At 41.8% G+C, this 72,089-nt stretch overlaps 13 non-coding genes across 13 annotated transcripts; all 13 read right to left on the reverse strand.

The window, feature by feature from the left end:
- Positions 1-1,605: 1,605 nt before the first annotated feature.
- trnap-ugg (transfer RNA proline (anticodon UGG)) lies at positions 1,606-1,693 on the reverse strand. The gene is given in 2 exon segments: positions 1,606-1,641; positions 1,658-1,693. It is a non-coding gene; the product is annotated as a tRNA-Pro (tRNA).
- A 3,042-nt stretch (positions 1,694-4,735) lies between these two features.
- Positions 4,736-4,823, reverse strand: trnap-ugg (transfer RNA proline (anticodon UGG)). The gene is given in 2 exon segments: positions 4,736-4,771; positions 4,788-4,823. It is a non-coding gene; the product is annotated as a tRNA-Pro (tRNA).
- A 3,042-nt stretch (positions 4,824-7,865) lies between these two features.
- Positions 7,866-7,953, reverse strand: trnap-ugg (transfer RNA proline (anticodon UGG)). Its single transcript is given in 2 exon segments — positions 7,866-7,901; positions 7,918-7,953. It is a non-coding gene; the product is annotated as a tRNA-Pro (tRNA).
- Positions 7,954-17,255: 9,302 nt separating this feature from the next.
- trnap-ugg (transfer RNA proline (anticodon UGG)) lies at positions 17,256-17,343 on the reverse strand. The gene is given in 2 exon segments: positions 17,256-17,291; positions 17,308-17,343. It is a non-coding gene; the product is annotated as a tRNA-Pro (tRNA).
- A 3,042-nt stretch (positions 17,344-20,385) lies between these two features.
- trnap-ugg (transfer RNA proline (anticodon UGG)) lies at positions 20,386-20,473 on the reverse strand. The gene is given in 2 exon segments: positions 20,386-20,421; positions 20,438-20,473. It is a non-coding gene; the product is annotated as a tRNA-Pro (tRNA).
- Positions 20,474-23,515: 3,042 nt separating this feature from the next.
- On the reverse strand, positions 23,516-23,603 carry trnap-ugg (transfer RNA proline (anticodon UGG)). The gene is given in 2 exon segments: positions 23,516-23,551; positions 23,568-23,603. It is a non-coding gene; the product is annotated as a tRNA-Pro (tRNA).
- Positions 23,604-26,645: 3,042 nt separating this feature from the next.
- trnap-ugg (transfer RNA proline (anticodon UGG)) lies at positions 26,646-26,733 on the reverse strand. The gene is given in 2 exon segments: positions 26,646-26,681; positions 26,698-26,733. It is a non-coding gene; the product is annotated as a tRNA-Pro (tRNA).
- A 12,432-nt stretch (positions 26,734-39,165) lies between these two features.
- On the reverse strand, positions 39,166-39,253 carry trnap-ugg (transfer RNA proline (anticodon UGG)). Its single transcript is given in 2 exon segments — positions 39,166-39,201; positions 39,218-39,253. It is a non-coding gene; the product is annotated as a tRNA-Pro (tRNA).
- A 3,042-nt stretch (positions 39,254-42,295) lies between these two features.
- On the reverse strand, positions 42,296-42,383 carry trnap-ugg (transfer RNA proline (anticodon UGG)). The gene is given in 2 exon segments: positions 42,296-42,331; positions 42,348-42,383. It is a non-coding gene; the product is annotated as a tRNA-Pro (tRNA).
- A 3,042-nt stretch (positions 42,384-45,425) lies between these two features.
- Positions 45,426-45,513, reverse strand: trnap-ugg (transfer RNA proline (anticodon UGG)). The gene is given in 2 exon segments: positions 45,426-45,461; positions 45,478-45,513. It is a non-coding gene; the product is annotated as a tRNA-Pro (tRNA).
- A 6,172-nt stretch (positions 45,514-51,685) lies between these two features.
- Positions 51,686-51,773, reverse strand: trnap-ugg (transfer RNA proline (anticodon UGG)). Its single transcript is given in 2 exon segments — positions 51,686-51,721; positions 51,738-51,773. It is a non-coding gene; the product is annotated as a tRNA-Pro (tRNA).
- Positions 51,774-54,815: 3,042 nt separating this feature from the next.
- On the reverse strand, positions 54,816-54,903 carry trnap-ugg (transfer RNA proline (anticodon UGG)). Its single transcript is given in 2 exon segments — positions 54,816-54,851; positions 54,868-54,903. It is a non-coding gene; the product is annotated as a tRNA-Pro (tRNA).
- Positions 54,904-57,945: 3,042 nt separating this feature from the next.
- On the reverse strand, positions 57,946-58,033 carry trnap-ugg (transfer RNA proline (anticodon UGG)). The gene is given in 2 exon segments: positions 57,946-57,981; positions 57,998-58,033. It is a non-coding gene; the product is annotated as a tRNA-Pro (tRNA).
- Between the last annotated feature and the right edge of the window lie 14,056 nt (positions 58,034-72,089).

The following is a 72,089-nucleotide window of genomic DNA, read 5'->3' on the forward strand; positions in this document are numbered from 1 at the left end:
GGGCAACAAAGGCCATCTTTTAAAGTCGCGAGTGCTTTTCTGCGGGATCAGACAGAAGCAGCGTGTGCTGTGAAAGAGGTCAAATGTAATAGAGCCAATGCAGGCAGAACAGAAAAGCACATTTATTGTGAAAGTTAAAAAGTAGGGAATGTATGTAAATATATGCATATATAAATATTGATACAGAAATTTATATAAACAAATCGTGTCAGTCAGTCATGTCTTGTCTTGTCTTGATTTGATTTGTATTTGAAAATAAGGGGGAAGGAGCTCATCATGTCACACAGCCCATCCGCAAGCTCTCGCTAAAATCGCTATGTTTCTAACTTATATAATTTGCCTTCTTTCACATGTGGAATAGCAAAATCCCACAGCAAACTCTTCTCCTGTCAGTCAGTCCCTGAATGCGTGTTGAATCAAATCAGTGTGGCTTCAAGTTGCATGTAATGCATTTTTCCTCACATGACATGAAATGCACAGTAATATCGCGCAGAACGTTTCCACGCACTCTCTCACTTACACAAACACACCAACAAACTAAAAATTCTGCACTCTCCAAAGGCAGTTTTTGAAATTTGAAATTTGAAATCCGGGACAGACAGCACATTCCTTTTAAACAGATAGATAATGATCCGATACTGATAGCACACCATTTTGGAGTGACAGAGAATGACCCCGGGCAGACCAGCACATCACCTTAAAAGGGATACAGAAACACAATGAACAAAAACAAAGCATTCTGTAAAACTCAGCAGGCCGTGAACATTCTGTGGATGAATTTCCCGGGCTCACGTTCAGTCAGATGATCATTCCGATATTTTAAGAAAAATGTAAAGTTTACAGATTTTTCCTGGAAAATAGCGCCTGGAAAAATAGGCAGCGAGGAAGGACAAAAGAGAATGCCTGTGATACATTGGAGCGTAGGAGTGATTGAATAATAAATGGCACAATGCAAAAAGGCAAAGTGAGTGGTAAGCGGGCAATAAAGTAACAAAGGATGGACCAGAGGAGGTGTTAGTGTGAACAGCAGAACCATTAGCAGACAATGGGAGCGGTGCTTATGATCCGATACGTTGAACCGAATTTTGAGGCCAGAACACTGTAACCTGCCTGGAATGTAGGGTTTGAACGCCTTATAATTAGACTAGGCAGCTTGGCCACCCCGGATCGATTTCCTGCACGGTTTAAATTCGGCAGCCAAGGGACTAAATCCAAAGCCAGCTTCTCACATCTTTTCAGCGCGAGAGAAACAGGACGCACTCATATTCAGGGCAGAGTCTGTTTCACGTTGAATTTGAGATTGACGTTGAATGTATGCTTATCCCTGTGGAGGTGAGCTCATGCGTGCAGAAAGGAAGATACACTGATCAAGTATTTGCCGGAATCAAAACGGGGTTTATATTGTCCAATGAGACGCAGAGCCGAGCACATCTGAGAAACATGAACTTTACTCAGTTCGGTAAGTTTCACTTTGCTCCTGGGAATCTCCAGGATTTTTGGACGCTGTGTGAACAACGGAGTGCAATCACACGTTTTAATTTGAAACATGTCAGTTTTCTCACATGTCGACCGGCTGAGAAGTCGTTTTTTGACAAAAGGTTGGCAGGGCTCGACCGGGATTTGAACCCGGGACCTCTCGCATTTCAATTATTATAATCCCAAAGCGAGTATCATACCCCTAGACCAACGAGCCGCCGACAGTGAGGAACGTAGCTCTCAGTTTCTGACGTTAGTTTGCTATTCGGCCCATCGTGCCTGTGCTGACTCTCAGAGACCGATTTCATGAGTCCCCCTCTCCATCGTCCTGCTAATGCTTTCCCTTTGATGAAGTGATTATTTTTTGTGACATTACTTCACCAACGAGCTGCATCCTTTTCAGTAAAAGGTGAATTTGGCAAAGAGGATAAATGTGATTGAATAAAAAAACTACGGGAAAATATTTAACACAATAACGACGAAGCTGGGGGCATACTGGATCAGCAGTCCAATGCTTCAACCTGTCAGTCACCTTGTCTCCTATTGACTGCAAAGTCAGACATCCATCCCCTACTTTTTGCATTCAAACAGAAATAATATGCACGAAAATCTACTTCACCACTTGTTTTGCCCGTGCAACCAGATCGACAGTGATGAAAATGTGCCATTAGCTTCTTAAAGCACACAGCCTTCCTTTACTTCAGGTGAGTGACTGTCCGAGATGGTTGGTTTTGAGGCAGAATCAAAACAAAGAATATAAAATTTCACAAAGCGCGATAGCTGACCACTGCAGGACTAGAACCTGCAATCATCTGATAAGATCACAGTTACAATCGAAATCAGACACCTTATCCTTTAGGCCACGCGGTCGCTACCGTCGGTGCATAATTTGTTGTTTTTTATATTGAGAGCAAATTTGGGACAAGGGTTACATCAAGGAGTGGATATCGGAAAACATGAGCATATTTTGAGTAATGAACAGATGCGCTGCGATATGGATGTACACGGACACAGGCAAAGTCAATGTATCTTGAAACACAACAGTTTAACAATTCGGTTATCACAGCTGATAATCACACTCCTTTTTAAATGTACAGGATGATCCGGATAATGAGAAAATACGTTTTAAAGGGGCAATTGATGAACCGGAACTGACAACCATCCCGTTGAAACAGACACCGAATGATCCTGGACAGGAAGCACATCCCTCTTACACAGCTGTAGAATTGCCCTTCACGGACAGCAGTTCCCTTTCAGAAGAATAAATTGGAATTTCTATCATTCCTGAATGCAATTGTGTTGTGCGTGAATGAGCGCGGTTCTCATGAGCACGCGGGACTGGGACGGTTGTTGAAGCCACAGGTGATAGACAAGCAGGAAAGAGGGAGGGAAATAAAACCAACCCAGACAAAAAGACAATTTAAAACATATATATATTTATTATAATAAGAAAATAAATAAATTTACAATTTTATTGCAAAAAATTGAATTTGATTTGATTGAAATAAATAAATAATTGTTTCTTAATCTATATATTTTTGATTGAACGAAGTCTGTGCGACTGCATGAAATGCACTGGAAATCAGGGTGTGCAGTCAGTAAATTCCCAAACACAGTAAGCCCATGGTGTAAGACAAGCCACGAGGGAAGATGTGGGCAACAAAGGCCATCTTTTAAAGTCGCGAGTGCTTTTCTGCGGGATCAGACAGAAGCAGCGTGTGCTGTGAAAGAGGTCAAATGTAATAGAGCCAATGCAGGCAGAACAGAAAAGCACATTTATTGTGAAAGTTAAAAAGTAGGGAATGTATGTAAATATATGCATATATAAATATTGATACAGAAATTTATATAAACAAATCGTGTCAGTCAGTCATGTCTTGTCTTGTCTTGATTTGATTTGTATTTGAAAATAAGGGGGAAGGAGCTCATCATGTCACACAGCCCATCCGCAAGCTCTCGCTAAAATCGCTATGTTTCTAACTTATATAATTTGCCTTCTTTCACATGTGGAATAGCAAAATCCCACAGCAAACTCTTCTCCTGTCAGTCAGTCCCTGAATGCGTGTTGAATCAAATCAGTGTGGCTTCAAGTTGCATGTAATGCATTTTTCCTCACATGACATGAAATGCACAGTAATATCGCGCAGAACGTTTCCACGCACTCTCTCACTTACACAAACACACCAACAAACTAAAAATTCTGCACTCTCCAAAGGCAGTTTTTGAAATTTGAAATTTGAAATCCGGGACAGACAGCACATTCCTTTTAAACAGATAGATAATGATCCGATCCTGATAGCACACCATTTTGGAGAGACAGAGAATGACCCCGGGCAGACCAGCACATCACCTTAAAAGGGATACAGAAACACAGTGAACAAAAACAAAGCATTCTGTAAAACTCAGCAGGCCGTGAACATTCTGTGGATGAATTTCCCGGGCTCACGTTCAGTCAGATGATCATTCCGATATTTTAAGAAAAATGTAAAGTTTACAGATTTTTCCTGGAAAATAGCGCCTGGAAAAATAGGCAGCGAGGAAGGACAAAAGGGAATGCCTGTGATACAGTGGAGCGTAGGAGTGATTGAATAATAAATGGCACAATGCAAAAAGGCAAAGTGAGTGGTAAGCGGGCAATAAATTAACAAAGGATGGACCAGAGGAGGTGTTAGTGTGAACAGCAGAACCATTAGCAGACAATGGGAGCGGTGCTTATGATCCGATACGTTGAACCGAATGTTGAGGCCAGAACACTATAACCTGCCTGGATTGTAGGGTTTGAACGCCTTTTAATTAGACCAGGCAGCTTGGCCACCCCGGATCGATTTCCTGCACGGTTTAAATTCGGCAGCCAAGGGACTAAATCCAAAGCCAGCTTCTCACATCTTTTCAGCGCGAGAGAAACAGGACGCACTCATATTCAGGGCAGAGTCTGTTTCACGTTGAATTTGAGATTGACGTTGAAATTATGCTTATCCCTATGGAGGTGAGCTCATGCGTGCAGAAAGGAAGATACACTGATCAAGTATTTGCCGGAATCAAAACGGGGTTTATGTTGTCCAATGAGACGCAGAGCCGAGCACATCTGAGAAACATGAACTTTACTCAGTTCGGTGAGTTTCACTTTGCTCCTGGGAATCTCCAGGATTTTTGGACGCTGTGTGAACAACGGAGTGCAATCACACGTTTTAATTTGAAACAAGTCAGTTTTCTCACATGTCGACCGGCTGAGAAGTCGTTTTTTGACAAAAGGTTGGCAGGGCTCGTCCGGGATTTGAACCCGGGACCTCTCGCATTTCAATTATTATAATCCCAAAGCGAGATTCATACCCCTAGACCAACGAGCCGCCGACAGTGAGGAGCGTAGCTCTCAGTTTCTGACGTTAGTTTGCTATTCGGCCCATCGTGCCTGTGCTGACTCTCAGAGACCGATTTCATGAGTCCCCCTCTCCATCGTTCTGCTAATGTTTTCCCTTTGATGAAGTGATTATTTTTTGTGACATTACTTCATCAACGAGCTGCATCCTTTTCAGTAAAAGGTGAATTTGGCAATGAGGATAAATGTGATTGAATAAAAAAACTAGGGGAAAATGTTTAACACAATAACGACAAAGCTGGGGGCATACGGGATCAGCAGTCCATTGCTTCAACCTGTCAGTCACCTTGTCTCCTATTGACTGCAAAGTCAGACATCCATCCCCTACTTTTTGCATTCAAACATAAATAATGTGCACGAAAATCTACTTCACCACTTGTTTTGCCCGTGCAACCAGATCGACAGTGATGAAAATTTGCCATTAGCTTCTTAAAGCACACAACCTTCCTTTACTTCAGGTGAGTGACTGTCCGAGATGGTTGGTTTTGAGGCAGAATCAAAACAAAGATTATAAAATTTCACAAAGCGCGATAGCTGACCACTGCCGGACTCTAACCTGCAATCATCTGATAAGATCACAGTTACAATCGAAATCAGACACCTTATCCTTTAGGCCACGCGGTCGCTACCGTCGGTGCATAATTTGTTGTTTTTTATATTGAGAGCAAATTTGGGACAAGGGTTACATCAAGGAGTGGATATCGGAAAACATGAGCATATTTTGAGTAATGAACAGATGCGCTGCGATATGGATGTACACGGACACAAGCAAAGTCAATGTATCTTGAAACACAACAGTTTAACAATTCGGTTATCACAGCTGATAATCACACTCCTTTTTAAATGTACAGGATGATCCGGATAATGAGAAAATACGTTTTAAAGGGGCAATTGATGAACCGGAACTGACAACCATCCCGTTGAAACAGACACCGAATGATCCTGGACAGGAAGCACATCCCTCTTACACAGCTGTAGAATTGCCCTTTACGGACAGCAGTTCCCTTTCAGAAGAATAAATAGGAATTTCTATCATTCCTGAATGCAATTGTGTTGTGCGTGAATGAGCGCGGTTCTCATGAGCACGCGGGACTGGGACGGTTGTTGAAGCCACAGGTGATAGACAAGCAGGAAAGAGGGAGGGAAATAAAACCAACACAGACAAAAAGACAATTTAAAACATATATATATTTATTATAATAAGAAAATAAATAAATTTACAATTTTATTGCAAAAAATTGAATTTGATTTGATTGAAATAAATAAATAATTGTTTCTTAATCTATATATTTTTGATTGAACGAAGTCTGTGCGACTGCATGAAATGCACTGGAAATCAGGGTGTGCAGTCAGTAAATACCCAAACACAGTAAGCCCATGGTGTAAGACAAGCCACGAGGGAAGATGTGGGCAACAAAGGCCATCTTTTAAAGTCGCGAATGCTTTTCTGCGGGATCAGACAGAAGCAGCCTGTGCTGTGAAAGAGGCCAAATGTAATAGAGCCAATGCAGGCAGAACAGAAAAGCACATTTATTGTGAAAGTTAAAAAGTAGGGAATGTATGTAAATATATGCATATATAAATATTGATACAGAAATTTATATAAACAAATCGTGTCAGTCAGTCATGTCTTGTCTTGTCTTGATTTGATTTGTATTTGAAAATAAGGGGGAAGGAGCTCATCATGTCACACAGCCCATCCGCAAGCTCTCGCTAAAATCGCTATGTTTCTAACTTATATAATTTGCCTTCTTTCACATGTGGAATAGCAAAATCCCACAGCAAACTCTTCTCCTGTCAGTCAGTCCCTGAATGCGTGTTGAATCAAATCAGTGTGGCTTCAAGTTGCATGTAATGCATTTTTCCTCACATGACATGAAATGCACAGTAATATCGCGCAGAACGTTTCCACGCACTCTCTCACTTACACAAACACACCAACAAACTAAAAATTCTGCACTCTCCAAAGGCAGTTTTTGAAATTTGAAATTTGAAATCCGGGACAGACAGCACATTCCTTTTAAACAGATAGATAATGATCCGATACTGATAGCACACCATTTTGGAGTGACAGAGAATGACCCCGGGCAGACCAGCACATCACCTTAAAAGGGATACAGAAACACAATGAACAAAAACAAAGCATTCTGTAAAACTCAGCAGGCCGTGAACATTCTGTGGATGAATTTCCCGGGCTCACGTTCAGTCAGATAATCATTCCGATATTTTAAGAAAAATGTAAAGTTTACAGATTTTTCCTGGAAAATAGCGCCTGGAAAAATAGGCAGCGAGGAAGGACAAAAGGGAATGCCTGTGATACATTGGAGCGTAGGAGTGATTGAATAATAAATGGCACAATGCAAAAAGGCAAAGTGAGTGGTAAGCGGGCAATAAAGTAACAAAGGATGGACCAGAGGAGGTGTTAGTGTGAACAGCAGAACCATTAGCAGACAATGGGAGCGGTGCTTATGATCCGATACGTTGAACCGAATTTTGAGGCCAGAACACTGTAACCTGCCTGGAATGTAGGGTTTGAACGCCTTATAATTAGACTAGGCAGCTTGGCCACCCCGGATCGATTTCCTGCACGGTTTAAATTCGGCAGCCAAGGGACTAAATCCAAAGCCAGCTTCTCACATCTTTTCAGCGCGAGAGAAACAGGACGCACTCATATTCAGGGCAGAGTCTGTTTCACGTTGAATTTGAGATTGACGTTGAATGTATGCTTATCCCTATGGAGGTGAGCTCATGCGTGCAGAAAGGAAGATACACTGATCAAGTATTTGCCGGAATCAAAACGGGGTTTATGTTGTCCAATGAGACGCAGAGCCGAGCACATCTGAGAAACATGAACTTTACTCAGTTCGGTGAGTTTCACTTTGCTCCTGGGAATCTCCAGGATTTTTGGACGCTGTGTGAACAACGGAGTGCAATCACACGTTTTAATTTGAAACATGTCAGTTTTCTCACATGTCGACCGGCTGAGAAGTCGTTTTTTGACAAAAAGTTGGCAGGGCTCGTCCGGGATTTGAACCCGGGATCTCTCGCATTTCAATTATTATAATCCCAAAGCGAGAATCATACCCCTAGACCAACGAGCCGCCGACAGTGAGGAACGTAGCTCTCAGTTTCTGACGTTAGTTTGCTATTCGGCCCATCGTGCCTGTGCTGACTCTCAGAGACCGATTTCATGAGTCCCCCTCTCCATCGTCCTGCTAATGTTTTCCCTTTGATGAAGTGATTATTTTTTGTGACATTACTTCACCAACGAGCTGCATCCTTTTCAGTAAAAGGTGAATTTGGCAAAGAGGATAAATGTGATTGAATAAAAAAACTAGGGGAAAATATTTAACACAATAACGACGAAGCTGGGGGCATACTGGATCAGCAGTCCATTGCTTCAACCTGTCAGTCACCTTGTCTCCTATTGACTGCAAAGTCAGACATCCATCCCCTACTTTTTGCATTCAAACAGAAATAATATGCACGAAAATCTACTTCACCACTTGTTTTGCCCGTGCAACCAGATCGACAGTGATGAAAATGTGCCGTTAGCTTCTTAAAGCACACAACCTTCCTTTACTTCAGGTGAGTGACTGTCCGAGATGGTTGGTTTTGAGGCAGAATCAAAACAAAGATTATAAAATTTCACAAAGCGCGATAGCTGACCACTGCCGGACTCTAACCTGCAATCATCTGATAAGATCACAGTTACAATCGAAATCAGACACCTTATCCTTTAGGCCACGCGGTCGCTACCGTCGGTGCATAATTTGTTGTTTTTTATATTGAGAGCAAATTTGGGACAAGGGTTACATCAAGGAGTGGATATCGGAAAACATGCGCATATTTTGAGTAATGAACAGATGCGCTGCGATATGGATGTACACGGACACAAGCAAAGTCAATGTATCTTGAAACACAACAGTTTAACAATTCGGTTATCACAGCTGATAATCACACTCCTTTTTAAATGTACAGGATGATCCGGATAATGAGAAAATACGTTTTAAAGGGGCAATTGATGAACCGGAACTGACAACCATCCCGTTGAAACAGACACCGAATGATCCTGGACAGGAAGCACATCCCTCTTACACAGCTGTAGAATTGCCCTTTACGGACAGCAGTTCCCTTTCAGAAGAATAAATTGGAATTTCTATCATTCCTGAATGCAATTGTGTTGTGCGTGAATGAGCGCGGTTCTCATGAGCACGCGGGACTGGGACGGTTGTTGAAGCCACAGGTGATAGACAAGCAGGAAAGAGGGAGGGAAATAAAACCAACCCAGACAAAAAGACAATTTAAAACATATATATATTTATTATAATAAGAAAATAAATAAATTTACAATTTTATTGCAAAAAATTGAATTTGATTTGATTGAAATAAATAAATAATTGTTTCTTAATCTATATATTTTTGATTGAACGAAGTCTGTGCGACTGCATGAAATGCACTGGAAATCAGGGTGTGCAGTCAGTAAATTCCCAAACACAGTAAGCCCATGGTGTAAGACAAGCCACGAGGGAAGATGTGGGCAACAAAGGCCATCTTTTAAAGTCGCGAGTGCTTTTCTGCGGGATCAGACAGAAGCAGCGTGTGCTGTGAAAGAGGTCAAATGTAATAGAGCCAATGCAGGCAGAACAGAAAAGCACATTTATTGTGAAAGTTAAAAAGTAGGGAATGTATGTAAATATATGCATATATAAATATTGATACAGAAATTTATATAAACAAATCGTGTCAGTCAGTCATGTCTTGTCTTGTCTTGATTTGATTTGTATTTGAAAATAAGGGGGAAGGAGCTCATCATGTCACACAGCCCATCCGCAAGCTCTCGCTAAAATCGCGATGTTTCTAACTTATATAATTTGCCTTCTTTCACATGTGGAATAGCAAAATCCCACAGCAAACTCTTCTCCTGTCAGTCAGTCCCTGAATGCGTGTTGAATCAAATCAGTGTGGCTTCAAGTTGCATGTAATGCATTTTTCCTCACATGACATGAAATGCACAATAATATCGCGCAGAACGTTTCCACGCACTCTCTCACTTACACAAACACACCAACAAACTAAAAATTCTGCACTCTCCAAAGGCAGTTTTTGAAATTTGAAATTTGAAATCCGGGACAGACAGCACATTCCTTTTAAACAGATAGATAATGATCCGATACTGATAGCACACCATTTTGGAGTGACAGAGAATGACCCCGGGCAGACCAGCACATCACCTTAAAAGGGATACAGAAACACAATGAACAAAAACAAAGCATTCTGTAAAACTCAGCAGGCCGTGAACATTCTGTGGATGAATTTCCCGGGCTCACGTTCAGTCAGATGATCATTCCGATATTTTAAGAAAAATGTAAAGTTTACAGATTTTTCCTGGAAAATAGCGCCTGGAAAAATAGGCAGCGAGGAAGGACAAAAGGGAATGCCTGTGATACATTGGAGCGTAGGAGTGATTGAATAATAAATGGTACAATGCAAAAAGGCAAAGTGAGTGGTAAGCGGGCAATAAAGTAACAAAGGATGGACCAGAGGAGGTGTTAGTGTGAACAGCAGAACCATTAGCAGACAATGGGAGCGGTGCTTATGATCCGATACGTTGAACCGAATTTTGAGGCCAGAACACTGTAACCTGCCTGGAATGTAGGGTTTGAACGCCTTATAATTAGACTAGGCAGCTTGGCCACCCCGGATCGATTTCCTGCACGGTTTAAATTCGGCAGCCAAGGGACTAAATCCAAAGCCAGCTTCTCACATCTTTTCAGCGCGAGAGAAACAGGACGCACTCATATTCAGGGCAGAGTCTGTTTCACGTTGAATTTGAGATTGACGTTGAATGTATGCTTATCCCTGTGGAGGTGAGCTCATGCGTGCAGAAAGGAAGATACACTGATCAAGTATTTGCCGGAATCAAAACGGGGTTTATGTTGTCCAATGAGACGCAGAGCCGAGCACATCTGAGAAACATGAACTTTACTCAGTTCGGTAAGTTTCACTTTGCTCCTGGGAATCTCCAGGATTTTTGGACGCTGTGTGAACAACGGAGTGCAATCACACGTTTTAATTTGAAACATGTCAGTTTTCTCACATGTCGACCGGCTGAGAAGTCGTTTTTTGACAAAAGGTTGGCAGGGCTCGACCGGGATTTGAACCCGGGATCTCTCGCATTTCAATTATTATAATCCCAAAGCGAGTATCATACCCCTAGACCAATGAGCCGCCGACAGTGAGGAACGTAGCTCTCAGTTTCTGACGTTAGTTTGCTATTCGGCCCATCGTGCCTGTGCTGACTCTCAGAGACCGATTTCATGAGTCCCCCTCTCCATCGTCCTGCTAATGTTTTCCCTTTGATGAAGTGATTATTTTTTGTGACATTACTTCACCAACGAGCTGCATCCTTTTCAGTAAAAGGTGAATTTGGCAAAGAGGATAAATGTGATTGAATAAAAAAACTAGGGGAAAATATTTAACACAATAACGACGAAGCTGGGGGCATACTGGATCAGCAGTCCAATGCTTCAACCTGTCAGTCACCTTGTCTCCTATTGACTGCAAAGTCAGACATCCATCCCCTACTTTTTGCATTCAAACAGAAATAATATGCACGAAAATCTACTTCACCACTTGTTTTGCCCGTGCAACCAGATCGACAGTGATGAAAATGTGCCATTAGCTTCTTAAAGCACACAGCCTTCCTTTACTTCAGGTGAGTGACTGTCCGAGATGGTTGGTTTTGAGGCAGAATCAAAACAAAGAATATAAAATTTCACAAAGCGCGATAGCTGACCACTGCAGGACTAGAACCTGCAATCATCTGATAAGATCACAGTTACAATCGAAATCAGACACCTTATCCTTTAGGCCACGCGGTCGCTACCGTCGGTGCATAATTTGTTGTTTTTTATATTGAGAGCAAATTTGGGACAAGGGTTACATCAAGGAGTGGATATCGGAAAACATGAGCATATTTTGAGTAATGAACAGATGCGCTGCGATATGGATGTACACGGACACAGGCAAAGTCAATGTATCTTGAAACACAACAGTTTAACAATTCGGTTATCACAGCTGATAATCACACTCCTTTTTAAATGTACAGGATGATCCGGATAATGAGAAAATACGTTTTAAAGGGGCAATTGATGAACCGGAACTGACAACCATCCCGTTGAAACAGACACCGAATGATCCTGGACAGGAAGCACATCCCTCTTACACAGCTGTAGAATTGCCCTTCACGGACAGCAGTTCCCTTTCAGAAGAATAAATTGGAATTTCTATCATTCCTGAATGCAATTGTGTTGTGCGTGAATGAGCGCGGTTCTCATGAGCACGCGGGACTGGGACGGTTGTTGAAGCCACAGGTGATAGACAAGCAGGAAAGAGGGAGGGAAATAAAACCAACCCAGACAAAAAGACAATTTAAAACATATATATATTTATTATAATAAGAAAATAAATAAATTTACAATTTTATTGCAAAAAATTGAATTTGATTTGATTGAAATAAATAAATAATTGTTTCTTAATCTATATATTTTTGATTGAACGAAGTCTGTGCGACTGCATGAAATGCACTGGAAATCAGGGTGTGCAGTCAGTAAATTCCCAAACACAGTAAGCCCATGGTGTAAGACAAGCCACGAGGGAAGATGTGGGCAACAAAGGCCATCTTTTAAAGTCGCGAGTGCTTTTCTGCGGGATCAGACAGAAGCAGCGTGTGCTGTGAAAGAGGTCAAATGTAATAGAGCCAATGCAGGCAGAACAGAAAAGCACATTTATTGTGAAAGTTAAAAAGTAGGGAATGTATGTAAATATATGCATATATAAATATTGATACAGAAATTTATATAAACAAATCGTGTCAGTCAGTCATGTCTTGTCTTGTCTTGATTTGATTTGTATTTGAAAATAAGGGGGAAGGAGCTCATCATGTCACACAGCCCATCCGCAAGCTCTCGCTAAAATCGCTATGTTTCTAACTTATATAATTTGCCTTCTTTCACATGTGGAATAGCAAAATCCCACAGCAAACTCTTCTCCTGTCAGTCAGTCCCTGAATGCGTGTTGAATCAAATCAGTGTGGCTTCAAGTTGCATGTAATGCATTTTTCCTCACATGACATGAAATGCACAGTAATATCGCGCAGAACGTTTCCACGCACTCTCTCACTTACACAAACACACCAACAAACTAAAAATTCTGCACTCTCCAAAGGCAGTTTTTGAAATTTGAAATTTGAAATCCGGGACAGACAGCACATTCCTTTTAAACAGATAGATAATGATCCGATACTGATAGCACACCATTTTGGAGTGACAGAGAATGACCCCGGGCAGACCAGCACATCACCTTAAAAGGGATACAGAAACACAATGAACAAAAACAAAGCATTCTGTAAAACTCAGCAGGCCGTGAACATTCTGTGGATGAATTTCCCGGGCTCACGTTCAGTCAGATGATCATTCCGATATTTTAAGAAAAATGTAAAGTTTACAGATTTTTCCTGGAAAATAGCGCCTGGAAAAATAGGCAGCGAGGAAGGACAAAAGGGAATGCCTGTGATACATTGGAGCGTAGGAGTGATTGAATAATAAATGGCACAATGCAAAAAGGCAAAGTGAGTGGTAAGCGGGCAATAAAGTAACAAAGGATGGACCAGAGGAGGTGTTAGTGTGAACAGCAGAACCATTAGCAGACAATGGGAGCGGTGCTTATGATCCGATACGTTGAACCGAATGTTGAGGCCAGAACACTATAACCTGCCTGGAATGTAGGGTTTGAACGCCTTTTAATTAGACCAGGCAGCTTGGCCACCCCGGATTGATTTCCTGCACGGTTTAAATTCGGCAGCCAAGGGACTAAATCCAAAGCCAGCTTCTCACATCTTTTCAGCGCGAGAGAAACAGGACGCACTCATATTCAGGGCAGAGTCTGTTTCACGTTGAATTTGAGATTGACGTTGAATGTATGCTTATCCCTATGGAGGTGAGCTCATGTATGCAGAAAGGAAGATACACTGATCAAGTATTTGCCGGAATCAAAACGGGGTTTATGTTGTCCAATGAGACGCAGAGCCGAGCACATCTGAGAAACATGAACTTTACTCAGTTCGGTGAGTTTCACTTTGCTCCTGGGAATCTCCAGGATTTTTGGACGCTGTGTGAACAACGGAGTGCAATCACACGTTTTAATTTGAAACATGTCAGTTTTCTCACATGTCGACCGGCTGAGAAGTCGTTTTTTGACAAAAGGTTGGCAGGGCTCGTCCGGGATTTGAACCCGGGACCTCTCGCATTTCAATTATTATAATCCCAAAGCGAGAATCATACCCCTAGACCAACGAGGCGCCGACAGTGAGGAGCGTAGCTCTCAGTTTCTGACGTTAGTTTGCTATTCGGCCCATCGTGCCTGTGCTGACTCTCAGAGACCGATTTCATGAGTCCCCCTCTCCATCGTTCTGCTAATGTTTTCCCTTTGATGAAGTGATTATTTTTTGTGACATTACTTCATCAACGAGCTGCATCCTTTTCAGTAAAAGGTGAATTTGGCAATGAGGATAAATGTGATTGAATAAAAAAACTAGGGGAAAATGTTTAACACAATAACGACAAAGCTGGGGGCATACTGGATCAGCAGTCCATTGCTTCAACCTGTCAGTCACCTTGTCTCCGATTTATTGCAAAGTCAGACATCCATCCCCTACTTTTTGCATTCAAACATAAATAATGTGCACGAAAATCTACTTCACCACTTGTTTTGCCCGTGCAACCAGATCGACAGTGATGAAAATTTGCCATTAGCTTCTTAAAGCACACAGCCTTCCTTTACTTCAGGTGAGTGACTGTCCGAGATGGTTGGTTTTGAGGCAGAATCAAAACAAAGAATATAAAATTTCACAAAGCGCGATAGCTGACCACTGCAGGACTAGAACCTGCAATCATCTGATAAGATCACAGTTACAATCGAAATCAGACACCTTATCCTTTAGGCCACGCGGTCGCTACCGTCGGTGCATAATTTGTTGTTTTTTATATTGAGAGCAAATTTGGGACAAGGGTTACATCAAGGAGTGGATATCGGAAAACATGAGCATATTTTGAGTAATGAACAGATGCGCTGCGATATGGATGTACACGGACACAGGCAAAGTCAATGTATCTTGAAACACAACAGTTTAACAATTCGGTTATCACAGCTGATAATCACACTCCTTTTTAAATGTACAGGATGATCCGGATAATGAGAAAATACGTTTTAAAGGGGCAATTGATGAACCGGAACTGACAACCATCCCGTTGAAACAGACACCGAATGATCCTGGACAGGAAGCACATCCCTCTTACACAGCTGTAGAATTGCCCTTCACGGACAGCAGTTCCCTTTCAGAAGAATAAATTGGAATTTCTATCATTCCTGAATGCAATTGTGTTGTGCGTGAATGAGCGCGGTTCTCATGAGCACGCGGGACTGGGACGGTTGTTGAAGCCACAGGTGATAGACAAGCAGGAAAGAGGGAGGGAAATAAAACCAACCCAGACAAAAAGACAATTTAAAACATATATATATTTATTATAATAAGAAAATAAATAAATTTACAATTTTATTGCAAAAAATTGAATTTGATTTGATTGAAATAAATAAATAATTGTTTCTTAATCTATATATTTTTGATTGAACGAAGTCTGTGCGACTGCATGAAATGCACTGGAAATCAGGGTGTGCAGTCAGTAAATTCCCAAACACAGTAAGCCCATGGTGTAAGACAAGCCACGAGGGAAGATGTGGGCAACAAAGGCCATCTTTTAAAGTCGCGAGTGCTTTTCTGCGGGATCAGACAGAAGCAGCGTGTGCTGTGAAAGAGGTCAAATGTAATAGAGCCAATGCAGGCAGAACAGAAAAGCACATTTATTGTGAAAGTTAAAAAGTAGGGAATGTATGTAAATATATGCATATATAAATATTGATACAGAAATTTATATAAACAAATCGTGTCAGTCAGTCATGTCTTGTCTTGTCTTGATTTGATTTGTATTTGAAAATAAGGGGGAAGGAGCTCATCATGTCACACAGCCCATCCGCAAGCTCTCGCTAAAATCGCTATGTTTCTAACTTATATAATTTGCCTTCTTTCACATGTGGAATAGCAAAATCCCACAGCAAACTCTTCTCCTGTCAGTCAGTCCCTGAATGCATGTTGAATCAAATCAGTGTGGCTTCAAGTTGCATGTAATGCATTTTTCCTCACATGACATGAAATGCACAGTAATATCGCGCAGAACGTTTCCACGCACTCTCTCACTTACACAAACACACCAACAAACTAAAAATTCTGCACTCTCCAAAGGCAGTTTTTGAAATTTGAAATTTGAAATCCGGGACAGACAGCACATTCCTTTTAAACAGATAGATAATGATCCGATACTGATAGCACACCATTTTGGAGTGACAGAGAATGACCCCGGGCAGACCAGCACATCACCTTAAAAGGGATACAGAAACACAATGAACAAAAACAAAGCATTCTGTAAAACTCAGCAGGCCGTGAACATTCTGTGGATGAATTTCCCGGGCTCACGTTCAGTCAGATGATCATTCCGATATTTTAAGAAAAATGTAAAGTTTACAGATTTTTCCTGGAAAATAGCGCCTGGAAAAATAGGCAGCGAGGAAGGACAAAAGGGAATGCCTGTGATACATTGGAGCGTAGGAGTGATTGAATAATAAATGGCACAATGCAAAAAGGCAAAGTGAGTGGTAAGCGGGCAATAAAGTAACAAAGGATGGACCAGAGGAGGTGTTAGTGTGAACAGCAGAACCATTAGCAGACAATGGGAGCGGTGCTTATGATCCGATACGGTGAACCGAATGTTGAGGCCAGAACACTATAACCTGCCTGGAATGTAGGGTTTGAACGCCTTTTAATTAGACCAGGCAGCTTGGCCACCCCGGATTGATTTCCTGCACGGTTTAAATTCGGCAGCCAAGGGACTAAATCCAAAGCCAGCTTCTCACATCTTTTCAGCGCGAGAGAAACAGGACGCACTCATATTCAGGGCAGAGTCTGTTTCACGTTGAATTTGAGATTGACGTTGAATGTATGCTTATCCCTATGGAGGTGAGCTCATGTATGCAGAAAGGAAGATAGACTGATCAAGTATTTGCCTGAATCAAAACGGGGTTTATGTTGTCCAATGAGACGCAGAGCCGAGCACATCTGAGAAACATGAACTTTACTCAGTTCGGTGAGTTTCACTTTGCTCCTGGGAATCTCCAGGATTTTTGGACGCTGTGTGAACAACGGAGTGCAATCACACGTTTTAATTTGAAACATGTCAGTTTTCTCACATGTCGACCGGCTGAGAAGTCGTTTTTTGACAAAAGGTTGGCAGGGCTCGACCGGGATTTGAACCCGGGACCTCTCGCATTTCAATTATTATAATCCCAAAGCGAGTATCATACCCCTAGACCAACGAGCCGCCGACAGTGAGGAACGTAGCTCTCAGTTTCTGACATTAGTTTGCTATTCGGCCCATCGTGCCTGTGCTGACTCTCAGAGACCGATTTCATGAGTCCCCCTCTCCATCGTCCTGCTAATGCTTTCCCTTTGATGAAGTGATTATTTTTTGTGACATTACTTCACCAACGAGCTGCATCCTTTTCAGTAAAAGGTGAATTTGGCAAAGAGGATAAATGTGATTGAATAAAAAAACTACGGGAAAATATTTAACACAATAACGACGAAGCTGGGGGCATACTGGATCAGCAGTCCAATGCTTCAACCTGTCAGTCACCTTGTCTCCTATTGACTGCAAAGTCAGACATCCATCCCCTACTTTTTGCATTCAAACAGAAATAATATGCACGAAAATCTACTTCACCACTTGTTTTGCCCGTGCAACCAGATCGACAGTGATGAAAATGTGCCATTAGCTTCTTAAAGCACACAGCCTTCCTTTACTTCAGGTGAGTGACTGTCCGAGATGGTTGGTTTTGAGGCAGAATCAAAACAAAGAATATAAAATTTCACAAAGCGCGATAGCTGACCACTGCAGGACTAGAACCTGCAATCATCTGATAAGATCACAGTTACAATCGAAATCAGACACCTTATCCTTTAGGCCACGCGGTCGCTACCGTCGGTGCATAATTTGTTGTTTTTTATATTGAGAGCAAATTTGGGACAAGGGTTACATCAAGGAGTGGATATCGGAAAACATGAGCATATTTTGAGTAATGAACAGATGCGCTGCGATATGGATGTACACGGACACAGGCAAAGTCAATGTATCTTGAAACACAACAGTTTAACAATTCGGTTATCACAGCTGATAATCACACTCCTTTTTAAATGTACAGGATGATCCGGATAATGAGAAAATACGTTTTAAAGGGGCAATTGATGAACCGGAACTGACAACCATCCCGTTGAAACAGACACCGAATGATCCTGGACAGGAAGCACATCCCTCTTACACAGCTGTAGAATTGCCCTTCACGGACAGCAGTTCCCTTTCAGAAGAATAAATTGGAATTTCTATCATTCCTGAATGCAATTGTGTTGTGCGTGAATGAGCGCGGTTCTCATGAGCACGCGGGACTGGGACGGTTGTTGAAGCCACAGGTGATAGACAAGCAGGAAAGAGGGAGGGAAATAAAACCAACCCAGACAAAAAGACAATTTAAAACATATATATATTTATTATAATAAGAAAATAAATAAATTTACAATTTTATTGCAAAAAATTGAATTTGATTTGATTGAAATAAATAAATAATTGTTTCTTAATCTATATATTTTTGATTGAACGAAGTCTGTGCGACTGCATGAAATGCACTGGAAATCAGGGTGTGCAGTCAGTAAATTCCCAAACACAGTAAGCCCATGGTGTAAGACAAGCCACGAGGGAAGATGTGGGCAACAAAGGCCATCTTTTAAAGTCGCGAGTGCTTTTCTGCGGGATCAGACAGAAGCAGCGTGTGCTGTGAAAGAGGTCAAATGTAATAGAGCCAATGCAGGCAGAACAGAAAAGCACATTTATTGTGAAAGTTAAAAAGTAGGGAATGTATGTAAATATATGCATATATAAATATTGATACAGAAATTTATATAAACAAATCGTGTCAGTCAGTCATGTCTTGTCTTGTCTTGATTTGATTTGTATTTGAAAATAAGGGGGAAGGAGCTCATCATGTCACACAGCCCATCCGCAAGCTCTCGCTAAAATCGCTATGTTTCTAACTTATATAATTTGCCTTCTTTCACATGTGGAATAGCAAAATCCCACAGCAAACTCTTCTCCTGTCAGTCAGTCCCTGAATGCGTGTTGAATCAAATCAGTGTGGCTTCAAGTTGCATGTAATGCATTTTTCCTCACATGACATGAAATGCACAGTAATATCGCGCAGAACGTTTCCACACACTCTCTCACTTACACAAACACACCAACAAACTAAAAATTCTGCACTCTCCAAAGGCAGTTTTTGAAATTTGAAATTTGAAATCCGGGACAGACAGCACATTCCTTTTAAACAGATAGATAATGATCCGATACTGATAGCACACCATTTTGGAGTGACAGAGAATGACCCCGGGCAGACCAGCACATCACCTTAAAAGGGATACAGAAACACAATGAACAAAAACAAAGCATTCTGTAAAACTCAGCAGGCCGTGAACATTCTGTGGATGAATTTCCCGGGCTCACGTTCAGTCAGATGATCATTCCGATATTTTAAGAAAAATGTAAAGTTTACAGATTTTTCCTGGAAAATAGCGCCTGGAAAAATAGGCAGCGAGGAAGGACAAAAGAGAATGCCTGTGATACATTGGAGCGTAGGAGTGATTGAATAATAAATGGCACAATGCAAAAAGGCAAAGTGAGTGGTAAGCGGGCAATAAAGTAACAAAGGATGGACCAGAGGAGGTGTTAGTGTGAACAGCAGAACCATTAGCAGACAATGGGAGCGGTGCTTATGATCCGATACGTTGAACCGAATTTTGAGGCCAGAACACTGTAACCTGCCTGGAATGTAGGGTTTGAACGCCTTATAATTAGACTAGGCAGCTTGGCCACCCCGGATCGATTTCCTGCACGGTTTAAATTCGGCAGCCAAGGGACTAAATCCAAAGCCAGCTTCTCACATCTTTTCAGCGCGAGAGAAACAGGACGCACTCATATTCAGGGCAGAGTCTGTTTCACGTTGAATTTGAGATTGACGTTGAATGTATGCTTATCCCTGTGGAGGTGAGCTCATGCGTGCAGAAAGGAAGATACACTGATCAAGTATTTGCCGGAATCAAAACGGGGTTTATATTGTCCAATGAGACGCAGAGCCGAGCACATCTGAGAAACATGAACTTTACTCAGTTCGGTAAGTTTCACTTTGCTCCTGGGAATCTCCAGGATTTTTGGACGCTGTGTGAACAACGGAGTGCAATCACACGTTTTAATTTGAAACATGTCAGTTTTCTCACATGTCGACCGGCTGAGAAGTCGTTTTTTGACAAAAGGTTGGCAGGGCTCGACCGGGATTTGAACCCGGGACCTCTCGCATTTCAATTATTATAATCCCAAAGCGAGTATCATACCCCTAGACCAACGAGCCGCCGACAGTGAGGAACGTAGCTCTCAGTTTCTGACGTTAGTTTGCTATTCGGCCCATCGTGCCTGTGCTGACTCTCAGAGACCGATTTCATGAGTCCCCCTCTCCATCGTCCTGCTAATGCTTTCCCTTTGATGAAGTGATTATTTTTTGTGACATTACTTCACCAACGAGCTGCATCCTTTTCAGTAAAAGGTGAATTTGGCAAAGAGGATAAATGTGATTGAATAAAAAAACTACGGGAAAATATTTAACACAATAACGACGAAGCTGGGGGCATACTGGATCAGCAGTCCAATGCTTCAACCTGTCAGTCACCTTGTCTCCTATTGACTGCAAAGTCAGACATCCATCCCCTACTTTTTGCATTCAAACAGAAATAATATGCACGAAAATCTACTTCACCACTTGTTTTGCCCGTGCAACCAGATCGACAGTGATGAAAATGTGCCATTAGCTTCTTAAAGCACACAGCCTTCCTTTACTTCAGGTGAGTGACTGTCCGAGATGGTTGGTTTTGAGGCAGAATCAAAACAAAGAATATAAAATTTCACAAAGCGCGATAGCTGACCACTGCAGGACTAGAACCTGCAATCATCTGATAAGATCACAGTTACAATCGAAATCAGACACCTTATCCTTTAGGCCACGCGGTCGCTACCGTCGGTGCATAATTTGTTGTTTTTTATATTGAGAGCAAATTTGGGACAAGGGTTACATCAAGGAGTGGATATCGGAAAACATGAGCATATTTTGAGTAATGAACAGATGCGCTGCGATATGGATGTACACGGACACAGGCAAAGTCAATGTATCTTGAAACACAACAGTTTAACAATTCGGTTATCACAGCTGATAATCACACTCCTTTTTAAATGTACAGGATGATCCGGATAATGAGAAAATACGTTTTAAAGGGGCAATTGATGAACCGGAACTGACAACCATCCCGTTGAAACAGACACCGAATGATCCTGGACAGGAAGCACATCCCTCTTACACAGCTGTAGAATTGCCCTTCACGGACAGCAGTTCCCTTTCAGAAGAATAAATTGGAATTTCTATCATTCCTGAATGCAATTGTGTTGTGCGTGAATGAGCGCGGTTCTCATGAGCACGCGGGACTGGGACGGTTGTTGAAGCCACAGGTGATAGACAAGCAGGAAAGAGGGAGGGAAATAAAACCAACCCAGACAAAAAGACAATTTAAAACATATATATATTTATTATAATAAGAAAATAAATAAATTTACAATTTTATTGCAAAAAATTGAATTTGATTTGATTGAAATAAATAAATAATTGTTTCTTAATCTATATATTTTTGATTGAACGAAGTCTGTGCGACTGCATGAAATGCACTGGAAATCAGGGTGTGCAGTCAGTAAATTCCCAAACACAGTAAGCCCATGGTGTAAGACAAGCCACGAGGGAAGATGTGGGCAACAAAGGCCATCTTTTAAAGTCGCGAGTGCTTTTCTGCGGGATCAGACAGAAGCAGCGTGTGCTGTGAAAGAGGTCAAATGTAATAGAGCCAATGCAGGCAGAACAGAAAAGCACATTTATTGTGAAAGTTAAAAAGTAGGGAATGTATGTAAATATATGCATATATAAATATTGATACAGAAATTTATATAAACAAATCGTGTCAGTCAGTCATGTCTTGTCTTGTCTTGATTTGATTTGTATTTGAAAATAAGGGGGAAGGAGCTCATCATGTCACACAGCCCATCCGCAAGCTCTCGCTAAAATCGCTATGTTTCTAACTTATATAATTTGCCTTCTTTCACATGTGGAATAGCAAAATCCCACAGCAAACTCTTCTCCTGTCAGTCAGTCCCTGAATGCGTGTTGAATCAAATCAGTGTGGCTTCAAGTTGCATGTAATGCATTTTTCCTCACATGACATGAAATGCACAGTAATATCGCGCAGAACGTTTCCACGCACTCTCTCACTTACACAAACACACCAACAAACTAAAAATTCTGCACTCTCCAAAGGCAGTTTTTGAAATTTGAAATTTGAAATCCGGGACAGACAGCACATTCCTTTTAAACAGATAGATAATGATCCGATCCTGATAGCACACCATTTTGGAGAGACAGAGAATGACCCCGGGCAGACCAGCACATCACCTTAAAAGGGATACAGAAACACAGTGAACAAAAACAAAGCATTCTGTAAAACTCAGCAGGCCGTGAACATTCTGTGGATGAATTTCCCGGGCTCACGTTCAGTCAGATGATCATTCCGATATTTTAAGAAAAATGTAAAGTTTACAGATTTTTCCTGGAAAATAGCGCCTGGAAAAATAGGCAGCGAGGAAGGACAAAAGGGAATGCCTGTGATACAGTGGAGCGTAGGAGTGATTGAATAATAAATGGCACAATGCAAAAAGGCAAAGTGAGTGGTAAGCGGGCAATAAATTAACAAAGGATGGACCAGAGGAGGTGTTAGTGTGAACAGCAGAACCATTAGCAGACAATGGGAGCGGTGCTTATGATCCGATACGTTGAACCGAATGTTGAGGCCAGAACACTATAACCTGCCTGGATTGTAGGGTTTGAACGCCTTTTAATTAGACCAGGCAGCTTGGCCACCCCGGATCGATTTCCTGCACGGTTTAAATTCGGCAGCCAAGGGACTAAATCCAAAGCCAGCTTCTCACATCTTTTCAGCGCGAGAGAAACAGGACGCACTCATATTCAGGGCAGAGTCTGTTTCACGTTGAATTTGAGATTGACGTTGAAATTATGCTTATCCCTATGGAGGTGAGCTCATGCGTGCAGAAAGGAAGATACACTGATCAAGTATTTGCCGGAATCAAAACGGGGTTTATGTTGTCCAATGAGACGCAGAGCCGAGCACATCTGAGAAACATGAACTTTACTCAGTTCGGTGAGTTTCACTTTGCTCCTGGGAATCTCCAGGATTTTTGGACGCTGTGTGAACAACGGAGTGCAATCACACGTTTTAATTTGAAACAAGTCAGTTTTCTCACATGTCGACCGGCTGAGAAGTCGTTTTTTGACAAAAGGTTGGCAGGGCTCGTCCGGGATTTGAACCCGGGACCTCTCGCATTTCAATTATTATAATCCCAAAGCGAGATTCATACCCCTAGACCAACGAGCCGCCGACAGTGAGGAGCGTAGCTCTCAGTTTCTGACGTTAGTTTGCTATTCGGCCCATCGTGCCTGTGCTGACTCTCAGAGACCGATTTCATGAGTCCCCCTCTCCATCGTTCTGCTAATGTTTTCCCTTTGATGAAGTGATTATTTTTTGTGACATTACTTCATCAACGAGCTGCATCCTTTTCAGTAAAAGGTGAATTTGGCAATGAGGATAAATGTGATTGAATAAAAAAACTAGGGGAAAATGTTTAACACAATAACGACAAAGCTGGGGGCATACGGGATCAGCAGTCCATTGCTTCAACCTGTCAGTCACCTTGTCTCCTATTGACTGCAAAGTCAGACATCCATCCCCTACTTTTTGCATTCAAACATAAATAATGTGCACGAAAATCTACTTCACCACTTGTTTTGCCCGTGCAACCAGATCGACAGTGATGAAAATTTGCCATTAGCTTCTTAAAGCACACAACCTTCCTTTACTTCAGGTGAGTGACTGTCCGAGATGGTTGGTTTTGAGGCAGAATCAAAACAAAGATTATAAAATTTCACAAAGCGCGATAGCTGACCACTGCCGGACTCTAACCTGCAATCATCTGATAAGATCACAGTTACAATCGAAATCAGACACCTTATCCTTTAGGCCACGCGGTCGCTACCGTCGGTGCATAATTTGTTGTTTTTTATATTGAGAGCAAATTTGGGACAAGGGTTACATCAAGGAGTGGATATCGGAAAACATGAGCATATTTTGAGTAATGAACAGATGCGCTGCGATATGGATGTACACGGACACAAGCAAAGTCAATGTATCTTGAAACACAACAGTTTAACAATTCGGTTATCACAGCTGATAATCACACTCCTTTTTAAATGTACAGGATGATCCGGATAATGAGAAAATACGTTTTAAAGGGGCAATTGATGAACCGGAACTGACAACCATCCCGTTGAAACAGACACCGAATGATCCTGGACAGGAAGCACATCCCTCTTACACAGCTGTAGAATTGCCCTTTACGGACAGCAGTTCCCTTTCAGAAGAATAAATTGGAATTTCTATCATTCCTGAATGCAATTGTGTTGTGCGTGAATGAGCGCGGTTCTCATGAGCACGCGGGACTGGGACGGTTGTTGAAGCCACAGGTGATAGACAAGCAGGAAAGAGGGAGGGAAATAAAACCAACACAGACAAAAAGACAATTTAAAACATATATATATTTATTATAATAAGAAAATAAATAAATTTACAATTTTATTGCAAAAAATTGAATTTGATTTGATTGAAATAAATAAATAATTGTTTCTTAATCTATATATTTTTGATTGAACGAAGTCTGTGCGACTGCATGAAATGCACTGGAAATCAGGGTGTGCAGTCAGTAAATACCCAAACACAGTAAGCCCATGGTGTAAGACAAGCCACGAGGGAAGATGTGGGCAACAAAGGCCATCTTTTAAAGTCGCGAGTGCTTTTCTGCGGGATCAGACAGAAGCAGCCTGTGCTGTGAAAGAGGCCAAATGTAATAGAGCCAATGCAGGCAGAACAGAAAAGCACATTTATTGTGAAAGTTAAAAAGTAGGGAATGTATGTAAATATATGCATATATAAATATTGATACAGAAATTTATATAAACAAATCGTGTCAGTCAGTCATGTCTTGTCTTGTCTTGATTTGATTTGTATTTGAAAATAAGGGGGAAGGAGCTCATCATGTCACACAGCCCATCCGCAAGCTCTCGCTAAAATCGCTATGTTTCTAACTTATATAATTTGCCTTCTTTCACATGTGGAATAGCAAAATCCCACAGCAAACTCTTCTCCTGTCAGTCAGTCCCTGAATGCGTGTTGAATCAAATCAGTGTGGCTTCAAGTTGCATGTAATGCATTTTTCCTCACATGACATGAAATGCACAGTAATATCGCGCAGAACGTTTCCACGCACTCTCTCACTTACACAAACACACCAACAAACTAAAAATTCTGCACTCTCCAAAGGCAGTTTTTGAAATTTGAAATTTGAAATCCGGGACAGACAGCACATTCCTTTTAAACAGATAGATAATGATCCGATACTGATAGCACACCATTTTGGAGTGACAGAGAATGACCCCGGGCAGACCAGCACATCACCTTAAAAGGGATACAGAAACACAATGAACAAAAACAAAGCATTCTGTAAAACTCAGCAGGCCGTGAACATTCTGTGGATGAATTTCCCGGGCTCACGTTCAGTCAGATAATCATTCCGATATTTTAAGAAAAATGTAAAGTTTACAGATTTTTCCTGGAAAATAGCGCCTGGAAAAATAGGCAGCGAGGAAGGACAAAAGGGAATGCCTGTGATACATTGGAGCGTAGGAGTGATTGAATAATAAATGGCACAATGCAAAAAGGCAAAGTGAGTGGTAAGCGGGCAATAAAGTAACAAAGGATGGACCAGAGGAGGTGTTAGTGTGAACAGCAGAACCATTAGCAGACAATGGGAGCGGTGCTTATGATCCGATACGTTGAACCGAATTTTGAGGCCAGAACACTGTAACCTGCCTGGAATGTAGGGTTTGAACGCCTTATAATTAGACTAGGCAGCTTGGCCACCCCGGATCGATTTCCTGCACGGTTTAAATTCGGCAGCCAAGGGACTAAATCCAAAGCCAGCTTCTCACATCTTTTCAGCGCGAGAGAAACAGGACGCACTCATATTCAGGGCAGAGTCTGTTTCACGTTGAATTTGAGATTGACGTTGAATGTATGCTTATCCCTATGGAGGTGAGCTCATGCGTGCAGAAAGGAAGATACACTGATCAAGTATTTGCCGGAATCAAAACGGGGTTTATGTTGTCCAATGAGACGCAGAGCCGAGCACATCTGAGAAACATGAACTTTACTCAGTTCGGTGAGTTTCACTTTGCTCCTGGGAATCTCCAGGATTTTTGGACGCTGTGTGAACAACGGAGTGCAATCACACGTTTTAATTTGAAACATGTCAGTTTTCTCACATGTCGACCGGCTGAGAAGTCGTTTTTTGACAAAAAGTTGGCAGGGCTCGTCCGGGATTTGAACCCGGGATCTCTCGCATTTCAATTATTATAATCCCAAAGCGAGAATCATACCCCTAGACCAACGAGCCGCCGACAGTGAGGAACGTAGCTCTCAGTTTCTGACGTTAGTTTGCTATTCGGCCCATCGTGCCTGTGCTGACTCTCAGAGACCGATTTCATGAGTCCCCCTCTCCATCGTCCTGCTAATGTTTTCCCTTTGATGAAGTGATTATTTTTTGTGACATTACTTCACCAACGAGCTGCATCCTTTTCAGTAAAAGGTGAATTTGGCAAAGAGGATAAATGTGATTGAATAAAAAAACTAGGGGAAAATATTTAACACAATAACGACGAAGCTGGGGGCATACTGGATCAGCAGTCCATTGCTTCAACCTGTCAGTCACCTTGTCTCCTATTGACTGCAAAGTCAGACATCCATCCCCTACTTTTTGCATTCAAACAGAAATAATATGCACGAAAATCTACTTCACCACTTGTTTTGCCCGTGCAACCAGATCGACAGTGATGAAAATGTGCCGTTAGCTTCTTAAAGCACACAACCTTCCTTTACTTCAGGTGAGTGACTGTCCGAGATGGTTGGTTTTGAGGCAGAATCAAAACAAAGATTATAAAATTTCACAAAGCGCGATAGCTGACCACTGCCGGACTCTAACCTGCAATCATCTGATAAGATCACAGTTACAATCGAAATCAGACACCTTATCCTTTAGGCCACGCGGTCGCTACCGTCGGTGCATAATTTGTTGTTTTTTATATTGAGAGCAAATTTGGGACAAGGGTTACATCAAGGAGTGGATATCGGAAAACATGCGCATATTTTGAGTAATGAACAGATGCGCTGCGATATGGATGTACACGGACACAAGCAAAGTCAATGTATCTTGAAACACAACAGTTTAACAATTCGGTTATCACAGCTGATAATCACACTCCTTTTTAAATGTACAGGATGATCCGGATAATGAGAAAATACGTTTTAAAGGGGCAATTGATGAACCGGAACTGACAACCATCCCGTTGAAACAGACACCGAATGATCCTGGACAGGAAGCACATCCCTCTTACACAGCTGTAGAATTGCCCTTTACGGACAGCAGTTCCCTTTCAGAAGAATAAATTGGAATTTCTATCATTCCTGAATGCAATTGTGTTGTGCGTGAATGAGCGCGGTTCTCATGAGCACGCGGGACTGGGACGGTTGTTGAAGCCACAGGTGATAGACAAGCAGGAAAGAGGGAGGGAAATAAAACCAACCCAGACAAAAAGACAATTTAAAACATATATATATTTATTATAATAAGAAAATAAATAAATTTACAATTTTATTGCAAAAAATTGAATTTGATTTGATTGAAATAAATAAATAATTGTTTCTTAATCTATATATTTTTGATTGAACGAAGTCTGTGCGACTGCATGAAATGCACTGGAAATCAGGGTGTGCAGTCAGTAAATTCCCAAACACAGTAAGCCCATGGTGTAAGACAAGCCACGAGGGAAGATGTGGGCAACAAAGGCCATCTTTTAAAGTCGCGAGTGCTTTTCTGCGGGATCAGACAGAAGCAGCGTGTGCTGTGAAAGAGGTCAAATGTAATAGAGCCAATGCAGGCAGAACAGAAAAGCACATTTATTGTGAAAGTTAAAAAGTAGGGAATGTATGTAAATATATGCATATATAAATATTGATACAGAAATTTATATAAACAAATCGTGTCAGTCAGTCATGTCTTGTCTTGTCTTGATTTGATTTGTATTTGAAAATAAGGGGGAAGGAGCTCATCATGTCACACAGCCCATCCGCAAGCTCTCGCTAAAATCGCGATGTTTCTAACTTATATAATTTGCCTTCTTTCACATGTGGAATAGCAAAATCCCACAGCAAACTCTTCTCCTGTCAGTCAGTCCCTGAATGCGTGTTGAATCAAATCAGTGTGGCTTCAAGTTGCATGTAATGCATTTTTCCTCACATGACATGAAATGCACAATAATATCGCGCAGAACGTTTCCACGCACTCTCTCACTTACACAAACACACCAACAAACTAAAAATTCTGCACTCTCCAAAGGCAGTTTTTGAAATTTGAAATTTGAAATCCGGGACAGACAGCACATTCCTTTTAAACAGATAGATAATGATCCGATACTGATAGCACACCATTTTGGAGTGACAGAGAATGACCCCGGGCAGACCAGCACATCACCTTAAAAGGGATACAGAAACACAATGAACAAAAACAAAGCATTCTGTAAAACTCAGCAGGCCGTGAACATTCTGTGGATGAATTTCCCGGGCTCACGTTCAGTCAGATGATCATTCCGATATTTTAAGAAAAATGTAAAGTTTACAGATTTTTCCTGGAAAATAGCGCCTGGAAAAATAGGCAGCGAGGAAGGACAAAAGGGAATGCCTGTGATACATTGGAGCGTAGGAGTGATTGAATAATAAATGGTACAATGCAAAAAGGCAAAGTGAGTGGTAAGCGGGCAATAAAGTAACAAAGGATGGACCAGAGGAGGTGTTAGTGTGAACAGCAGAACCATTAGCAGACAATGGGAGCGGTGCTTATGATCCGATACGTTGAACCGAATTTTGAGGCCAGAACACTGTAACCTGCCTGGAATGTAGGGTTTGAACGCCTTATAATTAGACTAGGCAGCTTGGCCACCCCGGATCGATTTCCTGCACGGTTTAAATTCGGCAGCCAAGGGACTAAATCCAAAGCCAGCTTCTCACATCTTTTCAGCGCGAGAGAAACAGGACGCACTCATATTCAGGGCAGAGTCTGTTTCACGTTGAATTTGAGATTGACGTTGAATGTATGCTTATCCCTGTGGAGGTGAGCTCATGCGTGCAGAAAGGAAGATACACTGATCAAGTATTTGCCGGAATCAAAACGGGGTTTATGTTGTCCAATGAGACGCAGAGCCGAGCACATCTGAGAAACATGAACTTTACTCAGTTCGGTAAGTTTCACTTTGCTCCTGGGAATCTCCAGGATTTTTGGACGCTGTGTGAACAACGGAGTGCAATCACACGTTTTAATTTGAAACATGTCAGTTTTCTCACATGTCGACCGGCTGAGAAGTCGTTTTTTGACAAAAGGTTGGCAGGGCTCGACCGGGATTTGAACCCGGGATCTCTCGCATTTCAATTATTATAATCCCAAAGCGAGTATCATACCCCTAGACCAATGAGCCGCCGACAGTGAGGAACGTAGCTCTCAGTTTCTGACGTTAGTTTGCTATTCGGCCCATCGTGCCTGTGCTGACTCTCAGAGACCGATTTCATGAGTCCCCCTCTCCATCGTCCTGCTAATGTTTTCCCTTTGATGAAGTGATTATTTTTTGTGACATTACTTCACCAACGAGCTGCATCCTTTTCAGTAAAAGGTGAATTTGGCAAAGAGGATAAATGTGATTGAATAAAAAAACTAGGGGAAAATATTTAACACAATAACGACGAAGCTGGGGGCATACTGGATCAGCAGTCCAATGCTTCAACCTGTCAGTCACCTTGTCTCCTATTGACTGCAAAGTCAGACATCCATCCCCTACTTTTTGCATTCAAACAGAAATAATATGCACGAAAATCTACTTCACCACTTGTTTTGCCCGTGCAACCAGATCGACAGTGATGAAAATGTGCCATTAGCTTCTTAAAGCACACAGCCTTCCTTTACTTCAGGTGAGTGACTGTCCGAGATGGTTGGTTTTGAGGCAGAATCAAAACAAAGAATATAAAATTTCACAAAGCGCGATAGCTGACCACTGCAGGACTAGAACCTGCAATCATCTGATAAGATCACAGTTACAATCGAAATCAGACACCTTATCCTTTAGGCCACGCGGTCGCTACCGTCGGTGCATAATTTGTTGTTTTTTATATTGAGAGCAAATTTGGGACAAGGGTTACATCAAGGAGTGGATATCGGAAAACATGAGCATATTTTGAGTAATGAACAGATGCGCTGCGATATGGATGTACACGGACACAGGCAAAGTCAATGTATCTTGAAACACAACAGTTTAACAATTCGGTTATCACAGCTGATAATCACACTCCTTTTTAAATGTACAGGATGATCCGGATAATGAGAAAATACGTTTTAAAGGGGCAATTGATGAACCGGAACTGACAACCATCCCGTTGAAACAGACACCGAATGATCCTGGACAGGAAGCACATCCCTCTTACACAGCTGTAGAATTGCCCTTCACGGACAGCAGTTCCCTTTCAGAAGAATAAATTGGAATTTCTATCATTCCTGAATGCAATTGTGTTGTGCGTGAATGAGCGCGGTTCTCATGAGCACGCGGGACTGGGACGGTTGTTGAAGCCACAGGTGATAGACAAGCAGGAAAGAGGGAGGGAAATAAAACCAACCCAGACAAAAAGACAATTTAAAACATATATATATTTATTATAATAAGAAAATAAATAAATTTACAATTTTATTGCAAAAAATTGAATTTGATTTGATTGAAATAAATAAATAATTGTTTCTTAATCTATATATTTTTGATTGAACGAAGTCTGTGCGACTGCATGAAATGCACTGGAAATCAGGGTGTGCAGTCAGTAAATTCCCAAACACAGTAAGCCCATGGTGTAAGACAAGCCACGAGGGAAGATGTGGGCAACAAAGGCCATCTTTTAAAGTCGCGAGTGCTTTTCTGCGGGATCAGACAGAAGCAGCGTGTGCTGTGAAAGAGGTCAAATGTAATAGAGCCAATGCAGGCAGAACAGAAAAGCACATTTATTGTGAAAGTTAAAAAGTAGGGAATGTATGTAAATATATGCATATATAAATATTGATACAGAAATTTATATAAACAAATCGTGTCAGTCAGTCATGTCTTGTCTTGTCTTGATTTGATTTGTATTTGAAAATAAGGGGGAAGGAGCTCATCATGTCACACAGCCCATCCGCAAGCTCTCGCTAAAATCGCTATGTTTCTAACTTATATAATTTGCCTTCTTTCACATGTGGAATAGCAAAATCCCACAGCAAACTCTTCTCCTGTCAGTCAGTCCCTGAATGCGTGTTGAATCAAATCAGTGTGGCTTCAAGTTGCATGTAATGCATTTTTCCTCACATGACATGAAATGCACAGTAATATCGCGCAGAACGTTTCCACGCACTCTCTCACTTACACAAACACACCAACAAACTAAAAATTCTGCACTCTCCAAAGGCAGTTTTTGAAATTTGAAATTTGAAATCCGGGACAGACAGCACATTCCTTTTAAACAGATAGATAATGATCCGATACTGATAGCACACCATTTTGGAGTGACAGAGAATGACCCCGGGCAGACCAGCACATCACCTTAAAAGGGATACAGAAACACAATGAACAAAAACAAAGCATTCTGTAAAACTCAGCAGGCCGTGAACATTCTGTGGATGAATTTCCCGGGCTCACGTTCAGTCAGATGATCATTCCGATATTTTAAGAAAAATGTAAAGTTTACAGATTTTTCCTGGAAAATAGCGCCTGGAAAAATAGGCAGCGAGGAAGGACAAAAGGGAATGCCTGTGATACATTGGAGCGTAGGAGTGATTGAATAATAAATGGCACAATGCAAAAAGGCAAAGTGAGTGGTAAGCGGGCAATAAAGTAACAAAGGATGGACCAGAGGAGGTGTTAGTGTGAACAGCAGAACCATTAGCAGACAATGGGAGCGGTGCTTATGATCCGATACGTTGAACCGAATGTTGAGGCCAGAACACTATAACCTGCCTGGAATGTAGGGTTTGAACGCCTTTTAATTAGACCAGGCAGCTTGGCCACCCCGGATTGATTTCCTGCACGGTTTAAATTCGGCAGCCAAGGGACTAAATCCAAAGCCAGCTTCTCACATCTTTTCAGCGCGAGAGAAACAGGACGCACTCATATTCAGGGCAGAGTCTGTTTCACGTTGAATTTGAGATTGACGTTGAATGTATGCTTATCCCTATGGAGGTGAGCTCATGTATGCAGAAAGGAAGATACACTGATCAAGTATTTGCCGGAATCAAAACGGGGTTTATGTTGTCCAATGAGACGCAGAGCCGAGCACATCTGAGAAACATGAACTTTACTCAGTTCGGTGAGTTTCACTTTGCTCCTGGGAATCTCCAGGATTTTTGGACGCTGTGTGAACAACGGAGTGCAATCACACGTTTTAATTTGAAACATGTCAGTTTTCTCACATGTCGACCGGCTGAGAAGTCGTTTTTTGACAAAAGGTTGGCAGGGCTCGTCCGGGATTTGAACCCGGGACCTCTCGCATTTCAATTATTATAATCCCAAAGCGAGAATCATACCCCTAGACCAACGAGGCGCCGACAGTGAGGAGCGTAGCTCTCAGTTTCTGACGTTAGTTTGCTATTCGGCCCATCGTGCCTGTGCTGACTCTCAGAGACCGATTTCATGAGTCCCCCTCTCCATCGTTCTGCTAATGTTTTCCCTTTGATGAAGTGATTATTTTTTGTGACATTACTTCATCAACGAGCTGCATCCTTTTCAGTAAAAGGTGAATTTGGCAATGAGGATAAATGTGATTGAATAAAAAAACTAGGGGAAAATGTTTAACACAATAACGACAAAGCTGGGGGCATACTGGATCAGCAGTCCATTGCTTCAACCTGTCAGTCACCTTGTCTCCGATTTATTGCAAAGTCAGACATCCATCCCCTACTTTTTGCATTCAAACATAAATAATGTGCACGAAAATCTACTTCACCACTTGTTTTGCCCGTGCAACCAGATCGACAGTGATGAAAATTTGCCATTAGCTTCTTAAAGCACACAGCCTTCCTTTACTTCAGGTGAGTGACTGTCCGAGATGGTTGGTTTTGAGGCAGAATCAAAACAAAGAATATAAAATTTCACAAAGCGCGATAGCTGACCACTGCAGGACTAGAACCTGCAATCATCTGATAAGATCACAGTTACAATCGAAATCAGACACCTTATCCTTTAGGCCACGCGGTCGCTACCGTCGGTGCATAATTTGTTGTTTTTTATATTGAGAGCAAATTTGGGACAAGGGTTACATCAAGGAGTGGATATCGGAAAACATGAGCATATTTTGAGTAATGAACAGATGCGCTGCGATATGGATGTACACGGACACAGGCAAAGTCAATGTATCTTGAAACACAACAGTTTAACAATTCGGTTATCACAGCTGATAATCACACTCCTTTTTAAATGTACAGGATGATCCGGATAATGAGAAAATACGTTTTAAAGGGGCAATTGATGAACCGGAACTGACAACCATCCCGTTGAAACAGACACCGAATGATCCTGGACAGGAAGCACATCCCTCTTACACAGCTGTAGAATTGCCCTTCACGGACAGCAGTTCCCTTTCAGAAGAATAAATTGGAATTTCTATCATTCCTGAATGCAATTGTGTTGTGCGTGAATGAGCGCGGTTCTCATGAGCACGCGGGACTGGGACGGTTGTTGAAGCCACAGGTGATAGACAAGCAGGAAAGAGGGAGGGAAATAAAACCAACCCAGACAAAAAGACAATTTAAAACATATATATATTTATTATAATAAGAAAATAAATAAATTTACAATTTTATTGCAAAAAATTGAATTTGATTTGATTGAAATAAATAAATAATTGTTTCTTAATCTATATATTTTTGATTGAACGAAGTCTGTGCGACTGCATGAAATGCACTGGAAATCAGGGTGTGCAGTCAGTAAATTCCCAAACACAGTAAGCCCATGGTGTAAGACAAGCCACGAGGGAAGATGTGGGCAACAAAGGCCATCTTTTAAAGTCGCGAGTGCTTTTCTGCGGGATCAGACAGAAGCAGCGTGTGCTGTGAAAGAGGTCAAATGTAATAGAGCCAATGCAGGCAGAACAGAAAAGCACATTTATTGTGAAAGTTAAAAAGTAGGGAATGTATGTAAATATATGCATATATAAATATTGATACAGAAATTTATATAAACAAATCGTGTCAGTCAGTCATGTCTTGTCTTGTCTTGATTTGATTTGTATTTGAAAATAAGGGGGAAGGAGCTCATCATGTCACACAGCCCATCCGCAAGCTCTCGCTAAAATCGCTATGTTTCTAACTTATATAATTTGCCTTCTTTCACATGTGGAATAGCAAAATCCCACAGCAAACTCTTCTCCTGTCAGTCAGTCCCTGAATGCATGTTGAATCAAATCAGTGTGGCTTCAAGTTGCATGTAATGCATTTTTCCTCACATGACATGAAATGCACAGTAATATCGCGCAGAACGTTTCCACGCACTCTCTCACTTACACAAACACACCAACAAACTAAAAATTCTGCACTCTCCAAAGGCAGTTTTTGAAATTTGAAATTTGAAATCCGGGACAGACAGCACATTCCTTTTAAACAGATAGATAATGATCCGATACTGATAGCACACCATTTTGGAGTGACAGAGAATGACCCCGGGCAGACCAGCACATCACCTTAAAAGGGATACAGAAACACAATGAACAAAAACAAAGCATTCTGTAAAACTCAGCAGGCCGTGAACATTCTGTGGATGAATTTCCCGGGCTCACGTTCAGTCAGATGATCATTCCGATATTTTAAGAAAAATGTAAAGTTTACAGATTTTTCCTGGAAAATAGCGCCTGGAAAAATAGGCAGCGAGGAAGGACAAAAGGGAATGCCTGTGATACATTGGAGCGTAGGAGTGATTGAATAATAAATGGCACAATGCAAAAAGGCAAAGTGAGTGGTAAGCGGGCAATAAAGTAACAAAGGATGGACCAGAGGAGGTGTTAGTGTGAACAGCAGAACCATTAGCAGACAATGGGAGCGGTGCTTATGATCCGATACGGTGAACCGAATGTTGAGGCCAGAACACTATAACCTGCCTGGAATGTAGGGTTTGAACGCCTTTTAATTAGACCAGGCAGCTTGGCCACCCCGGATTGATTTCCTGCACGGTTTAAATTCGGCAGCCAAGGGACTAAATCCAAAGCCAGCTTCTCACATCTTTTCAGCGCGAGAGAAACAGGACGCACTCATATTCAGGGCAGAGTCTGTTTCACGTTGAATTTGAGATTGACGTTGAATGTATGCTTATCCCTATGGAGGTGAGCTCATGTATGCAGAAAGGAAGATACACTGATCAAGTATTTGCCTGAATCAAAACGGGGTTTATGTTGTCCAATGAGACGCAGAGCCGAGCACATCTGAGAAACATGAACTTTACTCAGTTCGGTGAGTTTCACTTTGCTCCTGGGAATCTCCAGGATTTTTGGACGCTGTGTGAACAACGGAGTGCAATCACACGTTTTAATTTGAAACATGTCAGTTTTCTCACATGTCGACCGGCTGAGAAGTCGTTTTTTGACAAAAGGTTGGCAGGGCTCGTCCGGGATTTGAACCCGGGACCTCTCGCATTTCAATTATTATAATCCCAAAGCGAGAATCATACCCCTAGACCAACGAGGCGCCGACAGTGAGGAGCGTAGCTCTCAGTTTCTGACGTTAGTTTGCTATTCGGCCCATCGTGCCTGTGCTGACTCTCAGAGACCGATTTCATGAGTCCCCCTCTCCATCGTTCTGCTAATGTTTTCCCTTTGATGAAGTGATTATTTTTTGTGACATTACTTCATCAACGAGCTGCATCCTTTTCAGTAAAAGGTGAATTTGGCAATGAGGATAAATGTGATTGAATAAAAAAACTAGGGGAAAATGTTTAACACAATAACGACAAAGCTGGGGGCATACTGGATCAGCAGTCCATTGCTTCAACCTGTCAGTCACCTTGTCTCCGATTTATTGCAAAGTCAGACATCCATCCCCTACTTTTTGCATTCAAACATAAATAATGTGCACGAAAATCTACTTCACCACTTGTTTTGCCCGTGCAACCAGATCGACAGTGATGAAAATTTGCCATTAGCTTCTTAAAGCACACAACCTTCCTTTACTTCAGGTGAGTGACTGTCCGAGATGGTTGGTTTTGAGGCAGAATCAAAACAAAGATTATAAAATTTCACAAAGCGCGATAGCTGACCACTGCCGGACTCTAACCTGCAATCATCTGATAAGATCACAGTTACAATCGAAGTCAGACACCTTATCCTTTAGGCCACGCGGTCGCTACCGTCGGTGCATAATTTGTTGTTTTTTATATTGAGAGCAAATTTGGGACAAGGGTTACATCAAGGAGTGGATATCGGAAAACATGAGCATATTTTGAGTAATGAACAGATGCGCTGCGATATGGATGTACACGGACACAAGCAAAGTCAATGTATCTTGAAACACAACAGTTTAACAATTCGGTTATCACAGCTGATAATCACACTCCTTTTTAAATGTACAGGATGATCCGGATAATGAGAAAATACGTTTTAAAGGGGCAATTGATGAACCGGAACTGACAACCATCCCGTTGAAACAGACACCGAATGATCCTGGACAGGAAGCACATCCCTCTTACACAGCTGTAGAATTGCCCTTCACGGACAGCAGTTCCCTTTCAGAAGAATAAATTGGAATTTCTATCATTCCTGAATGCAATTGTGTTGTGCGTGAATGAGCGCGGTTCTCATGAGCACGCGGGACTGGGACGGTTGTTGAAGCCACAGGTGATAGACAAGCAGGAAAGAGGGAGGGAAATAAAACCAACCCAGACAAAAAGACAATTTAAAACATATATATATTTATTATAATAAGAAAATAAATAAATTTACAATTTTATTGCAAAAAATTGAATTTGATTTGATTGAAATAAATAAATAATTGTTTCTTAATCTATATATTTTTGATTGAACGAAGTCTGTGCGACTGCATGAAATGCACTGGAAATCAGGGTGTGCAGTCAGTAAATTCCCAAACACAGTAAGCCCATGGTGTAAGACAAGCCACGAGGGAAGATGTGGGCAACAAAGGCCATCTTTTAAAGTCGCGAGTGCTTTTCTGCGGGATCAGACAGAAGCAGCGTGTGCTGTGAAAGAGGTCAAATGTAATAGAGCCAATGCAGGCAGAACAGAAAAGCACATTTATTGTGAAAGTTAAAAAGTAGGGAATGTATGTAAATATATGCATATATAAATATTGATACAGAAATTTATATAAACAAATCGTGTCAGTCAGTCATGTCTTGTCTTGTCTTGATTTGATTTGTATTTGAAAATAAGGGGGAAGGAGCTCATCATGTCACACAGCCCATCCGCAAGCTCTCGCTAAAATCGCTATGTTTCTAACTTATATAATTTGCCTTCTTTCACATGTGGAATAGCAAAATCCCACAGCAAACTCTTCTCCTGTCAGTCAGTCCCTGAATGCGTGTTGAATCAAATCAGTGTGGCTTCAAGTTGCATGTAATGCATTTTTCCTCACATGACATGAAATGCACAGTAATATCGCGCAGAACGTTTCCACGCACTCTCTCACTTACACAAACACACCAACAAACTAAAAATTCTGCACTCTCCAAAGGCAGTTTTTGAAATTTGAAATTTGAAATCCGGGACAGACAGCACATTCCTTTTAAACAGATAGATAATGATCCGATACTGATAGCACACCATTTTGGAGTGACAGAGAATGACCCCGGGCAGACCAGCACATCACCTTAAAAGGGATACAGAAACACAATGAACAAAAACAAAGCATTCTGTAAAACTCAGCAGGCCGTGAACATTCTGTGGATGAATTTCCCGGGCTCACGTTCAGTCAGATGATCATTCCGATATTTTAAGAAAAATGTAAAGTTTACAGATTTTTCCTGGAAAATAGCGCCTGGAAAAATAGGCAGCGAGGAAGGACAAAAGAGAATGCCTGTGATACATTGGAGCGTAGGAGTGATTGAATAATAAATGGCACAATGCAAAAAGGCAAAGTGAGTGGTAAGCGGGCAATAAAGTAACAAAGGATGGACCAGAGGAGGTGTTAGTGTGAACAGCAGAACCATTAGCAGACAATGGGAGCGGTGCTTATGATCCGATACGTTGAACCGAATTTTGAGGCCAGAACACTGTAACCTGCCTGGAATGTAGGGTTTGAACGCCTTATAATTAGACTAGGCAGCTTGGCCACCCCGGATCGATTTCCTGCACGGTTTAAATTCGGCAGCCAAGGGACTAAATCCAAAGCCAGCTTCTCACATCTTTTCAGCGCGAGAGAAACAGGACGCACTCATATTCAGGGCAGAGTCTGTTTCACGTTGAATTTGAGATTGACGTTGAATGTATGCTTATCCCTGTGGAGGTGAGCTCATGCGTGCAGAAAGGAAGATACACTGATCAAGTATTTGCCGGAATCAAAACGGGGTTTATATTGTCCAATGAGACGCAGAGCCGAGCACATCTGAGAAACATGAACTTTACTCAGTTCGGTAAGTTTCACTTTGCTCCTGGGAATCTCCAGGATTTTTGGACGCTGTGTGAACAACGGAGTGCAATCACACGTTTTAATTTGAAACATGTCAGTTTTCTCACATGTCGACCGGCTGAGAAGTCGTTTTTTGACAAAAGGTTGGCAGGGCTCGACCGGGATTTGAACCCGGGACCTCTCGCATTTCAATTATTATAATCCCAAAGCGAGTATCATACCCCTAGACCAACGAGCCGCCGACAGTGAGGAACGTAGCTCTCAGTTTCTGACATTAGTTTGCTATTCGGCCCATCGTGCCTGTGCTGACTCTCAGAGACCGATTTCATGAGTCCCCCTCTCCATCGTCCTGCTAATGCTTTCCCTTTGATGAAGTGATTATTTTTTGTGACATTACTTCACCAACGAGCTGCATCCTTTTCAGTAAAAGGTGAATTTGGCAAAGAGGATAAATGTGATTGAATAAAAAAACTACGGGAAAATATTTAACACAATAACGACGAAGCTGGGGGCATACTGGATCAGCAGTCCAATGCTTCAACCTGTCAGTCACCTTGTCTCCTATTGACTGCAAAGTCAGACATCCATCCCCTACTTTTTGCATTCAAACAGAAATAATATGCACGAAAATCTACTTCACCACTTGTTTTGCCCGTGCAACCAGATCGACAGTGATGAAAATGTGCCATTAGCTTCTTAAAGCACACAGCCTTCCTTTACTTCAGGTGAGTGACTGTCCGAGATGGTTGGTTTTGAGGCAGAATCAAAACAAAGAATATAAAATTTCACAAAGCGCGATAGCTGACCACTGCAGGACTAGAACCTGCAATCATCTGATAAGATCACAGTTACAATCGAAATCAGACACCTTATCCTTTAGGCCACGCGGTCGCTACCGTCGGTGCATAATTTGTTGTTTTTTATATTGAGAGCAAATTTGGGACAAGGGTTACATCAAGGAGTGGATATCGGAAAACATGAGCATATTTTGAGTAATGAACAGATGCGCTGCGATATGGATGTACACGGACACAGGCAAAGTCAATGTATCTTGAAACACAACAGTTTAACAATTCGGTTATCACAGCTGATAATCACACTCCTTTTTAAATGTACAGGATGATCCGGATAATGAGAAAATACGTTTTAAAGGGGCAATTGATGAACCGGAACTGACAACCATCCCGTTGAAACAGACACCGAATGATCCTGGACAGGAAGCACATCCCTCTTACACAGCTGTAGAATTGCCCTTCACGGACAGCAGTTCCCTTTCAGAAGAATAAATTGGAATTTCTATCATTCCTGAATGCAATTGTGTTGTGCGTGAATGAGCGCGGTTCTCATGAGCACGCGGGACTGGGACGGTTGTTGAAGCCACAGGTGATAGACAAGCAGGAAAGAGGGAGGGAAATAAAACCAACCCAGACAAAAAGACAATTTAAAACATATATATATTTATTATAATAAGAAAATAAATAAATTTACAATTTTATTGCAAAAAATTGAATTTGATTTGATTGAAATAAATAAATAATTGTTTCTTAATCTATATATTTTTGATTGAACGAAGTCTGTGCGACTGCATGAAATGCACTGGAAATCAGGGTGTGCAGTCAGTAAATTCCCAAACACAGTAAGCCCATGGTGTAAGACAAGCCACGAGGGAAGATGTGGGCAACAAAGGCCATCTTTTAAAGTCGCGAGTGCTTTTCTGCGGGATCAGACAGAAGCAGCGTGTGCTGTGAAAGAGGTCAAATGTAATAGAGCCAATGCAGGCAGAACAGAAAAGCACATTTATTGTGAAAGTTAAAAAGTAGGGAATGTATGTAAATATATGCATATATAAATATTGATACAGAAATTTATATAAACAAATCGTGTCAGTCAGTCATGTCTTGTCTTGTCTTGATTTGATTTGTATTTGAAAATAAGGGGGAAGGAGCTCATCATGTCACACAGCCCATCCGCAAGCTCTCGCTAAAATCGCTATGTTTCTAACTTATATAATTTGCCTTCTTTCACATGTGGAATAGCAAAATCCCACAGCAAACTCTTCTCCTGTCAGTCAGTCCCTGAATGCGTGTTGAATCAAATCAGTGTGGCTTCAAGTTGCATGTAATGCATTTTTCCTCACATGACATGAAATGCACAGTAATATCGCGCAGAACGTTTCCACGCACTCTCTCACTTACACAAACACACCAACAAACTAAAAATTCTGCACTCTCCAAAGGCAGTTTTTGAAATTTGAAATTTGAAATCCGGGACAGACAGCACATTCCTTTTAAACAGATAGATAATGATCCGATACTGATAGCACACCATTTTGGAGTGACAGAGAATGACCCCGGGCAGACCAGCACATCACCTTAAAAGGGATACAGAAACACAATGAACAAAAACAAAGCATTCTGTAAAACTCAGCAGGCCGTGAACATTCTGTGGATGAATTTCCCGGGCTCACGTTCAGTCAGATGATCATTCCGATATTTTAAGAAAAATGTAAAGTTTACAGATTTTTCCTGGAAAATAGCGCCTGGAAAAATAGGCAGCGAGGAAGGACAAAAGAGAATGCCTGTGATACATTGGAGCGTAGGAGTGATTGAATAATAAATGGCACAATGCAAAAAGGCAAAGTGAGTGGTAAGCGGGCAATAAAGTAACAAAGGATGGACCAGAGGAGGTGTTAGTGTGAACAGCAGAACCATTAGCAGACAATGGGAGCGGTGCTTATGATCCGATACGTTGAACCGAATTTTGAGGCCAGAACACTGTAACCTGCCTGGAATGTAGGGTTTGAACGCCTTATAATTAGACTAGGCAGCTTGGCCACCCCGGATCGATTTCCTGCACGGTTTAAATTCGGCAGCCAAGGGACTAAATCCAAAGCCAGCTTCTCACATCTTTTCAGCGCGAGAGAAACAGGACGCACTCATATTCAGGGCAGAGTCTGTTTCACGTTGAATTTGAGATTGACGTTGAATGTATGCTTATCCCTGTGGAGGTGAGCTCATGCGTGCAGAAAGGAAGATACACTGATCAAGTATTTGCCGGAATCAAAACGGGGTTTATATTGTCCAATGAGACGCAGAGCCGAGCACATCTGAGAAACATGAACTTTACTCAGTTCGGTAAGTTTCACTTTGCTCCTGGGAATCTCCAGGATTTTTGGACGCTGTGTGAACAACGGAGTGCAATCACACGTTTTAATTTGAAACATGTCAGTTTTCTCACATGTCGACCGGCTGAGAAGTCGTTTTTTGACAAAAGGTTGGCAGGGCTCGACCGGGATTTGAACCCGGGACCTCTCGCATTTCAATTATTATAATCCCAAAGCGAGTATCATACCCCTAGACCAACGAGCCGCCGACAGTGAGGAACGTAGCTCTCAGTTTCTGACATTAGTTTGCTATTCGGCCCATCGTGCCTGTGCTGACTCTCAGAGACCGATTTCATGAGTCCCCCTCTCCATCGTCCTGCTAATGCTTTCCCTTTGATGAAGTGATTATTTTTTGTGACATTACTTCACCAACGAGCTGCATCCTTTTCAGTAAAAGGTGAATTTGGCAAAGAGGATAAATGTGATTGAATAAAAAAACTACGGGAAAATATTTAACACAATAACGACGAAGCTGGGGGCATACTGGATCAGCAGTCCAATGCTTCAACCTGTCAGTCACCTTGTCTCCTATTGACTGCAAAGTCAGACATCCATCCCCTACTTTTTGCATTCAAACAGAAATAATATGCACGAAAATCTACTTCACCACTTGTTTTGCCCGTGCAACCAGATCGACAGTGATGAAAATGTGCCATTAGCTTCTTAAAGCACACAGCCTTCCTTTACTTCAGGTGAGTGACTGTCCGAGATGGTTGGTTTTGAGGCAGAATCAAAACAAAGAATATAAAATTTCACAAAGCGCGATAGCTGACCACTGCAGGACTAGAACCTGCAATCATCTGATAAGATCACAGTTACAATCGAAATCAGACACCTTATCCTTTAGGCCACGCGGTCGCTACCGTCGGTGCATAATTTGTTGTTTTTTATATTGAGAGCAAATTTGGGACAAGGGTTACATCAAGGAGTGGATATCGGAAAACATGAGCATATTTTGAGTAATGAACAGATGCGCTGCGATATGGATGTACACGGACACAGGCAAAGTCAATGTATCTTGAAACACAACAGTTTAACAATTCGGTTATCACAGCTGATAATCACACTCCTTTTTAAATGTACAGGATGATCCGGATAATGAGAAAATACGTTTTAAAGGGGCAATTGATGAACCGGAACTGACAACCATCCCGTTGAAACAGACACCGAATGATCCTGGACAGGAAGCACATCCCTCTTACACAGCTGTAGAATTGCCCTTCACGGACAGCAGTTCCCTTTCAGAAGAATAAATTGGAATTTCTATCATTCCTGAATGCAATTGTGTTGTGCGTGAATGAGCGCGGTTCTCATGAGCACGCGGGACTGGGACGGTTGTTGAAGCCACAGGTGATAGACAAGCAGGAAAGAGGGAGGGAAATAAAACCAACCCAGACAAAAAGACAATTTAAAACATATATATATTTATTATAATAAGAAAATAAATAAATTTACAATTTTATTGCAAAAAATTGAATTTGATTTGATTGAAATAAATAAATAATTGTTTCTTAATCTATATATTTTTGATTGAACGAAGTCTGTGCGACTGCATGAAATGCACTGGAAATCAGGGTGTGCAGTCAGTAAATTCCCAAACACAGTAAGCCCATGGTGTAAGACAAGCCACGAGGGAAGATGTGGGCAACAAAGGCCATCTTTTAAAGTCGCGAGTGCTTTTCTGCGGGATCAGACAGAAGCAGCGTGTGCTGTGAAAGAGGTCAAATGTAATAGAGCCAATGCAGGCAGAACAGAAAAGCACATTTATTGTGAAAGTTAAAAAGTAGGGAATGTATGTAAATATATGCATATATAAATATTGATACAGAAATTTATATAAACAAATCGTGTCAGTCAGTCATGTCTTGTCTTGTCTTGATTTGATTTGTATTTGAAAATAAGGGGGAAGGAGCTCATCATGTCACACAGCCCATCCGCAAGCTCTCGCTAAAATCGCTATGTTTCTAACTTATATAATTTGCCTTCTTTCACATGTGGAATAGCAAAATCCCACAGCAAACTCTTCTCCTGTCAGTCAGTCCCTGAATGCGTGTTGAATCAAATCAGTGTGGCTTCAAGTTGCATGTAATGCATTTTTCCTCACATGACATGAAATGCACAGTAATATCGCGCAGAACGTTTCCACGCACTCTCTCACTTACACAAACACACCAACAAACTAAAAATTCTGCACTCTCCAAAGGCAGTTTTTGAAATTTGAAATTTGAAATCCGGGACAGACAGCACATTCCTTTTAAACAGATAGATAATGATCCGATACTGATAGCACACCATTTTGGAGTGACAGAGAATGACCCCGGGCAGACCAGCACATCACCTTAAAAGGGATACAGAAACACAATGAACAAAAACAAAGCATTCTGTAAAACTCAGCAGGCCGTAAACATTCTGTGGATGAATTTCCCGGGCTCACGTTCAGTCAGATGATCATTCCGATATTTTAAGAAAAATGTAAAGTTTACAGATTTTTCCTGGAAAATAGCGCCTGGAAAAATAGGCAGCGAGGAAGGACAAAAGGGAATGCCTGTGATACATTGGAGCGTAGGAGTGATTGAATAATAAATGGCACAATGCAAAAAGGCAAAGTGAGTGGTAAGCGGGCAATAAAGTAACAAAGGATGGACCAGAGGAGGTGTTAGTGTGAACAGCAGAACCATTAGCAGACAATGGGAGCGGTGCTTATGATCCGATACGTTGAACCGAATGTTGAGGCCAGAACACTATAACCTGCCTGGAATGTAGGGTTTGAACGCCTTTTAATTAGACCAGGCAGCTTGGCCACCCCGGATCGATTTCCTGCACGGTTTAAATTCGGCAGCCAAGGGACTAAATCCAAAGCCAGCTTCTCACATCTTTTCAGCGCGAGAGAAACAGGACGCACTCATATTCAGGGCAGAGTCTGTTTCACGTTGAATTTGAGATTGACGTTGAATGTATGCTTATCCCTATGGAGGTGAGCTCATGCGTGCAGAAAGGAAGATACACTGATCAAGTATTTGCCGGAATCAAAACGGGGTTTATGTTGTCCAATGAGACGCAGAGCCGAGCACATCTGAGAAACATGAACTTTACTCAGTTCGGTGAGTTTCACTTTGCTCCTGGGAATCTCCAGGATTTTTGGACGCTGTGTGAACAACGGAGTGCAATCACACGTTTTAATTTGAAACATGTCAGTTTTCTCACATGTCGACCGGCTGAGAAGTCGTTTTTTGACAAAAGGTTGGCAGGGCTCGTCCGGGATTTGAACCCGGGACCTCTCGCATTTCAATTATTATAATCCCAAAGCGAGAATCATACCCCTAGACCAACGAGCCGCCGACAGTGAGGAGCGTAGCTCTCAGTTTCTGACGTTAGTTTGCTATTCGGCCCATCGTGCCTGTGCTGACTCTCAGAGACCGATTTCATGAGTCCCCCTCTCCATCGTTCTGCTAATGTTTTCCCTTTGATGAAGTGATTATTTTTTGTGACATTACTTCATCAACGAGCTGCATCCTTTTCAGTAAAAGGTGAATTTGGCAATGAGGATAAATGTGATTGTATAAAAAAACTAGGGGAAAATGTTTAACACAATAACGACAAAGCTGGGGACATACTGGATCAGCAGTCCATTGCTTCAACCTGTCAGTCACCTTGTCTCCGATTTACTGCAAAGTCAGACATCCATCCCCTACTTTTTGCATTCAAACATAAATAATGTGCACGAAAATCTACTTCACCACTTGTTTTGCCCGTGCAACCAGATCGACAGTGATGAAAATTTGCCATTAGCTTCTTAAAGCACACAACCTTCCTTTACTTCAGGTGAGTGACTGTCCGAGATGGTTGGTTTTGAGGCAGAATCAAAACAAAGATTATAAAATTTCACAAAGCGCGATAGCTGACCACTGCCGGACTCTAACCTGCAATCATCTGATAAGATCACAATTACAATCGAAATCAGACACCTTATCCTTTAGGCCACGCGGTCGCTTCCGTCGGTGCATAATTTGTTGTTTTTTATATTGAGAGCAAATTTGGGACAAGGGTTACATCAAGGAGTGGATATCGGAAAACATGAGCATATTTTGAGTAATGAACAGATGCGCTGCGATATGGATGTACACGGACACAGGCAAAGTCAATGTATCTTGAAACACAACAGTTTAACAATTCGGTTATCACAGCTGATAATCACACTCCTTTTTAAATGTACAGGATGATCCGGATAATGAGAAAATACGTTTTAAAGGGGCAATTGATGAACCGGAACTGACAACCATCCCGTTGAAACAGACACCGAATGATCCTGGACAGGAAGCACATCCCTCTTACACAGCTGTAGAATTGCCCTTCACGGACAGCAGTTCCCTTTCAGAAGAATAAATTGGAATTTCTATCATTCCTGAATGCAATTGTGTTGTGCGTGAATGAGCGCGGTTCTCATGAGCACGCGGGACTGGGACGGTTGTTGAAGCCACAGGTGATAGACAAGCAGGAAAGAGGGAGGGAAATAAAACCAACCCAGACAAAAAGACAATTTAAAACATATATATATTTATTATAATAAGAAAATAAATAAATTTACAATTTTATTGCAAAAAATTGAATTTGATTTGATTGAAATAAATAAATAATTGTTTCTTAATCTATATATTTTTGATTGAACGAAGTCTGTGCGACTGCATGAAATGCACTGGAAATCAGGGTGTGCAGTCAGTAAATACCCAAACACAGTAAGCCCATGGTGTAAGACAAGCCACGAGGGAAGATGTGGGCAACAAAGGCCATCTTTTAAAGTCGCGAGTGCTTTTCTGCGGGATCAGACAGAAGCAGCGTGTGCTGTGAAAGAGGTCAAATGTAATAGAGCCAATGCAGGCAGAACAGAAAAGCACATTTATTGTGAAAGTTAAAAAGTAGGGAATGTATGTAAATATATGCATATATAAATATTGATACAGAAATTTATATAAACAAATCGTGTCAGTCAGTCATGTCTTGTCTTGTCTTGATTTGATTTGTATTTGAAAATAAGGGGGAAGGAGCTCATCATGTCACACAGCCCATCCGCAAGCTCTCGCTAAAATCGCTATGTTTCTAACTTATATAATTTGCCTTCTTTCACATGTGGAATAGCAAAATCCCACAGCAAACTCTTCTCCTGTCAGTCAGTCCCTGAATGCGTGTTGAATCAAATCAGTGTGGCTTCAAGTTGCATGTAATGCATTTTTCCTCACATGACATGAAATGCACAGTAATATCGCGCAGAACGTTTCCACGCACTCTCTCACTTACACAAACACACCAACAAACTAAAAATTCTGCACTCTCCAAAGGCAGTTTTTGAAATTTGAAATTTGAAATCCGGGACAGACAGCACATTCCTTTTAAACAGATAGATAATGATCCGATACTGATAGCACACCATTTTGGAGTGACAGAGAATGACCCCGGGCAGACCAGCACATCACCTTAAAAGGGATACAGAAACACAATGAACAAAAACAAAGCATTCTGTAAAACTCAGCAGGCCGTGAACATTCTGTGGATGAATTTCCCGGGCTCACGTTCAGTCAGATGATCATTCCGATATTTTAAGAAAAATGTAAAGTTTACAGATTTTTCCTGGAAAATAGCGCCTGGAAAAATAGGCAGCGAGGAAGGACAAAAGGGAATGCCTGTGATACATTGGAGCGTAGGAGTGATTGAATAATAAATGGCACAATGCAAAAAGGCAAAGTGAGTGGTAAGCGGGCAATAAAGTAACAAAGGATGGACCAGAGGAGGTGTTAGTGTGAACAGCAGAACCATTAGCAGACAATGGGAGCGGTGCTTATGATCCGATACGTTGAACCGAATTTTGAGGCCAGAACACTGTAACCTGCCTGGAATGTAGGGTTTGAACGCCTTATAATTAGACTAGGCAGCTTGGCCACCCCGGATCGATTTCCTGCACGGTTTAAATTCGGCAGCCAAGGGACTAAATCCAAAGCCAGCTTCTCACATCTTTTCAGCGCGAGAGAAACAGGACGCACTCATATTCAGGGCAGAGTCTGTTTCACGTTGAATTTGAGATTGACGTTGAATGTATGCTTATCCCTGTGGAGGTGAGCTCATGCGTGCAGAAAGGAAGATACACTGATCAAGTATTTGCCGGAATCAAAACGGGGTTTATGTTGTCCAATGAGACGCAGAGCCGAGCACATCTGAGAAACATGAACTTTACTCAGTTCGGTAAGTTTCACTTTGCTCCTGGGAATCTCCAGGATTTTTGGACGCTGTGTGAACAACGGAGTGCAATCACACGTTTTAATTTGAAACATGTCAGTTTTCTCACATGTCGACCGGCTGAGAAGTCGTTTTTTGACAAAAGGTTGGCAGGGCTCGACCGGGATTTGAACCCGGGATCTCTCGCATTTCAATTATTATAATCCCAAAGCGAGTATCATACCCCTAGACCAACGAGCCGCCGACAGTGAGGAACGTAGCTCTCAGTTTCTGACGTTAGTTTGCTATTCGGCCCATCGTGCCTGTGCTGACTCTCAGAGACCGATTTCATGAGTCCCCCTCTCCATCGTCCTGCTAATGTTTTCCCTTTGATGAAGTGATTATTTTTTGTGACATTACTTCACCAACGAGCTGCATCCTTTTCAGTAAAAGGTGAATTTGGCAAAGAGGATAAATGTGATTGAATAAAAAAACTAGGGGAAAATATTTAACACAATAACGACGAAGCTGGGGGCATACTGGATCAGCAGTCCAATGCTTCAACCTGTCAGTCACCTTGTCTCCTATTGACTGCAAAGTCAGACATCCATCCCCTACTTTTTGCATTCAAACAGAAATAATATGCAAGAAAATCTACTTCACCACTTGTTTTGCCCGTGCAACCAGATCGACAGTGATGAAAATGTGCCATTAGCTTCTTAAAGCACACAGCCTTCCTTTACTTCAGGTGAGTGACTGTCCGAGATGGTTGGTTTTGAGGCAGAATCAAAACAAAGAATATAAAATTTCACAAAGCGCGATAGCTGACCACTGCAGGACTAGAACCTGCAATCATCTGATAAGATCACAGTTACAATCGAAATCAGACACCTTATCCTTTAGGCCACGCGGTCGCTACCGTCGGTGCATAATTTGTTGTTTTTTATATTGAGAGCAAATTTGGGACAAGGGTTACATCAAGGAGTGGATATCGGAAAACATGAGCATATTTTGAGTAATGAACAGATGCGCTGCGATATGGATGTACACGGACACAGGCAAAGTCAATGTATCTTGAAACACAACAGTTTAACAATTCGGTTATCACAGCTGATAATCACACTCCTTTTTAAATGTACAGGATGATCCGGATAATGAGAAAATACGTTTTAAAGGGGCAATTGATGAACCGGAACTGACAACCATCTCGTTGAAACAGACACCGAATGATCCTGGACAGGAAGCACATCCCTCTTACACAGCTGTAGAATTGCCCTTCACGGACAGCAGTTCCCTTTCAGAAGAATAAATTGGAATTTCTATCATTCCTGAATGCAATTGTGTTGTGCGTGAATGAGCGCGGTTCTCATGAGCACGCGGGACTGGGACGGTTGTTGAAGCCACAGGTGATAGACAAGCAGGAAAGAGGGAGGGAAATAAAACCAACCCAGACAAAAAGACAATTTAAAACATATATATATTTATTATAATAAGAAAATAAATAAATTTACAATTTTATTGCCAAAAATTGAATTTGATTTGATTGAAATAAATAAATAATTGTTTCTTAATCTATATATTTTTGATTGAACGAAGTCTGTGCGACTGCATGAAATGCACTGGAAATCAGGGTGTGCAGTCAGTAAATTCCCAAACACAGTAAGCCCATGGTGTAAGACAAGCCACGAGGGAAGATGTGGGCAACAAAGGCCATCTTTTAAAGTCGCGAGTGCTTTTCTGCACGATCAGACAGAAGCTGCGTGTGCTGTGAAAGAGGTCAAATGTAATAGAGCCAATGCAGGCAGAACAGAAAAGCACATTTATTGTGAAAGTTAAAAAGTAGGGAATGTATGTAAATATATGCATATATAAATATTGATACAGACATTTATATAAACAAAGTCAGTCAGTCAGTCATGTCTTGTCTTGTCTTGATTTGATTTGTATTTGAAAATAAGGGGGAAGGAGCTCATCATGTCACACAGCCCATCCGCAAGCTCTCGCTAAAATCGCTATGTTTCTAACTTATATAATTTGCCTTCTTTCACATGTGGAATAGCAAAATCCCACAGCAGACTCTTCTCCTGTCAGTCAGTACCTGAATGCGTGTTGAATCAAATCAGTGTGGCTTCAAGTTGCATGTAATGCATTTTTCCTCCCATGACATGAAATGCACAGTAAGATCGCGCAGAACGTTTCCACGCACTCTCTCACTTACACAAACACACCAACAAACTAAAAATTCTGCACTCTCCAAAGGCAGTTTTTGAAATTTGAAATTTGAAATCCGGGACAGACAGCACATTCCTTTTAAACAGATAGATAATGATCCGATACTGATAGCACACCATTTTGGAGTGACAGAGAATGACCCCGGGCAGACCAGCACATCACCTTAAAAGGGATACAGAAACACAATGAACAAAAACAAAGCATTCTGTAAAACTCAGCAGGCCGTGAACATTCTGTGGATGAATTTCCCGGGCTCACGTTCAGTCAGATGATCATTCCGATATTTTAAGAAAAATGTAAAGTTTACAGATTTTTCCTGGAAAATAGCGCCTGGAAAAATAGGCAGCGAGGAAGGACAAAAGAGAATGCCTGTGATACATTGGAGCGTAGGAGTGATTGAATAATAAATGGCACAATGCAAAAAGGCAAAGTGAGTGGTAAGCGGGCAATAAAGTAACAAAGGATGGACCAGAGGAGGTGTTAGTGTGAACAGCAGAACCATTAGCAGACAATGGGAGCGGTGCTTATGATCCGATACGTTGAACCGAATTTTGAGGCCAGAACACTGTAACCTGCCTGGAATTTAGGGTTTGAACGCCTTATAATTAGACTAGGCAGCTTGGCCACCCCGGATCGATTTCCTGCACGGTTTAAATTCGGCAGCCAAGGGACTAAATCCAAAGCCAGCTTCTCACATCTTTTCAGCGCGAGAGAAACAGGACGCACTCATATTCAGGGCAGAGTCTGTTTCACGTTGAATTTGAGATTGACGTTGAATGTATGCTTATCCCTGTGGAGGTGAGCTCATGCGTGCAGAAAGGAAGATACACTGATCAAGTATTTGCCGGAATCAAAACGGGGTTTATATTGTCCAATGAGACGCAGAGCCGAGCACATCTGAGAAACATGAACTTTACTCAGTTCGGTAAGTTTCACTTTGCTCCTGGGAATCTCCAGGATTTTTGGACGCTGTGTGAACAACGGAGTGCAATCACACGTTTTAATTTGAAACATGTCAGTTTTCTCACATGTCGACCGGCTGAGAAGTCGTTTTTTGACAAAAGGTTGGCAGGGCTCGACCGGGATTTGAACCCGGGACCTCTCGCATTTCAATTATTATAATCCCAAAGCGAGTATCATACCCCTAGACCAACGAGCCGCCGACAGTGAGGAACGTAGCTCTCAGTTTCTGACGTTAGTTTGCTATTCGGCCCATCGTGCCTGTGCTGACTCTCAGAGACCGATTTCATGAGTCCCCCTCTCCATCGTCCTGCTAATGCTTTCCCTTTGATGAAGTGATTATTTTTTGTGACATTACTTCACCAACGAGCTGCATCCTTTTCAGTAAAAGGTGAATTTGGCAAAGAGGATAAATGTGATTGAATAAAAAAACTACGGGAAAATATTTAACACAATAACGACGAAGCTGGGGGCATACTGGATCAGCAGTCCAATGCTTCAACCTGTCAGTCACCTTGTCTCCTATTGACTGCAAAGTCAGACATCCATCCCCTACTTTTTGCATTCAAACAGAAATAATATGCACGAAAATCTACTTCACCACTTGTTTTGCCCGTGCAACCAGATCGACAGTGATGAAAATGTGCCATTAGCTTCTTAAAGCACACAGCCTTCCTTTACTTCAGGTGAGTGACTGTCCGAGATGGTTGGTTTTGAGGCAGAATCAAAACAAAGAATATAAAATTTCACAAAGCGCGATAGCTGACCACTGCAGGACTAGAACCTGCAATCATCTGATAAGATCACAGTTACAATCGAAATCAGACACCTTATCCTTTAGGCCACGCGGTCGCTACCGTCGGTGCATAATTTGTTGTTTTTTATATTGAGAGCAAATTTGGGACAAGGGTTACATCAAGGAGTGGATATCGGAAAACATGAGCATATTTTGAGTAATGAACAGATGCGCTGCGATATGGATGTACACGGACACAGGCAAAGTCAATGTATCTTGAAACACAACAGTTTAACAATTCGGTTATCACAGCTGATAATCACACTCCTTTTTAAATGTACAGGATGATCCGGATAATGAGAAAATACGTTTTAAAGGGGCAATTGATGAACCGGAACTGACAACCATCCCGTTGAAACAGACACCGAATGATCCTGGACAGGAAGCACATCCCTCTTACACAGCTGTAGAATTGCCCTTCACGGACAGCAGTTCCCTTTCAGAAGAATAAATTGGAATTTCTATCATTCCTGAATGCAATTGTGTTGTGCGTGAATGAGCGCGGTTCTCATGAGCACGCGGGACTGGGACGGTTGTTGAAGCCACAGGTGATAGACAAGCAGGAAAGAGGGAGGGAAATAAAACCAACCCAGACAAAAAGACAATTTAAAACATATATATATTTATTATAATAAGAAAATAAATAAATTTACAATTTTATTGCAAAAAATTGAATTTGATTTGATTGAAATAAATAAATAATTGTTTCTTAATCTATATATTTTTGATTGAACGAAGTCTGTGCGACTGCATGAAATGCACTGGAAATCAGGGTGTGCAGTCAGTAAATTCCCAAACACAGTAAGCCCATGGTGTAAGACAAGCCACGAGGGAAGATGTGGGCAACAAAGGCCATCTTTTAAAGTCGCGAGTGCTTTTCTGCGGGATCAGACAGAAGCAGCGTGTGCTGTGAAAGAGGTCAAATGTAATAGAGCCAATGCAGGCAGAACAGAAAAGCACATTTATTGTGAAAGTTAAAAAGTAGGGAATGTATGTAAATATATGCATATATAAATATTGATACAGAAATTTATATAAACAAATCGTGTCAGTCAGTCATGTCTTGTCTTGTCTTGATTTGATTTGTATTTGAAAATAAGGGGGAAGGAGCTCATCATGTCACACAGCCCATCCGCAAGCTCTCGCTAAAATCGCTATGTTTCTAACTTATATAATTTGCCTTCTTTCACATGTGGAATAGCAAAATCCCACAGCAAACTCTTCTCCTGTCAGTCAGTCCCTGAATGCGTGTTGAATCAAATCAGTGTGGCTTCAAGTTGCATGTAATGCATTTTTCCTCACATGACATGAAATGCACAGTAATATCGCGCAGAACGTTTCCACGCACTCTCTCACTTACACAAACACACCAACAAACTAAAAATTCTGCACTCTCCAAAGGCAGTTTTTGAAATTTGAAATTTGAAATCCGGGACAGACAGCACATTCCTTTTAAACAGATAGATAATGATCCGATACTGATAGCACACCATTTTGGAGTGACAGAGAATGACCCCGGGCAGACCAGCACATCACCTTAAAAGGGATACAGAAACACAATGAACAAAAACAAAGCATTCTGTAAAACTCAGCAGGCCGTGAACATTCTGTGGATGAATTTCCCGGGCTCACGTTCAGTCAGATGATCATTCCGATATTTTAAGAAAAATGTAAAGTTTACAGATTTTTCCTGGAAAATAGCGCCTGGAAAAATAGGCAGCGAGGAAGGACAAAAGAGAATGCCTGTGATACATTGGAGCGTAGGAGTGATTGAATAATAAATGGCACAATGCAAAAAGGCAAAGTGAGTGGTAAGCGGGCAATAAAGTAACAAAGGATGGACCAGAGGAGGTGTTAGTGTGAACAGCAGAACCATTAGCAGACAATGGGAGCGGTGCTTATGATCCGATACGTTGAACCGAATTTTGAGGCCAGAACACTGTAACCTGCCTGGAATTTAGGGTTTGAACGCCTTATAATTAGACTAGGCAGCTTGGCCACCCCGGATCGATTTCCTGCACGGTTTAAATTCGGCAGCCAAGGGACTAAATCCAAAGCCAGCTTCTCACATCTTTTCAGCGCGAGAGAAACAGGACGCACTCATATTCAGGGCAGAGTCTGTTTCACGTTGAATTTGAGATTGACGTTGAATGTATGCTTATCCCTGTGGAGGTGAGCTCATGCGTGCAGAAAGGAAGATACACTGATCAAGTATTTGCCGGAATCAAAACGGGGTTTATATTGTCCAATGAGACGCAGAGCCGAGCACATCTGAGAAACATGAACTTTACTCAGTTCGGTAAGTTTCACTTTGCTCCTGGGAATCTCCAGGATTTTTGGACGCTGTGTGAACAACGGAGTGCAATCACACGTTTTAATTTGAAACATGTCAGTTTTCTCACATGTCGACCGGCTGAGAAGTCGTTTTTTGACAAAAGGTTGGCAGGGCTCGACCGGGATTTGAACCCGGGACCTCTCGCATTTCAATTATTATAATCCCAAAGCGAGTATCATACCCCTAGACCAACGAGCCGCCGACAGTGAGGAACGTAGCTCTCAGTTTCTGACGTTAGTTTGCTATTCGGCCCATCGTGCCTGTGCTGACTCTCAGAGACCGATTTCATGAGTCCCCCTCTCCATCGTCCTGCTAATGCTTTCCCTTTGATGAAGTGATTATTTTTTGTGACATTACTTCACCAACGAGCTGCATCCTTTTCAGTAAAAGGTGAATTTGGCAAAGAGGATAAATGTGATTGAATAAAAAAACTACGGGAAAATATTTAACACAATAACGACGAAGCTGGGGGCATACTGGATCAGCAGTCCAATGCTTCAACCTGTCAGTCACCTTGTCTCCTATTGACTGCAAAGTCAGACATCCATCCCCTACTTTTTGCATTCAAACAGAAATAATATGCACGAAAATCTACTTCACCACTTGTTTTGCCCGTGCAACCAGATCGACAGTGATGAAAATGTGCCATTAGCTTCTTAAAGCACACAGCCTTCCTTTACTTCAGGTGAGTGACTGTCCGAGATGGTTGGTTTTGAGGCAGAATCAAAACAAAGAATATAAAATTTCACAAAGCGCGATAGCTGACCACTGCAGGACTAGAACCTGCAATCATCTGATAAGATCACAGTTACAATCGAAATCAGACACCTTATCCTTTAGGCCACGCGGTCGCTACCGTCGGTGCATAATTTGTTGTTTTTTATATTGAGAGCAAATTTGGGACAAGGGTTACATCAAGGAGTGGATATCGGAAAACATGAGCATATTTTGAGTAATGAACAGATGCGCTGCGATATGGATGTACACGGACACAGGCAAAGTCAATGTATCTTGAAACACAACAGTTTAACAATTCGGTTATCACAGCTGATAATCACACTCCTTTTTAAATGTACAGGATGATCCGGATAATGAGAAAATACGTTTTAAAGGGGCAATTGATGAACCGGAACTGACAACCATCCCGTTGAAACAGACACCGAATGATCCTGGACAGGAAGCACATCCCTCTTACACAGCTGTAGAATTGCCCTTCACGGACAGCAGTTCCCTTTCAGAAGAATAAATTGGAATTTCTATCATTCCTGAATGCAATTGTGTTGTGCGTGAATGAGCGCGGTTCTCATGAGCACGCGGGACTGGGACGGTTGTTGAAGCCACAGGTGATAGACAAGCAGGAAAGAGGGAGGGAAATAAAACCAACCCAGACAAAAAGACAATTTAAAACATATATATATTTATTATAATAAGAAAATAAATAAATTTACAATTTTATTGCAAAAAATTGAATTTGATTTGATTGAAATAAATAAATAATTGTTTCTTAATCTATATATTTTTGATTGAACGAAGTCTGTGCGACTGCATGAAATGCACTGGAAATCAGGGTGTGCAGTCAGTAAATTCCCAAACACAGTAAGCCCATGGTGTAAGACAAGCCACGAGGGAAGATGTGGGCAACAAAGGCCATCTTTTAAAGTCGCGAGTGCTTTTCTGCGGGATCAGACAGAAGCAGCGTGTGCTGTGAAAGAGGTCAAATGTAATAGAGCCAATGCAGGCAGAACAGAAAAGCACATTTATTGTGAAAGTTAAAAAGTAGGGAATGTATGTAAATATATGCATATATAAATATTGATACAGAAATTTATATAAACAAATCGTGTCAGTCAGTCATGTCTTGTCTTGTCTTGATTTGATTTGTATTTGAAAATAAGGGGGAAGGAGCTCATCATGTCACACAGCCCATCCGCAAGCTCTCGCTAAAATCGCTATGTTTCTAACTTATATAATTTGCCTTCTTTCACATGTGGAATAGCAAAATCCCACAGCAAACTCTTCTCCTGTCAGTCAGTCCCTGAATGCGTGTTGAATCAAATCAGTGTGGCTTCAAGTTGCATGTAATGCATTTTTCCTCACATGACATGAAATGCACAGTAATATCGCGCAGAACGTTTCCACGCACTCTCTCACTTACACAAACACACCAACAAACTAAAAATTCTGCACTCTCCAAAGGCAGTTTTTGAAATTTGAAATTTGAAATCCGGGACAGACAGCACATTCCTTTTAAACAGATAGATAATGATCCGATACTGATAGCACACCATTTTGGAGTGACAGAGAATGACCCCGGGCAGACCAGCACATCACCTTAAAAGGGATACAGAAACACAATGAACAAAAACAAAGCATTCTGTAAAACTCAGCAGGCCGTAAACATTCTGTGGATGAATTTCCCGGGCTCACGTTCAGTCAGATGATCATTCCGATATTTTAAGAAAAATGTAAAGTTTACAGATTTTTCCTGGAAAATAGCGCCTGGAAAAATAGGCAGCGAGGAAGGACAAAAGGGAATGCCTGTGATACATTGGAGCGTAGGAGTGATTGAATAATAAATGGCACAATGCAAAAAGGCAAAGTGAGTGGTAAGCGGGCAATAAAGTAACAAAGGATGGACCAGAGGAGGTGTTAGTGTGAACAGCAGAACCATTAGCAGACAATGGGAGCGGTGCTTATGATCCGATACGTTGAACCGAATGTTGAGGCCAGAACACTATAACCTGCCTGGAATGTAGGGTTTGAACGCCTTTTAATTAGACCAGGCAGCTTGGCCACCCCGGATCGATTTCCTGCACGGTTTAAATTCGGCAGCCAAGGGACTAAATCCAAAGCCAGCTTCTCACATCTTTTCAGCGCGAGAGAAACAGGACGCACTCATATTCAGGGCAGAGTCTGTTTCACGTTGAATTTGAGATTGACGTTGAATGTATGCTTATCCCTATGGAGGTGAGCTCATGCGTGCAGAAAGGAAGATACACTGATCAAGTATTTGCCGGAATCAAAACGGGGTTTATGTTGTCCAATGAGACGCAGAGCCGAGCACATCTGAGAAACATGAACTTTACTCAGTTCGGTGAGTTTCACTTTGCTCCTGGGAATCTCCAGGATTTTTGGACGCTGTGTGAACAACGGAGTGCAATCACACGTTTTAATTTGAAACATGTCAGTTTTCTCACATGTCGACCGGCTGAGAAGTCGTTTTTTGACAAAAGGTTGGCAGGGCTCGTCCGGGATTTGAACCCGGGACCTCTCGCATTTCAATTATTATAATCCCAAAGCGAGAATCATACCCCTAGACCAACGAGCCGCCGACAGTGAGGAGCGTAGCTCTCAGTTTCTGACGTTAGTTTGCTATTCGGCCCATCGTGCCTGTGCTGACTCTCAGAGACCGATTTCATGAGTCCCCCTCTCCATCGTTCTGCTAATGTTTTCCCTTTGATGAAGTGATTATTTTTTGTGACATTACTTCATCAACGAGCTGCATCCTTTTCAGTAAAAGGTGAATTTGGCAATGAGGATAAATGTGATTGTATAAAAAAACTAGGGGAAAATGTTTAACACAATAACGACAAAGCTGGGGACATACTGGATCAGCAGTCCATTGCTTCAACCTGTCAGTCACCTTGTCTCCGATTTACTGCAAAGTCAGACATCCATCCCCTACTTTTTGCATTCAAACATAAATAATGTGCACGAAAATCTACTTCACCACTTGTTTTGCCCGTGCAACCAGATCGACAGTGATGAAAATTTGCCATTAGCTTCTTAAAGCACACAACCTTCCTTTACTTCAGGTGAGTGACTGTCCGAGATGGTTGGTTTTGAGGCAGAATCAAAACAAAGATTATAAAATTTCACAAAGCGCGATAGCTGACCACTGCCGGACTCTAACCTGCAATCATCTGATAAGATCACAATTACAATCGAAATCAGACACCTTATCCTTTAGGCCACGCGGTCGCTTCCGTCGGTGCATAATTTGTTGTTTTTTATATTGAGAGCAAATTTGGGACAAGGGTTACATCAAGGAGTGGATATCGGAAAACATGAGCATATTTTGAGTAATGAACAGATGCGCTGCGATATGGATGTACACGGACACAGGCAAAGTCAATGTATCTTGAAACACAACAGTTTAACAATTCGGTTATCACAGCTGATAATCACACTCCTTTTTAAATGTACAGGATGATCCGGATAATGAGAAAATACGTTTTAAAGGGGCAATTGATGAACCGGAACTGACAACCATCCCGTTGAAACAGACACCGAATGATCCTGGACAGGAAGCACATCCCTCTTACACAGCTGTAGAATTGCCCTTCACGGACAGCAGTTCCCTTTCAGAAGAATAAATTGGAATTTCTATCATTCCTGAATGCAATTGTGTTGTGCGTGAATGAGCGCGGTTCTCATGAGCACGCGGGACTGGGACGGTTGTTGAAGCCACAGGTGATAGACAAGCAGGAAAGAAGGAGGGAAATAAAACCAACCCAGAAAAAAAGACAATTTAAAACATATATATATTTATCATAATAAGAAAATAAATAAATTTACAATTTTATTGCAAAAAATTGAATTTGATTTGATTGAAATAAATAAATAATTGTTTCTTAATCTATATATTTTTGATTGAACGAAGTCTGTGCGACTGCATGAAATGCACTGGAAATCAGGGTGTGCAGTCAGTAAATTCCCAAACACAGTAAGCCCATGGTGTAAGACAAGCCACGAAGGAAGATGTGGGCAACAAAGGCCATCTTTTAAAGTCGCGAGTGCTTTTCTGCAGGATCAGACAGAAGCTGCGTGTGCTGTGAAAGAGGTCAAATGTAATAGAGCCAATGCAGGCAGAACAGAAAAGCACATTTATTGTGAAAGTTAAAAAGTAGGGAATGTATGTAAATATATGCATATATAAATATTGATACAGAAATTTATATAAACAAAGTCAGTCAGTCAGTCATGTCTTGTCTTGTCTTGATTTGATTTGTATTTGAAAATAAGGGGGAAGGAGCTCATCATGTCACACAGCCCATCCGCAAGCTCTCGCTAAAATCGCTATGTTTCTAACTTATATAATTTGCCTTCTTTAACATGTGGAATAGCAAAATCGCACAGCAGACTCTTCTCCTGTCAGTCAGTCCCTGAATGCGTGTTGAATCAAATCAGTGTGGCTTCAAGTTGCATGTAATGCATTTTTCCTCACATGACATGAAATGCACAGTAATATCGCGCAGAACGTTTCCACGCACTCTCTCACTTACACAAACACACCAACAAACTAAAAATTCTGCACTCTCCAAAGGCAGTTTTTGAAATTTGAAATTTGAAATCCGGGACAGACAGCACATTCCTTTTAAACAGATAGATAATGATCCGATACTGATAGCACACCATTTTGGAGAGACAGAGAATGACCCCGGGCAGACCAGCACATCACCTTAAAAGGGATACAGAAACACAGTGAACAAGAACAAAGCATTCGTAAAACTCAGCAGGCCGTGAACATTCTGTGGATGAATTTCCCGGGCTCACGTTCAGTCAGATGATCATTCCGATATTTTAAGAAAAATGTAAAGTTTACAGATTTTTCCTGGAAAATAGCGCCTGGAAAAATAGGCAGCGAGGAAGGACAAAAGCGAATGCCTGTGATACAGTGGAGCGTAGGAGTGATTGAATAATAAATGGCACAATGCAAAAAGGCAAAGTGAGTGGTAAGCGGGCAATAAAGTAACAAAGGATGGAACAGAGGAGGTGTTAGTGTGAACAGCAGAAGACATTAGCAGACAATGGGAGCGGTGCTTATGATCCGATACGTTGAACCGAATGTTGAGGCCAGAACACTATAACCTGCCTGGAATGTAGGGTTTGAACGCCTTTTAATTAGTCCAGGCAGCTTGGCCACCCCGGATCGATTTCCTGCACGGTTTAAATTCGGCAGCCAAGGGACTAAATCCAAAGCCAGCTTCTCACATCTTTTCAGCGCGAGAGAAACAGGACGCACTCATATTCAGGGCAGAGTCTGTTTCACGTTGAATTTGAGATTGACGTTGAATGTATGCTTATCCCTATGGAGGTGAGCTCATGCGTGCAGAAAGGAAGATACACTGATCAAGTATTTGCCGGAATCAAAACGGGGTTTATGTTGTCCAATGAGACGCAGAGCCGAGCACATCTGAGAAACATGAACTTTACTCAGTTCGGTGAGTTTCACTTTGCTCCTGGGAATCTCCAGGATTTTTGGACGCTGTGTGAACAACGGAGTGCAATCACACGTTTTAATTTGAAACATGTCAGTTTTCTCACATGTCGACCGGCTGAGAAGTCGTTTTTTGACAAAAGGTTGGCAGGGATCGTCCGGGATTTGAACCCGGGACCTCTCGCATTTCAATTATTATAATCCCAAAGCGAGAATCATACCCCTAGACCAACGAGCCGCCGACAGTGAGGAGCGTAGCTCTCAGTTTCTGACGTTAGTTTGCTATTCGGCCCATCGTGCCTGTGCTGACGCTCAGTACCGATTTCATGAGTCCCCCTCTCCATCGTTCTGCTAATGTTTTCCCTTTGATGAAGTGATTATTTTTTGTGACATTACTTCATCAACGAGCTGCATCCTTTTCAGTAAAAGGTGAATTTGGCAATGAGGATAAATGTGATTGTATAAAAAAACTAGGGGAAAATGTTTAACACAATAACGACAAAGCTGGGGGCATACTGGATCAGCAGTCCATTGCTTCAAGCTGTCAGTCACCTTGTCTCCGATTTACTGCAAAGTCAGACATCCATCCCCTACTTTTTGCATTCAAACATAAATAATGTGCACGAAAATCGACTTCACCACTTGTTTTGCCCGTGCAACCAGATCGACAGTGATGAAAATTTGCCATTAGCTTCTTAAAGCACACAACCTTCCTTTACTTCAGGTGAGTGACTGTCCGAGATGGTTGGTTTTGAGGCAGCATCAAAAAAAATATATAAAATTTCACACGGTGCGATAGCTGACCGCTGCAGGACTCGAAGCTGCAATCTTCTGATAATATGACAGTTACAATCGAAGTCAGACACCTTATCCTTTAGGCCACGCGGCCGCTATCGTCGGTACATATTTTTTTCTTTTTTATATTGAGAGCAAATTTGGGACAAGGGTTATATCAAGGAGTGGATATCGGAAAACATGAGCATATTTTGAGTAATGAACAGATGCGCTGCGATATGGATGTACACGGACACAGGCAAAGTTAATGTAGCTTGAAACACAACAGTTTAACAATTCGGTTATCATAGCTGATAATCACACTCCTTTTTAAATGTACAGGATGATCCGGATAATGAGAAAATACGTTTTAAAGGGGCAATTGATGAACCGGAACTGACAACCATCCCGTTGAAACAGACACCGAATGATCCTGGACAGGAAGCACATCCCTCTTACACAGCTGTAGAATTGCCCCTCACGGACAGCAGTTCCCTTTCAGAAGAATAAAGTGGGATTTCTATCATTCCTGAATGCAATTGTGTTGTGCGTGATTGAGCGCGGTTCTCATGAGCACGCGGGACTGGGACGGTTGTTGAAGCCACAGGTGATAGACAAGCAGGAAAGAGGGAGGGAAATAAAACCAACCCAGACAAACAGACAATTTAAAACATATATATATTTATCATAATAAGAAAATAAATAAATTTACAATTTTATTGCAAAAAATTGAATTTGATTTGATTGAAATAAATAAATAATTGTTTCTTAATCTATATATTTTTGATTGAATGAAGTCTGTGCGACTGCATGAAATCCACTCGAAATCAGGGTGTGCAGTCAGTAAATTCCCAAAAACAGTAAGCCCATGGTGTAAGACAAGCCACGAGGGAAGATGTGGGCAACAAAGGCCATCTTTTAAAGTCGCGAGTGCTTTTCTGCAGGATCAGAGTGAAGCTGCGTGTGCTGTGAAAGAGGTCAAATGTAATAGAGCCAATGCAGGCAGAACAGAAAAGCACATTTATTGTGAAAGTTAAAAAGTAGGGAATGTACGTAAATAAATGCATATATAAATATTGATACATGTATTTATATAAACAATGTCAATCAGTCAGTCAAGTCTTGTCTTGTCTTGATTTGATTTGTATTTGAAAATAAGGCGGAAGGAGCTCATCATGTCACACAGCCCATCCGCAAGCTCTCGCTAAAATCGCTATGTTTCTAACTTATATAATTTGCCTTCTTTCAAATGTGGAATACAATAATCCCACAGCTGATTCTTCTCCTGTCAGGCAGTCCCCGAATGCGTGTTGAATCAAATCAGTGTGGCTTCAAGTTGCATGTAATGCATTTTTCCTCCCATGACATGAAATGCACAGTAAGATCGCGCAGAATGTTTGCACGCACTTCCACGCTTGCACAAACACACCAACAAACTAAAAATCCTGCATCCTCCAAAGGCAGTTTTTGAAATTTGAAATTTGAAATCCGGGACCGACAGCACATACCTTTTAAACAGATAGAAAATGATCCGATACTGATAGCACACCATTTTGGAGAGACAGAGAATGACCCCGGGCAGACCAGCACATCACCTTAAAAGGGATACAGAAACACAATGAACAAAAACAAAGCATTCTGTAAAACTCAGCAGGCCGTGAACATTCTGTGGATGAATTTCCCGGGTTCACGATCAGTCAGATGATAATTCCGATATTTTAAGAAAAATGTAAAGTTTACAGAATTTTCCACGGAAATAGCGCCTGGAAAAAAATAGGCAGCGAGGAAGGACAAAAGGGAATGCCTGTCATACAGTGGAGCGTAGGAGTGATTGAATAATAAATGGCACAATGCGAAAAGGCAAAGTGGGTGGTAAGCGGGCAATAAAGTAACAAAGGATGGACCAGAGGAGGTGTTAGTGTGAACAGCAGAACCATTAGCAGACAATGGGAGCGGTGCTTATGATCCGATACGTTGAACCGAATGTTGAGGCCAGAACATTATAACCTGCCTGGAATGTAGGGTTTGAAGGCCTTTTAATCAGACCAAGCAGGTTGGCCACCCCGGATTGATTTCCTGTACGGTTTAAATTCGGCAGCAAAGGGACTAAATCCAAAGCCAGATTCTCACATCTTTTCAGCGCGAGAGAAACAGGACGCACTCATATTCAGGGCAGAGTCTGTTTCACGTTGACGTTGAGATTGATGCTGAATGTATGCTCATCCCAATGGAGGTGAGCTCATGCGTGCAGGAAGGATGATATACTGATCAAGTATTGGCCGGAATCAAACCCGGGTTTAGGTTGTCCAATGAGACACAGAGCCGAGTACATTTGAGATACATGAACTTTACTCAGTTCGGTGAGTTTCAGTTTGCTCCTGGGAATCTCCAGAATTTTTGGACGTTGTGTGAACAACGGAGTGCAATCACACGTTTTAATTTGAAACATGTCAGTTTTCTCACATGTCGACCGGCTGAGAAGTGTTTTTTTTGACTAAAAGTTGGCAGGGCTCGTCCGGGATTTGAACCCGGGACCTCTCGCCTTTCAATTATTAAAACTCCTAAGCGAGAATCATACCCCTAGACCAACTAGCCGCCGACAGTGAAGGACGTAGCTCTCAGATTCTGACGTTAGTTTGCTATTCGGCCCATCGTGCCTGTGCTGACTCTCAGAGACCGATCACATGAGTCAACCTCTCCATCGTCCTGCTAATGTTTTCCCTTTGATGAAGTGATTAATGTTTGAGACATTACTTCCCCAACGACTGCATCCTTGTCGGTAAATGGTGAATTTGGCAATGAGGTTCAATGTATTGACGAAAAAAAACGAGGGGAAAATGTTTAACACAATAACGACGAAGCTGGGGGCATACTGGATCAGCAGTCCATTGCCTGAACCTCTCACTCACCTTGTCTCCTATTTACTACAAAGTCAGACATCCATCCCCTACGTTTTGCATTCAAACAGAAATAATGTGCACGAAAGTCTGCTTCACCGTTTGTTTTGCCCGTGCAACCAGATCGACAGTGATGAAAATGTGCCATTAGCTTCTTGAAGCAAACAACCTTCATTTACTTCAGGTGAGTGACTGTCCGAGATGGTTGGTTTTGAGGCAGAATCAAAACAAAGAATATAATATTTCACGTGGCGTATTTGCTGACCGCTGCAGGACTCGAACTTGCAATCTTCTGATAAGATGACAGTTACAATCAAAGTCAGACACCTTATCCATTAGACCACGCGGCCGCTACAGTCGATACCCAATTTGTTGTTTTTTATATTGAGAGCAAATTTGATACAAGGGTTTTATCAAGGAGTGGATATCGGAAAATATGAGCATATTTTGAGTAATGAAGAGATGCGCTGCGATATGGATGTGCACGGACACAGGCAACGTCAATGTAGCTTGAAACACAACAGTTTAACAATCCGGTTATCACAGCTGATAATCACACTCCTTTTTAAATGTACAGGATGATCCGGATAATGAGAAAATACGTTTAAAGGGGCAATTGATGAACCGGAACTGACAACCATCCCGTTGAAACAGACACCGAATGATCCTGGACAGGAAGCACATCCCTCTTACACAGCTGTAGAATGGCCCTTCACGAACAGAAGTTCCATTTCAGAAGAATAAAGTGGGATTTCTATCATTCCTGAATGCAATTGTGCTGTGCGTGATTGAGCGCGGGTCTCAGGACCACGCAGGACTGGGACGGTTGTTGAAGCCACTGGTGATAGACAGGCAGGAAGGAGGGAGGGAAGTAAACTGTTGCTCAACAGCTTCGTTGGTTTGGCATTGCCTTCTCGTCATCTATGCAAAAGTTCGAGCGACCGAATGGAGTTCGACATTTCGTGTAAAACAGGCACAAGAAGCTGAATGGCTTCCTCCTGCCCTTTGCAATTGGTTTGAGGGGTTAATGAACACAATGGCCTCCACCTGTCCGTGTGTAACGATTGCTTGCATCTGCTAGTGTGCAAAATACTCAGATGATAATTGGGAAGGACTGCAGCCACTTGTGCAACAGAAAGCGCAGGTACCGCAGCTAGCCTTCTTTGAAGTATTGTTTTGCTGCACATTTCACTATGCAGCCCAAGCCCAAATACTGACTTTGATGTGAGTGTAACCCACAAATGTTTAATATGCTGTGGATTAGAAGTGCCAACGTGCTATCCAGTGCACCACCGAGCCGCCAAATGTTGCATCAATCCAAAATTAAAATAGATGCATAATCTGAGCTAAAAACAGAAAAATCTGCATATACTCAGCAGACGAGGCAAAAACCTGCGAAGAGAGAAACAGAGTGAAGTTGTTGGGTCGCACCTGGATCAATCTCTGCCGTCCAAAACGGATGCTCTTTCAGACCCGAATCATCATGTTACTGTTTGAAAGTGATGTTTTGTCATTGACTGATGGAACTTTTCAGCTTGGAAGGAGGCCACTTCGCCCCACTGTGTCCACAATGTCCGACAAATAGCTATCCCACCTGAACCCACTTTCCAGCTCTTCTTGTTCCCATGTAACAAACTATGGTTTCATTTTATTCATTCAAGCATGTGGACATCGCTAGCAAGGATTTAATGGCCTTCTCCTGTTCTTGTGTAACAGACTGGACGGGCTCAATTGCCTTCTACTATTTCTGAGCAACAGGTTCGTTGGTTTGGCATTGCCTTCTCCTCATCTATGCAACAGGTTCGCGCGACCGAATTTGTTGCAGTCATCCTCAGTATTGAATATCCAACTAATTTGGCGTCATCCGCAAATTGAGAAATTATGATTTTGATTCCTAGGTCTAAATCTTAAATATAAATTGTAAACAACAGTGGTCCCAGCACAGATCCTTCTGGAACAGCACTAGCCACCATCTGCCACTATGAAAGCTAACTTTTACCCCTACACTCTGCTTTCTTTCTTGAAGCCAGCTAGCTATGCATTTATCTAGTTGTCTCCTGATTCGACATTCTCTGACCTGACTTGCGGTTCTTTTTTTCCCTGTTTAACAATCTAGCAATCCTAGTATTTCTTTTATATATTCTAGCATGTGGATAATGCTAGCAAGGGCAACCGTTTTTGCCTTTCCCTAATTGCCCTTGTGAAGGTAATGGTTAGCCATCTTATGCAACTGAGTTTCTTGCTAGGCCATTTCAGAGGGCAGTTAAGAGTCAACCATGTTGCTCGGGATCTGGAGCCCCATTTAGGCCCAGACCAGTAAGGACTGCAGATTTCCTTCACTAAAGGAGACCATCGAACGAGATGGGTGTGTTGCATCAATGGTCAACATTACTAATACTTTTAAAATTCCTGATGTATTTAATTTAATTTAAATTGCTCTATTCTCGCGGTGGGCTATGATTTTCTCGCACTGGATTACTAGTCCAGTGCCATAACCATTATTCTATTATGATTGGCCTCCGCCTGTGTAATGTGCTAGAGGGGCTGAATGACTCCTCCTGTTTCTGTGCAACAGGTTGAGGGATGGAATGTCATCCTCCGAGTACTATGTAACAGGTTCGAGGGGTTGTTTAGTCTCAACCTGTTCCTGTATAACAGGTCGGTTGGTCTGAAATGCCTCGTCCTAATCCTATGCAACGTGTTCTATTAAGGGGAGAGCAGAGTGGGGTTCGGGATGTGGGGCCGCGGGGAGAGGGGGCGGAGGTCGTGTTGCAGAGAAATCTAGAATGTTAAAGAGAAATGAAAAGGAAACAATGCCGGAAAGTGATTGTTGTATTGTAACCACATTATGTCAAGAAGGGACAGAGCATAGAAACAACAGGGGGCACTAACAAAAAGGATCCTGGTAAGAAAAAAAGCGATAAGATCAATAGGGCTATAGTACAAAATAATGTTACGATTTAAAGTGACAAATCTAAAAGCATTGTATCTGAATGAACGAAGCATCTGTAATAAGGTAGAAGAATTGACAGCTCAAATAGATGTAAACGGATACAATATCGTTGCAATTACAGAGATATGGTTGCGCGGTGACCAGGGTTGGGAACTGAATATCAAACAATATCCGGTATTTCGGAAGGACAGGCAGAAAGGAAGAGCGGGTTGTGTGGCATTGTTAGTAAAGGATGAAATCAGCGCAAGAATGAGAAAGTTTAACAGCACGGAAAGTCAAGATGTAGATTCAGTCTGGGTGGCACGAAGGAGAACGAAGGGACAGAAAAGATTGGTGTGAGTTGTCTATAGGCCTCCAAACAGTTGTGGTAGTGTAGAGGATAACATTAACAGGAAATTGGAGCTGCATGTAACAAGGGTACTACCATCATCGAAGGTGACTTTAAACTGCATATAAATTAAAGTAATAATAATATGGCCGATTGATTCCTGGCATGTGTATGAGATGTTTTTTTAGCCCAGTATTTTCGGAGCCTATTAGGGAACAGAATATCCTTTTTTGGGTATTATGTAATGAGAAGTGGTTATTTAGCAATCTTTTTGACCGGGGTCCTTTCGGGAAGAGTGGCAATAATATGATTGAATTCTTTATTAAGATGGAAAGTGAAGTATTCCAATCCGAATCTATGGTCCTAAATCCAAGCAAAGGAAACGATGAATGTATGGGGAATGAATTGGCCGTGCTAGATTGGGAAGAATCAATAAACGTCATGTTGGTGGATGGGCAACAGCTAACATTTCTGGAACGAATGCATGAAGTGCGACAGTTATACTTTCCTTTCTGGTGTAAAAACACAAAAATGATACTGACCCAACCATGGCTAACAAAATAAATTAAGGATAGTATTAAATTCAAAGAAGAGTTATACAAAGTTGCCAGAAAAAGTAGCAAGCCTGAGGATGGTGGACAATTTAGAATTCAGTAAAAATGTGCCAAGAGATTGATTATGAGGCGAGACATAGAGTATGAGAGTGAACTTGCAAGGAACATAAACACCAACTGTAGTAGATTCTACAAGTTCATAAAAAGGAAAAGATTAGTGAAGGCAAACGTAGGTCCTTTACAGACAGACACGGGAGAATTTATAATATGGAACAAGGAAATGGCAGGACAATTAAATAAATACTTCGTTTCTGTCTTCAAGGACGAGAACACAAGTAACATTCCAGAAATGCTTGCGAACCAAAGGTCTACTGCGCAAGAGGAATTAAAGGAAATGATTATTTGTAAGAAAATAGTGCTGAGGAAACAAATGGGACTGAAGGCCGATTAATCACCAGGGCCTGATGATCTGCATCCAAGAGTACTAAAAGAGATTGCAATGGAAAGAGTGCATGCATTGGTTGACAACTTCCAAAAATCTATAGTTTATGGAACAGTTCCTGCAGACTGGACGGTGGCAAATGTAACCTCACTGTTTAAAAATGGATGGAGAGAGAAAACAAGGAACTACAGACCGGTTAGCCTAACATCAGCTGCAGGGAAAATGCGAGAGCCTATAATAAAGGATTTTATAACGGCACACTTACATAATATCAAAGGGATTAGAGAAAGTCAACATGAATTAATGAAAAGAAAATCATGTTTGACAAACTGGCGTTTTTTGAGTAAGTAATAATAGAAAACATAAGGTAGAACCAGTGTATATAGTGTATTTGGATTTTCAGAAGGCCTCGGATAAAGTCCCACGTAAGATGTAGTGTGCAAAATAAAAGTACATCGGATTGGGGGTAATTTACCAGCATGAATTGAAAATTGTTTAATGGACAGGAAACAGGATCGATGGGCAGCGGGATCGGTGTCCTTGTAAAACTGTAATGTGAAAGCATACATGCAGGTGCAGCAAGCAGTTAAGAAGGCAGATGGCATGTTGGTCTTCAGTGCAAGAAGATTTGAGTAAAGGAGCAACGATGTGTTACTAGTTGTACAGAGCCTTGGTGAGACCGCACCTGGAGTATGGCGTGCAGTTTTGGTTTCGTAAATCAAGAAAGGATATACTTGCCATAGAGGGAGTGCAGCGAAGGTTCACCAGACGGATTATTGGGATGTCAGGATTGTCGTATGAGGAGAGATTGAGTCGACTCGGCCTGTATTCAGTGGAGTTTATAAGAATGAGAGAAGATCTCATTGAAACTTCTACCATTCTGAGAGGATGAATAGACTGGATGCGGGGAAGATGATTCTCTTGATGGGAAGATTTTAACAAGGAGTCACAGTCTCAGGATACGGGGTAGGTAGTTTAGAAAGGAGAAGTGGAGGTTTTTTTTCACTCAGAGAGTGGTGCAGCTGTGGAATTCTCTACTACAGAAGACTGTGAAGCCCGAGTCACTGAATATATTTAAGATGGTGATAGATTTCTAGACACAAAAGACATCCAGTGATATGGGGAAAAAGCCTGAATATGTTGTTGAGATAGAGGATTAGGAATGATCATATTGAATAGTGGTGCAGACTCGAAGGGCCGAATGGACGACTACTGCATGTTTCTATGTTTTAGGATCTAAATGGACTTTTGCTCTTCTTGTAGAGCAAGCTCAAGGAACTGATCGGCTTCTGCCTCTGCTAAGGCTCAGATTTGAGGCGTTAATGGCTTCCTCCTTTCCCTGTGCAACAGTGCGGTGCGGCTGAAAGGCCTCCTCCTAAATCTGTGTAACAGGAAAGAGTGCCTCCTCGTCATCTCTGCAGCAGGTACGAGCGGCCGAATGGCGTTCTACTATTCTTGTATAAAAAGCCCAAGTATCTGACTGACTTCCTCTTGACCCTTGCAACTGGCTCGAAGGGTTAATGGGATTCTACTGTCCATCTGTAACAGGGTTGATGGCTTGCTCCGGTTGCTGTGTAACAGACTCAGTGTGCTAAGAGAACTCAATAGAAAAGTGGGTGGGATTGGAGCCACTTGTTTTACAGGAAGTGCAGGCCCGCAGTTTCCCTTCTCGGAAGTATTGATTTGCTGCAAATTGCACTGAGCGGCTGAGAAAACAGCAGCTCATGACCGAAATTACGACTTAAATCCAAGCTATCCAGACGAATGCCACATCCGGCTCTTGGTCCGTAGCCTTTTAGATTACTGGAATTCAAGTGCATATTCAAGGACTTTTTAAAAGTGGTGAGGACTTCGCCATCGAAAGTCCTTTCAGGCTGTGATTTTCAGACTCTTACCACTCCCTGGGTGAAAGCATTGCACCTCAACTCCCTATAACCTCCGACCAATTACTTTAAATCTATGCCGCCTGGTTGTTGACAACTCTGCTAAGGGAAATCTATCCTTTCTATGCACTCTATCTAGGCTAGTCATAGTTTTATTCACTTCAATACGGACACCTTTTAGCCTCCTTAGTTCCAAAGAAAACAAACTCAGTCTATGCAGTATTTACTCAGAGCTAAATTCACCATCCGCCTAAATCTACCCTGTATCTTCACGAGTGCAGTCAGATCCTTCCCATAGTACCGTGAGCAGAACTGCATGTAATACTCGAGCTGTGGCCTAACTAGAGCTTTACACATTTGAAGCATAACTTCCCCGATCTTATAATCTAGGACTCATCTAATGAAGGCAACTATTCCATGTTGAATCTTAACATAGAAATATAGCAATTAGGCGCATCATACGCCATTTGGCACTTCGAGCCTGCACCACCACTCAATAAGATCATGGCTGATCATTCCCTCAGTACCCCGTTCCTGTTTCTCTCCATACCCCTTGATCCATTTAGCCGTAAGGCCATACCTAACTACCTGTTGAATATATCCTATGAACTGGCATCAACAACTCTCTGCGGCAGTGAATTCAACAGGTTAACAACTCTCTGAGTGAAGAAATTTCTCCTCATCTTATCCTAAATGGTCTGTCCCTTATCCTAAGAATGTGTCACCTGGTTCCGGACTTTCGCAAAATAAGTAACATTCTTCCCGCATTAACCTGTCCAGTCCCGTCAGAATCTTATACGTTTCTATGAGACCCCCTCTCATCCTTCTAAACTCCAGTGTATAAAGGCCCAGTTGATCCAGTCTCTCCTCATATGTCAGTCCTGCCATCCCGGGAATCAGTCTGGTGAACCTACGCAGCGCTCCCTCAATAGCAAGAATGTCCTTCCTCGGATTAGGAGATCAAAACTGACCAGAATATTCCAGGTGAGGTCTCACCAAGGCCCTGTAGAACAGCAGTAAGACCACCGTGCTCCTATACTCAAATCCCCAAGCTATGAAGGCCAACATACCATTTGCCCTGTTCACCGCCTGCTGAACCTGCATGCCAACTTTCAATGACCGATGTACCATGACACCCAGGTCGCGTTGCACCCCCACTTTTCCTAATCTGCCGCCATTCAGATAATATTCTGCCTTCGTGTTTTTGCCACCAAAGTGGATAACCTCACATTTATCAACAGTATACTGCATCTGCCATGTATTTGCCCACTCACCGAACCTGCCCAAGTCATCCTGCAGCCTCTTAGCGTCCTCCTAATGGCGCACACCGCCA

Source organism: Pristiophorus japonicus, unplaced genomic scaffold, assembly GCF_044704955.1.
Source record: "Pristiophorus japonicus isolate sPriJap1 unplaced genomic scaffold, sPriJap1.hap1 HAP1_SCAFFOLD_61, whole genome shotgun sequence".
Taxonomy (NCBI): Eukaryota; Metazoa; Chordata; class Chondrichthyes; family Pristiophoridae; genus Pristiophorus; species Pristiophorus japonicus.